A 70,825-nucleotide genomic window follows, 5' to 3' on the forward strand; every position below is an offset into this window, starting at 1 on the left:
AAAAAAGTCCAATCTTACTTAATTATTTCTCTAAATTTCTCTTATTATCTCTACCTCATTTAAAAGATATATCTCAACAAATTTTAAGATAAAAGAAATGGATTATTTACTAACAAAAGTGAAACTATTTTAAAAAATGATTATCTATTATACTATAAATACCTGACATCCCTCGTCGATCTACTAAAAACTTGCTTAAAACCTTTGCTAATTTAAGTATCGAAATCTTTTATAAGTACTAACCCACTTCCTCACGCTGTATCTCGATACCTGTACAAATCGAACGCTGTCTCAGAAATAGCCCGAACCTCACATTTAGGCTCAATCATTGTTTTAGTTAATCCTTAGAACAATAACTATAATTAAAATATATAATTAATCAATAAATTTGATAACTTATTATCATTAATCATAAGTACTAATTTTGTAGGTATTTCTTAAATAAAAATTAAGGTGGGTACGGGTAGTATATTTTAGTATGATTTGATTGTAAATCATTTTGATTGAGATATTATTTCTTTTTCGTTTAATTTGTCTTCGTTAATTCAATCATGGTATCAAAAGTCAAAACAAAAAATTAGTTAATTACCATAATTTGATAATATTTTACATTAATTTTGGAAAAATAAAATAATTCTTAAAACGTTGAAATGGCATTAAATATTGAAGGATTTTTCATTGTAAAGCCCTTACTAAAATAGTTAATCTCTGTTGAATTAGGTAATTAGTTATTTGTTTATAATTACTGTTCATATATTTATTAGAATTAATTATATATTCTTTCTAGACATCTATATGATATCCGCTATTGATTATTCTATATGTCTCAATAATTAGCATTCTCTTCCCACATATAATATCCATATATAGGGCCAAGAATATCGATAAAATATTAACTCAGATCACAATATAATGATGACGTTATAGTAACCAGTGTATCAATAGATAATTAGATATAGTTCAACTTATTGATTCACTCTTTTATTTATTAAATATATATAAAAACAATAAAATTTGAATTAGATGAATGATAAATAGTTGATATTTTAATTAAAAGATATTGGATTGAAATCATAAAATAACAATTTTTTATAAATTATACATAATAAATAATATTTTAGAAAAAATTTGGACATTAACCCTGAGCTTTCAATATTTTCATTATATATAATTTTTTTTACTAAAGATAGGAAGACTCAAATTCGCGACCTCTTAGGTGAGTATAGAGAAATTATGTCATTTAAATTATAATTTATTGCATCATTATATATAATATAGAAGTATAAAATGGTGAAAAATGATATATATTACGTTACATTTAACTTATAACGGAATCTATTTTGCGAAAACTTTAATTTAATTAATTGACATGATTATTATGCTTTGACAATATAATAAAATGAAAAATACATTTAATTTGACACCTAACTTTCAAATTTTTTAAACGAAGTAACACTATGAAAAATGGTATATTATATTTATAAATTATTGGTCCGTGACAACGATTTAATAATAACAAATTGGCATATTATTGTGACTTCAGAGTTGACTATAGCTAGCGATCAGTATTTTATGTGTTTTTATTTTAGATTAGGGTTGTTGACTTCTTTCCTTTGGGGGGGATGATGAGATTAATTGCCTGCCTTTCTCATTGAAACATACTATAATTATTTAAAAATTTTCGTAGTGAAATTGAGATGGATGCATACATATTATTTAAAAAAGGAACATGATTGATATAAATTTCAGAGAGAGATAAGAATAGAGCAAGGGTGGTAAAGATTTCTGGTTAACACGTAGGTTACAGATTAGATACTTGAGCATTGAACTTAGTAGTTATTTAAAGTTCATATGCAACCAAAAAAATAAAAATTATAGCACTATATTAAAATCAACTATTAAAATAAATTAGTATATAAATATATATGTTATTTAAATTATTTTAATATATATTTTATATTAAAAATTGATTTTAGTATATATTTAATATATATAATTAAAAAATATTATTAAAATATAAAAATATTACTTGTATAAAAAAATTAATTATTAAATTAGTTATTATATATTTATGTATAAATATATATAATTTAATTTATTTTTAATATATATTATTAGTGTATATCTAGCATACTTGGTTAAAATATATAATAAATTTAATTTTGTTTTTTATTTTAAACTCTTGTGCAACGTAATATGTTAACACGTAGCCTCGAGAATTAAGACTTGAGGGAACAGTGACACGGTTGAAATTAATTAACAAATGCAAAGGGTGCTGATTAAAAAATTCTAAAGATTGATAGTATGATCTCACTCCTCTAGAAATTTGACTTGCCTATATGTGCAATATTAATACTCTTTAGTAAATACATAGTCTAGTAAGAAGAATGGTGTCATCGATGCACTTTATTAACATTAGCAATTCAATTATTGTGTAAAACGGAAGATTAAATATATTTATCCTGTTTAAATATACTAAGACCTACTAGAACACACCGATGAATATCTAAATTTATCTTATTTAATTTAATATTTATAATTTTATATATATGTAATAGTATCTATAATTATATACTTATTAATCTAAAATTATATATTTATTTTAGTAATAATTAAAAATCGAAAATATTAAATTATTTTATACTGATTTTTATTGTCTCAAATATTTTTGTAAAGATAATGCTTGCTCCTGCCCTGATAATTGATATATATATATATATATATATATATATAAAAGAATTGGTTAATGTTGCCTGATAGTCTGTTCAAACTTAGCTCATCATGAGCAGAAATTTATGAATATCTGAAGTTGACTAATAAATGTGAACACAGTATTATTTTATCGAATATTTTTTTAAGAAAAAAAATAATTAGTGTCTATCTAATTTGCGACTGATACATTTTTCTCCCACACGTGAATAGATTCTTATTATTTTAACTATTAAGTACGATTTTAATTTTTAAATAATAGGTTGAAAATGTTTTTATCTTTAATGTGAGTTAATAGTCAATTTCGTCTCCGAAAGTGTCTTTGATTTCCATTTTCGTCTTCGAAAGTCAAAATTAATAAAAAACGTCTTCGAAAGATACCCGTGTTGATCACGTTCGTCCTTCCGTCTTCTCGGTTGATGAGATGGCAAACAGCCGCTTACGTGGCCCGTTAACTACCAAGTTGGCCAACGCCAGGGTGTAGGATATTGTTGCTGACAAGATAAGTTTTGTTTAAGCCATCAAATTAGTCCTTCGAGTTTATAAACCCTAATCCTAATTCGAACAATAAATACTTCGAAGTGATCACTTTCGGTGGCAGTAGAGGTAAGTAGGAGGCGTAATCCCTGGCTGGCTGCGTGGATGGAGAGAGGAGATGGTGGTTGTGGTGGCGGTTTGTCACATGCATCGCACGACAGTCATGGATCCAGTGTTTCGATGCGAAGGAGGAGGGTGAATGCTTATGATGGATCATGTTTCTGTGGGCTGAAGACTGTGATTAAGAAATATGGGACAGCGGAGAATCCGAATAGATTGTTCCATGCATGTCCAAGGTACCGGGTGAGTGATGGTAAAGGAAGTTAAAGCTTTTTCATGTTCTTATCCTCTGTTGGGTGTTCTCTGATTTTTTTGTTTACTCCCATCTGAAATTGCAGAAGGACAGTTACTACAATTATTTTAAGTGGGTTGATGATGATGAATTTAAAGCAGTGGGTGTGTGTGGTACAAAGAAAGATGCAGGAACTGATATAGAGGTTGAAGGTGAGTATGATGAATGGAGGGTGAAGGTGGCATGGAAGTTGAGCACTGTGGAAGCTAAAGTTAGAGTTTTGAAACTGCTAATGATTTTACTGTTTGTAGTAGTTGTGATACTTTGTTGTTTCTTATGTACTTCTAAATGAACCCAGTTATCCTCTATGAACATGTAATGATGTATTGAAATTGTTGATTTGAATGGGAGTAGTTATTTGAAGTTGGAAGCAATTCCCTGTCAAATGTGGATAATTTTATAAAGTTTGGCAACTAATTCTGTGTTTGCATGAATTATGTTGAGGCATAAACAAAATGAAGATAGTAAGTAAGCTTAATAGTAACTTGTCATTGACGGCTAATTGTCACATTGTCTTAATAGAGAAATAGCATAACAAAGTCATAAGGTTCTTAACTGACAAATACATTGTCCATAGACTAAATTACTACACACAAAAGCAACAAAGAGAATGTTGTTTCATACACAAAATGAGTCAACAACTAGACATTCCTAACAAATCAAACTTTGTCATCAGTCTTCCTTGGAGCCTTGAAGCCTGGAGTAGGCACAAAGGTCATGAATTTTTCCAGCCGCTTAGCAGTTCCAGAACTTTTCCCTTTAATGGTCTCAGCAGAAACAGCCACGGATCCAGTTGCAATATGCTTAGGGGAGGAAATTAACCTTGTTTTTCTTTTGATCACTTGCAACTTAGGTGGCCTACCAATCAATTGATCCTGTATGATTCAGTAGCAAATGAGTTTGTTACATGATTAGGCTACATCCAAATTTTTTTAGGAGTGATGATAGATAATACTACCTTTAGGGGCTCCTGGGTTAGTGGGATGCATTCCGAGTCACTGCTGTCACTCTCTGAGTCAACCTGAGTGGGTGATGGAAGTGAAGGCATAGGTGCCTCAGCTTCTATACCAATATCAGTATCAGTAGGGGCAGCATTTACTTCGGGTTCAGCACCTTGTGGAGCAGAGGTAACAACTGCCAATTGTAGCTGCATCTGCTTGGCATGTTCCTCAGCATCCACAACCTTTTTCTTTGCGCACCCTCTTTTGTTGTGTCCAACCTCACCGCAGTACATGCACCGGATTGGGTTGTATTTTCTTTTCATTTTTGTCTTTGACCCACTAGGTTGTTCTTCTTTGTCCCTTCTTCGCTTCTTTGTTGGCCTCCCAGGTTTAGGCTTCACTGGGGGTGGGACTGGTGATGGATGTGGCGTTTTTTCCCATAGATCCTGCCCCTTAACCGGATTGACATTAAAACAGTAGGTACGCTTATACGCTTCCATCTTTAACCACTCATGGCAATATTCTTCAGGTCTCTTGTCATTCTTATCTTGTATTGCCGATATTGCATGCATACACGACATTCCTTTCAAGCGAAACAAATTGATACAGTAAATATAATATCATGAATGAAGACATTGTTAATTAAGTAAGGGAAGAAAGTTATTACCTGTAAGTTGCCAAAACCTGCAGGTGCATGTGTGCTTGCCCAGGTCAACCACCATATTCGTCAGCCAGCCATGCACTTCGTACAACTCCTCTTTTTCATAACCAGACCACTGAGGAGCCCAATGGCGGAACAACACTGTTATAGCTTCCAACCTACTTTGCTGAACAGGAGGGAGAATTCCTTGGTAGTTCTGCAACTTCTTTCTGTTATCAACCATACTTTTCATGATGATTCTCCTAACTTCCTCAGCCAGGGTCAGGATAGGCTTACTCCTTTCGTGTTTGATCTTTGCATTGAATGACTCACAGGCATTGTTGCATATGTTATCCACTTTCGGAACCTCACTGAAATGCGCCTTCGTCCATGCCTCTTTTGGCCATTTATCAAGATACTGCCAAGCTTTCTCGTTGATCAACTTCACTCTCTTCATGTTTCTATCAAATTCAGCTGTTGTCCTTGACCTTGCATATTCCCACACAAGGTCTTTTAACTCACAACTACCCCACTGTTTCGAGAAATTGCGCCACAAATGCCACACGCAGAAGCGGTGGTGAACTCTTGGAAAAACTTCTTGAACAGCAGGGATTAAACCCTGCACCAAAAGACCAAACACGAAAAGATATTAAATCATTTCAGTCCTCAACATTGAATTCATTAAATCAAACTAGTCCTTCAAAGAATATTCAGTAAATCAAATTAGTCCTTACAGAAATCATTACCTTCTGCATATGTGAGATGAAGCACCATTTGTGCTCTCTGTAGTCACCTAGATCACTGTGAAGCAGTTCAAGAAACCATTGCCAATTATCCTTGTTTTTCACACTGACAATTGCATAGGCAATCACAAAGATGTGATTGTTAATCTTGTCCGCAAGCAGTAAGAATTTGTCCTCCGTGTAGTGTCTTCAGAAACGCGCCATCTAGTCCAATTAGAGGCCTACAACCCGCCTTAAACCCCCGCTTGCAAGCATCAAGACACACATAGAACCGATCAAATATTGGAGGACTCTCAGGCATTGGGATCACACCAACTTGTACTCTGGATCCTGGATTGCTAGTAAGTAACTCGTTTGCATAGTCCCACACCAAACCATACTGGGCTATCTCATCACCCTCTACAATTTTCCTAGCAGCTTTTAGTGCCCTGGTGATGCATGTGCTATTGAGGTACACATTACACTTTCGGACAAACCAATCATACACCTCTCGATGCTTCATAGTTGGGTGCTTTCTAAGCTTAGGAGCTAGCTTGCTAAGTGTCCAGGTTTGGGTTGCAGCCCTATTTTTCCTCTTTCTAGGACATGTGTGATTATCAACTAGCGTTTTAATTTGCCAAGACAAGTCTTTACTGTTACAAGCACAATAAACCATCCATGGACAATCATCTGACTTACAAAAAGCTCTAACCCTAACTCTATCATTCTTGGTAAATAATATATTTCTGCCCCACTGAATAGTGTAATCCCTAGTGGCTTGTATAAATTCAGCTTTTGATTTAAAAGTCATACTAACATCAAACTTCAGGTTTCCAAATTTGGTTTTTTCATTATACTGGGGATAAACAGTAGGTGTCTCCTCATCAGAGTCTAACTCCTTCCCAGAATCCTCTGAATGCCATGAGTCAGGATCTGAGAAACTTCCAAGATCATCATCATCTTCGTCTGCATCTACCAAATCATAACATGGAAGACATTAAAATTTGGCCAAATGAAATATTAAAACAGTAGCAATCCAGATTGAGAGCTTACCAGATTCAGAGCTTTCTTCATCTTCGAAACCCTCATAACTTGAGTCATCAGTGTCAATTTCTTTATCCGCTAGTCTAGACTTAGGAGGTCTATGCTTCTCCTTTGCTTCAGCTTGCTTTTGCTTTCTTTGTGAACCTTTTCCACTGTCACTATCACTTTCACTGCTGTATAAACTGTCTCCTAGAACTTTTGGAGGCTTGTACAACTCATCTTCAGTACTCTCATACGAGTCATGAGAGTCATAATCTTCATCCTGGATGGGACCTTCTCTTACAGTTCTTCCGGATCTTGTTACTCTGCATGCACTGGTATTTCCTTTCTTGTTATTACTTTCTGGGTTCTTGGCTAGTTGAGAGAATGTTTTGGAATGATGTGGGACTGTCTTCCCCTAATTGTTGGTTTTTTGTTGAGGGTGGAGTTTTGTTGACTGCAAGGGAGTCTTTATGGGCTGAGAGGTGGTCTTTGAGGCCTGATGTGTTGGTTTGGTGGGCTAAGAATAAGGCTTATTGGGCTTACTGGGCTGTGAGGCTGGCTTCGTGGGCTGAAAATTGGGCTTACTGGGCTGAGCTTTGGGCCTACTGGGCTGTGAGGCTACCTTAGTGGGCTCATAGGTTGGTTTCTTCGGCTGAGGGTGGTTCACTGTGGGAGTTTCCATAGGTTGGGAGTGGTGCATCTTGGCCTGGGAACTGAACTTCTTCTTACTAGTTACTGCTTCCAGAAGAGCTACACCTTTCCCTATGTTGTCCACTACACAGGGCTGTGAGATGCAGTCCTCAAAGTATAGGTTGATCAAATGGTGGTTCCTCCTACAATCCTTGCACATTGCAATCAAGTCAGCATCTGTCACCAACTTCTTCAACCCAGATGGAATTGGAACTCCAGGAACTTTCCACCAACAATTGCCAGCTTCAATGTATCCCAGCTCCTTATAGTAACCCCTTACAAAAGACACATCAAGTGTGTCTCCCTCAACACCCATCAATACCTCAGTGTTATCAGGTTCATAAACCATGTCTGCATCCTCACCCGTCCTAAACAACCCACCATGGTGAAAAACAAACATCATGGGAGGACCCTCCATCTACAATGACAAACACGAAAACATCATAAACAAACATGACCAGCAACAACTGCTCTGTATCAATCACCACCTAGTACACCCAGTTGGTACCAATCAACCTTTAACCCAAAAAAAATATGCAACAGAACCATCACTAAATTTAAACATCACTGACTACTGTCACAGAGCCATACAAAGTAACACAATCTCATACACGAAAATGCTAAAACAACACTAATAAACCCTAAATCAAACGAACACTAACACCACCATAGTAACAATACACCACATCACAGAATAAGTAAGAAATCATATTATGAGTTCAATCCTTACCTCTCAATGTCTCAATGCCTTCTTTTACTAGCAATGCTGCTCCAGTATAACATCTACTCTGCATTCAACGGCCAAAGCCTTTCCACTGTAATCATCTAGCAGCACTAACGATCCTTGTCAGGGTGGTGCAGAGCTTCGATCAAACACTTAGGGCATACCTTGTAGGAGACGACACGTTTTGGAGCGAAAGACAGAGCGATGGTTGATATGAGACAGGAGTAAGGCATCGCAACGTTTCAAAACCTCTTCAGAAGACAATACGGCGACGTTTCAACGCTACTGCCTCACTCAACCAAAACGACGTCATCCTGCTTCACTGCCAACTTGGCAGTTAACGGGCCACGTAAGCGGCCGTTTGCCATCTCATCAACCGAGAAGACGGAAGGACGAACGTGATCAACACGGGTATCTTTCGAGGACGTTTTTGATTAATTTTGACTTTCGGGGACGAAAATGGAGATCGAAGACACTTTCGGAGACGAAATTGACTATTAACTCTTTTTTTATATATAAAATCATTTCTAAAGGTCAGTTTAATTTTAAAATTGTCATTTGGATTAAAATATCCTTTTTCAAAATATTTATTTTTTTTTTCATCACAACATCAGCAACAATAACAACAGAATTAAAAATAAAAATAATGTAACAAACAAAAAAAAACAAAAAAATTAACAATGTAATTAACAAATCAATAAATATCAAAAAATTAGAAATAAAAGAATCAACAATGTAATAGAAGTAAAAATTAATGTAAAAAAACAACAAATTTGTATTTTAAATATAAAAAAATCAACAAAACTAAAAAAAATGCAATTAGAACCCTATAGAACAACGATGAGTATGCGAGGAGCAGCGACTAATGGTGCGAATCAGTGGCGAGCGGCGTGAAACAATAGCGAACGAGGAAAAGGAGCAGAAACGGCGATGCGACGCGTAACTCTTTTTCTCGTCGATCTGCTGACATCGACGTCGAACAGTAGCGCAGTGCATCTTTTCTCGCCAGTATCGTCGTAATCTTTTTTTTTTTCCTTCTTTTTCTTCTCTTCTTCCTTTTTTTTTCTCTTTTAGCTTCAAACACTTTTTTTTTTCTTTTTTTTAATTTTATTTTATAATTTTTTTATTAAAAATAATTTAATCTAAAATTTTAAAATTTAAATAAAAAATAATTTTAAAATTAAGTTAAATTTTATAAATAACTTTGTACACAAAGAAAGTTATAAACCTCATAGACTAAAATCCTCTTTAATTTTTATTTTAATATTAATTTTTCAGATGAGACAAAAAAATGTTGCTAATATAACTAACTTTTTCAATGACGTGGCACATAACTGACTATAACTTCTTATCATATAAAAGGACATACGAAAATTATGCAGAAATTATATACAATCGAAATATAGGTAGAAGCTACTTGAATTTTCATTCCATTTCTTCAAACAATAAAATAAAACTGCGAGAACACGTATTATATCCAAATGGAGTCAATTAGTTCCACGCAAATGATGTATTAGACCATTATCTTATTGGATTCTCTTAAAACTCACGAAATTAAACGTGGAATGATACGTGAAAATAAAAAATTTACACACTTATCTTTATATACAGTTGATAATAAAAAATTATTAAAAATTAGTTTAATTAATAATTTTTGAATATTAACTTCACCTATATGCACGGATCTTTTGCAGCTCCTATCAAAGCTGATTTAAGTTGTTGACTATTCCTGTCAAAGCCTTTGCTTTGCAAAATTTCAAAGTTATTACTAGCAATAATGGAAATTTGAAATTTATTAGTCAATCTGTTTTAAGTTTTAAGTACCATATCTGCACGAAAATTATGCGTGCAAACAACTTAGAAAACATTTTTTTTAAGAGGAATGTTAGGGACAGTAATTTTTGTATTTTGTAATTATTAATTGGCTATCAATAATATTTTTAATGGTGTGAGATTACATCATTTTGATGAAAAATTACTCTTTTTTTTATGATTAAGTGCTGGCCACAAAACACAAGAGTTGTTATCCCCTAAACTTTCTCTTTTTTTAATTATTATTAGGATCTGACTCTTTTAAAATTATTAAATCTATTAAACAAATGTCTTAAATGAGATATTTCATATAAGTAATCTTTTAGTAATAAATTAATAATAAAACAATTAAATTCTTAAAAATTTTTAAGAAGAATTTGTAAATTTAAAAAAAAAATACTAAATTAGTTTTAGAATGGATGATTGAAATATTGGATTTATAGGTCTTTAAAAAATTGATATATTAGACACAATTCATTATTTTGTCAGAAATTTATAAATTAACAGTTACAATTTTTTCTGACTCATTCGGTAAATTTTTCCCCAGATATCTATAAGTCGCTAATTTTTTTAAAGACTTTTTTTTTTTGAATTAAAAAGTGCTCAACACAACAAGGTGGAGCAAACAGATATAAGAAACAGAAGATAACGTAAATAGAAACCCATCAACCCCTCATCTCCAGCATTGCCATCAATAGCCAAAGGGAGTACCACCAATCCACTCATCGGATAGCGAGAAGGACCTGCTGATGACTTCCTCTACTCTTGAGCCATGATTATTGAAGACACGGTTATTCCTTTCTAGCCAAATTGCCCAGATCACAGCAAAGAAGCCAACCAACCACCGCTTTCTCTCAACTTTTCGATGTGAAGCATGTGTCCAACTCTCAAAATGTTGCTTCAGTGTTTCAGGTACGGTCCAAGCCCTTCCAAGGGCAAACAGCCATGCGCACCACACCTGCCAAGTGAGCTCACAGCCAAGAAACAGATGGACAGCCGACTCAGCAGCTTTGCAACATAAAGGACACATGTTATCGAGCTGGCCAATCACCCCTAGCCTGGAAAGCCTTTCTTTAGTATTCACCCTCCCAACCAAGACAAACCAAGTGAACAGTTCAATCCTTTGCGGGACAAATCCCCTCCAAATAACACTAGTGAAGCTATAACTAGTAATTTCCTCCGGGAGGACTACTTCCTGCAACCTCGTCACAAAGGATTTAGTTGAAAAAATACCAGTTCTGTCAAATTTCCAAATCACCTTGTCCTCTCGCTCCATTGTTAGCTTAACCGATCGTAGTGTCTCGTGAAGGTGGTTCAAAAGGTCTAGCTCCCACTGAAACAATTGTCTCCTCCATTGGAAGCTCCATATCCACTCCAACCCATCCCAGAACCCGCAATCCCCTATTACAGATCCTTTAAGATTCGAGACCGAGAAAAGTCTTGGAAATAGATCTTTCAAGACCCCATCAGGGTGCCAGACATCCTCCCAGAACCTGGTTGATCTGCCGTTCCCAACCTCCATTGATAGGCCTCTGATCATTGTCTCCCTAACTTGTGGTTCCCTTATTTGAAGCTGACATATATCCTTCCAAGGACCCCCTCTGGTGGGAACAGGTTGCCCATGCAGCGTCTCAGAAGGGTTCATGTTATTACAAGAGCAGACCACTTTTTTCCAAAGGGGGCACTCCTCTTTCGAAAACCGCCACCACCACTTAAACAAAAGAGCGGTATTCCGAAGCACTGCATCTCCAACTCCCAGACCACCCACCTTTTTAGGTGCCATCACTACCTCCCACTTCACTAGTGGCATCCCCATTCTCCCATCCTCTTGACTCCACAAGAACCGCCGTTGTAAGGAAATCAACTTCTCTGCTACTGCCTTTGGCATCTTGTACAAACTCAGATAATAGATAGGCAAGCTATTCAGGACAGATTTTATGAGCACCAGCTTACCCGCCTTATTGAGCGTCTTTGCTTTCCACAGGCCCAGCTTGTCTTCCACTTTGTCAATCACTGGTTGCCACGTTTTCACAAGCCTCGGATTCGCTCCCAATGAGATGCCCAGGTATCGAACAGGGAGAGTTGCCAAGTAATTTTTTTAAAGACTTATTTGGTGCTTTGATTTTTCCAAGCGCTTATTCTTTTAGTTTATTCCAAAAAAATCTTTTTATTATTCTAATTTTTTTTATTAAATTGCTGAAATGTTTTTTTTTCTTTTTTTTAACAAAAAATAAGGAGACTCGAATTCGCGATTTCTTAGGTAAGTATAGAAAGATTATGCCATTTAAACTATAACTCATTGGCAAATTGTTGAAATGTTTAAATTTATAAAAAAATGTTTCAAGCATTCCCGCTATTGGTAAGTTTAGCAAGTATGATTAGGATACATTTTGTTAGCTAAATTTTGTTTAACTTTTATTGAAAAATGTTAGAGTCATAATTTTTTTTTTTAACATTAGTCAATATTTTGAGTTAATATTTTTTTATATTATGAGAATTTAAATTTTAACTAATACTGTTTTTTTTAATATTGTATATAAAAATACACCTGTTAACTAAATATAAACTTAAAATAAAAAAGTTTGTTAGTATTATTTTTCTTTAAGGCCCAACCGTCCAACTTGCTAAGAAATGCACGTGAATCTTAGGCTTGGAAAATATGTCAATGTATTTTTTGTTACAAAGCTTCGTTGTCGTTTTATATATCTAGTTGACTAGTTGATTTAACATACACTCTTGTGTGTATATATATATATAATACTGTCCTTAATTTGTTGATTAATCAATTTGTGTGTGAATAGGTGTATGATGACCAGTTGCGCAGCCGTGGGTGCATGCGTCCCATGAATATTCTGAGTTACTAGTTACTGCGATATGTGTTGTGTCAGACTTGTATTCTAATTTTCTGAGAAAAATCATACCCTAATCGATGGAGTATAGTTTTCTTTATTTTATAAAAGTTTGAAGTTTCTGCTCATATCATTATCCAAGTTCGTTAATTACTTGATTGATGAACTAATAAGTTCTTAAATTAGTTGCCATTGTGACCTAATGTATAATTGTATATGTAGTTGTTTGTAGGCAAGTAGAATAAGATTTAGCTATTTTGTGATTCAATTTAATTGTAAATTTTAATTCTATAATAATAAAAAATTTACTTTTTTTTGTATTGTTTGTGTTCATGGCACGGTATCTTTCGGTCGGATAGGTGAAGAACTAATCTGTCGCGAATTTAAATGAGTGTTACACATACGAGTCATTTGATTTACAAATCATAAAAGTTAGGAGAAACTTAAGAAAAAACACGCTGACCCCATATACGATTTCTATGGCGTGCTTCGCGTTTCTCCTTCTCCTCCTCCTCTTCCTTCTTCTTCTCCTACTCTTCTTATTCTTCCTCCATGAAAACGAGTTTCTTGCCAAATTTGTTCGATCTCATTCGTGCGTTCTCTCTTTGTCTTTTCATTCATTGTTTTATCTGCGTTTATCGCTGGTATTCTTGCTTCATTTTTTTCGATTTTCATAGTTTCTGAAATCAAGTTTTGAAATCGTTTTGAAAATAATGAAACTTCAGAAATACACCCAAACGATTACAAAAATACACCCAACCGATTACAGAAATACACCCAAATGGTTACAGAAATACACCCAAACGGTTACAGGAATTCACCCAAACGATTACAGAAATACACCCAAAGGATGACAGAAATACACCTAAAGGATTACAAAAATATACCCAAAGGATTTAAAAAATACACCCAAAATTTGTTGAAGTATACCTTATACATAATTCAGAACTCTTCCTCTTTCTCCTCTTCATCTTCTGCTGCTTCTTTTTCTTCATTTTCTTATTTCATATTCTCATAATTCTTTTTGGGAAGAAAAAAATACATAATGTTGCAAAATCAAAAGAAGAACGAGGAGAAACACGACGATGAAGATGAAACACTTCAAAAACGAAGAAGAATAAGAGGCATGGAAAAAGAAGAAAAATGAGAAGAAAAAGAGGAGGCATGGAGAAAGAAAAAAAAAAGGAAAAATAAATGACTTGTATGACTTGTATGGAAAAACGCTTGTATGTAGAGAATTCTTCCGAATTTAAGCTTCATTTATTGAGGGTATATGTTGCAGACTAACAGATTATTATATATATAAAATATCATTTGAACCTCTTACACTTGCTCAAATAGATGAGTGAACTGATCTAAGTTAGATTTTTAGCTAATATGTGCACTAAGAACATATAATAAATTTATCATTAATAAAAATTTTTAAATATTTTTAATAAAATTTTTTTTTATTTTGTAATTTTAACATCTACTTTTAAGACACAAAATAGATAAACTTAATTTTTTTATGATATATATATATATATATATATATATAAGTTTCAATAAAATAATATATTGAATCGAATTCAAACTAATCACCACATGCTGCTTAATTAATAAGATATGTATAAATGCAGTTAGCTCATGTTCCGGGACAGCTATATATTTTGCTATTTAATCTTAATCTTATTAATTATATAGTTATAATTGAAACGAATAAGAGAAAAGTAAGCGAACTATAAACGTAAAACAACAAATCCTAATACTTAATTAACAACAATTATATATAAACGAGGGAAGAATCAACTGATGAAACCCCATTATTGTTGACAAATCATTCGATTTTTGTTGTGAAATAAAATAATAATATAATTTTTAGTTGTTGGTTTAAAATTGAAAATGGCTAGCTGGTAGTGTATGTGCGAATGGGTGGCATCAACTTGCTTGTAGCTCCTCCCACATATTTGTGGCCGCAAAATTTGCTCAAACATATATATGAATATTATAAGGAAAAGTATGGAGAGTCAATGGTGCGTACAATGGAGGTTTAAGGAATATTAGAGATATAACTATTAGTGTTATCTTTTTTCATCAGCGTAAGCTTTTGGGGTGAGTGATCTCATGACATGGTATTAGAGCTCTAGATCCGAAAGGTCAAGAGTTCGATCTTTGGTGAACTCCAAAATTAGCTTAAGCTTTTGGGATGAGTGATTTTATGACATGAGATGTTTATTATCCTTAGTACTCGGATGGTCTGAATATTATGTGTGGTTATTCTGAATATTACGTGTGATGTTCATTTTGTAACTTATATAGCCCATTATTTTTTATTTGGTGACTTATATATAGCCCATTGTACAAATAAGCCATTGGCTCCCTAGCAAGACTCAAGTTTTATTTGATAAATTATAGGGCAAAAAAAAAATTAATCTCTACATACAAGTGATTATGCTATACAAGTCTTACAAGTCCTCTAATTGATATTACGCTCAAACGCGCCTCTAACAGATTTTTAATTTTTGAAAGGATTCTGTTTCCTTTTTCGAATTTCTCGCCTTCTCTTTCTCCTTCGTGCTTTTCTCTCTATTCTTTTTCTTCGTTATTCTCGATTTCCATTATTTTTTGACATCAAGCTCTGAAATCGTTTTTGAAGTGTTTCATCTTCATCGTCGTGTTTCTCCTCGTTCTTCTTTTGATTTTGCAACATTATGTATTTTTTTCTTCTTTGTTTGATTTTTTCTCCCAAAAAGAATTATGAGAATATGAAATAAGAAAATGAAGAAGAAGAAGCAGAAGAAGATGAGGAGGAGTAAGAGGAAGAGTTCTGAATTATGCATAAGGTGTACTTCAACGAATTTTGGATGTATTTTTTAAATCCTTTGGGTGTATTTCTTAAACCCCTTGGGTATATTTCTGTAATCTTTTGGATGTATTTTTGTAATCGTTTGGGTAAATTCCTGTAATCCTTTGGGTGTATTTCTGTAATCCTTTGGGTGTATTTCTGAAGTTTCATTATCTTCAAAACGATTTCAAAGTTTGATTTCAGAAACCATGAAAATCGAAAAAAAAAAAAAGACGAAGCAAGAATACCAGTGATAAACGCAGGTAAAACAACGAATAAAAATGCGAAGAGAGAACACACGAAGGAGATCGAATAAATTTGGCAAGAAACTCGTTTTTATGGAGGAAAAAGAAGAGTCGTTTATAATGCATGGTAAGTAGCGCGCTTTAGAAACAGAAAATAATTAAATAACGTGCATGTATTTACTCTTGAATATGAGAGTATAATGAGCGTGTATTTTGTTAGACTTGTGCCTTGTGCCAACTTATAAGATTTAGAAGACAAAAAGACTTGTATATATAATAAGCCTAAAAAAAAGGAAGTATATGTTTAAAAGTTGAATTATTAGGACTACACATTGACGGCAACACCTTATTGATAAATGAGAATTGAGAGGACTGTAATCCTCATATATATGCACCACATACTTTTTTTTTTTTTTATGATAAATTAAAGATTAATCTAATATAAATTTAAAATTTATTTAAAAATTTATCGATAACCAATAACTAAATTGCTATATACATAAAATATAATTTAAATTAATATCTATTTAAATAAATTAATCATTAATCATTAAATCAACACAAATTAGTTAAGACGGTTTCTTTTCTATCACATGATGTAAGAATTTGATTAGCATGTCAAAGATTTAGGTATATGAACAATATATGCACGCATGCTATAACTTCATTGTCATTTCTCCATCCATCCATGTCATTTCCTCATTGAGACCCGGATCTCTATTGGTCAATGGCGCCATTTCCACGGCATAAGAATAAAAGAAAATAATAGTATTGTGTGTGTATATATATATATATATATACATACTAATTCATTAGTTAAATTCACCTAAAACTTGCTACTTTCTCCAATCTCTATGCATGGAAGTATTTTGTGGAATATATATAACAATTATTAGAATATATAATAATCAAAAGGGTTGAAAAATCATATTAAGGAGGAGTGGGCATGACTTTTGAAGTTAAATGGCGCATTCATATCCTACATTCACATTGATAGCTGAGCTGCCTGTATAAATCTGCTATTACTTATATAAAATTCAAAATCATTTAATTTTCTGCAAAAGGTCGCTTGGAAATCTTGTAATTAGACTAGAGTTTCTAGATGTGGTCGGTCCTTTTTAAATTACTTTAGTAGTTAGCAAGTTGAACATGGATATTCTCTAATTTATGGGAATGAATATTTTAAAATAAAATAAATATTATTTTAGTTCCAATATTTTCGATCAAATTTTAATTTAATATCTAATATTTTAATTATTCTATTTTAGTTTTAAAATTTTTTAAATATCTTATTTTAGTTTTATAAAATTTTAAACAGATTTAATATTGTTCTACAATTAAATTTGATATGAACAATTAACATATTAAAGAGTCAATAACATTATATTTCAACATGTCAATAAAATCGATCTATTAATAATAATAAATGTAAATTTTTTTTTAGTTATAAAACATTGATGATTGATTGATAGTATTTAGAGTTTATTTACAATTAATGTTACAAAAAAATTTTAATTATATTTTTTTAACACATAAAAAAAATAGGAGTTAACAATATGCAATTTAGTACGATAATTATTCGTGTTAAATTTAATGGTAGAATAATATTAAATCTGTTTAAAATTTTTTAAAATAAAAATAGGTGTTTGCAATGTCAAAGATTAAATTAAAATTTAATTCAAATATTAAAAATTAAAATAATACTTTATTCTTTTAGATATTTTTTATAATAATATTGTTAAGCATAATATTTTATCATATGATATTTTTTATTTCTATAATATATGATAAGAGATCACATTTCATAATATTAATTTTAAAAAATTGAAAAAAAAATATTCTATTAATTTACCAACTCAATTATATATCACCTATGGTAAGAAAACGAGCTTTAGTCAAAGTTCACCAAAATAGTCACGATGATGTTTTTCCGAAGAATGAGAGACCACAGTCACTTATCATTTGGTCACAGTTTTTAATTTATTAACCACAATTTTGAGAATTATCGGTATTACTCTTTTGTTCTTTGTGAAAATTAAGAGCGAGTAACATAGCACATCACATAGGTAACTAATAATAACTTTTGGAGATATAAAATAAAATATAGTTAAACCTATAAGTTAAGGATCGTTTTCTGTACATTTTATTAATATTGATCTTGCATTTTGCTTCCACTCACTCTTCTTCACTCTGCTTCCCTTAATCGTTATCTTCGTTAAAAATATATAAAAGAGAAGAGGCATAAGAATAAGTCAACAAGATAGTAGAGAGAATCCAGTGAAGCAAATTAGTCAACGATACTGCAGATCATCTTTTCCATTATTCATTATTCAACAAAGGCTGGCTGCAAGTAGCAGATCAAACTTCAAAGTCATACTAATAAATTCAAGTATAGTCAATTTTACGGAAAGTTAATAATTAAAAATTGTTATATAGAAATTTAGTTAAATTAATCAAATTATTTAATATCTTTTAATTATTATGAAATTAACTAAATCTAAGTTTTCATTTACTAATAATTTGCCACGTCATCATAGACTTCTGTAGCTACTTGATCCCACTTAGCATGTGTGGATTATACCGATAAAATGAAAACTCAGATGCAATTGACTTTACGTGAAGTTTATAACTGAAAGCCATTAGATAAAAATTTAGTTAAATCAGTCAAATCATTTAACTACTCTCAGTTATCAACTTCACGTGAAGTCGACTGCACCTAAATTTTTACCCAACAAACCATAGGCTTTTTAATTTTCCTTCATATCTCTATTATTTTTTCTACAATGTGTAACGAGATTTTTCCTTTTGTCTTTAGTAGTAAGAGAAAAAAAAATTGCATGAGTTTGAAATATTTTCGTAGGATGCACAACCGTCAATCTTAAGATAACGTTCGCTTTCTATCTTTAAAAAAAAAAAAAATGCATGATGAGTTTTTCAATTATTGTATCTCCATTTTTATCTCCTGTACCGCGAAGGCTAACGTGTTTAGAAAAAATAAAAAAACGTTTCAAAAATTAAAAAAATAATAAATAAAATCTTTTAAAATTTAAGTTTAAATAATTAATATAAAATATAATAAATTAAAATTAAAATTTATTTAATTAACGAAAAATATAACACTCCTCATCTAATAATGGATAGTAAAACGGGTCTTTCTTTTCATATTCATTTTTTTTTTGAAAGTATAAGGATTGACATAAAAGTAGTCCTAACCGCATATTTCTCTTCATTCACATTTTCTAGAAGCATGCAATTAATTATTTTAGAATGATTTTTTTTTTTTGGTGACTAGAATGATTTCAAGACATTGTGTATGTAAAAGAGGAGTAAAATTTTAATAATTCTCTTAAACATGATCTTAATACTAATCAATTCTTTATCTATTTAGTAATTAAAACAATATTTTGGAAGAATTATTAAAGGGTAAACTATAAAAAATATACTCAAATAATTTAAAAATATTTAACATTAAATATATATTTCTTAAAAAATGTTTTAAAGATTGAATTTTGATAAAAAAATTTTAAAGAAATTTCACGAAAAATCACCAAATTTTAACGATAAAAATATTTTATTTTTTTAATCATGCTTACAAAAAACAACATCAAAATTCAATCTCTAAAATATTTTTTGAGAATACATATTTAATGTTGGGTAGGAGTGTTCAAATCTAAACCGATCCAAATTAAACCGCTCATCCAATCCAATCCAAACCGAAAATCGATTAAAACCGCACTAATTCGGATTTGATTGGATCTTATTTTTTGCAAATCGCTGGATCGGATTGGATTTCGGATCTACTTTTCACAACCGATCCAATCCAATCCAAATCGCACAATGTGTTATAATATTATTATTTTATTATTATGTTTACAATTATACTTATAACATATTCAATTTGTTATACATTTTTATATTTTTCATGTATTATTATTATTTAATAGATGTTTGAGAAAAGGATAAATAGATCCCTGACCTTTTGCCCCGCGGACATTTTCGTCCCTGACCATTGAAAAATACTTTTAAGTCCCTGACCTTCACAAAACTTGGACGGATCAGTCCTGACGGAGGCATTTGGACGGAGGGACTGATCCGTCTAAGTTTTGTGAAGGTCAGGGACTTAAAAGTATTTTTCAATGGTCAGGGACAAAAATGTCCGCGGGACAAAAGGTCAGGGACTTATTTTTCCTTTTCTCTAAATGTTTTATGTTCAAAATGTGATTTATTTATTTATTTTAACTAACCTATAATTTTATTTCTATTATGTTATCGTTGGTTTTTTAAGATATTGTTAAGACTTAAGACTTGCTATGTCATTGTTGGTTATTTGAAATTTGATGTTGAGACTTGTTATATATATTTAATTTTTTAAATTTACAAAACCGCAAATCCAATCCAATTCAAACCGTTCGAAATTGGATGAATTTTTGACTCAAAACCGATCCAAACCGCACCGCGTACATCCCTAATGTTGGGTACTTTTGTCGTATTTTAAAATTATTTGAAGATATTTTTGTCAATAACAAAATTTGTATATTTTTGTTGATCACAATTATTCGGGTGTATTTTTTATTGTTTACCCTATTTTAAAAATAACAGCGTCTTTTTATCCAGCGTTGATCAATTTAAACAGAATGAAGAACTGTTTTACAAAATAAACACGATAATAATTTATAAATTTTCGTTGGCTTTCACTACGTCTATTAAAAAGAGAAAAAATAATAAGTGATGGCGTATTAATAGCAACCATGTTCAAGCTTTAATGAGACGTACATTTTAGTTTGAGTGGTACAAACATACATTTATAAACACAAGTGTTAAATTTCAATAAAGCAAGATGATAAGGTTGCCCTTGTTGTTTAGCAGTTAGCACATTTATAATCAATACCACAATAATTTAGCAGCCACAACAACGCACCAACACCAAGAATTTGGAAAGACGTAAAACCACCGTTCATGCTTGGTTGCATTTGAAAAGAAACCGAATAGAGTCAGGCACATGAGGGGAATATCTAAATAGGGATCTGCAGGTTCTTAATGAATAAACAAACTATCACATACCATCATAATCTATTGATTGATTAAGCTAAAATCTAGGCCTTCCTTGAAACTTCAATGTCATCTAACAACGACAACTAATTCCCTAATCATGCTCCAGCATTTGCGTTTCTCACAAGAACCCCAAAGGGCGCGATCAGTAGCGGTCAAATGACGACGGACGAGCACCCCTGCTTGGTCGATCATACGGACCAGGCCTGCCCCTATAATTCCTTCCTTCGTCACGAGCTGCTATTCCACTTCCATACCTGTCACCAACACCTCGTGGACCACCATACCGGTCATAACCTCTTTCTTTGCCATAACCATTTTGCGCGTAATCTGAGCTTCCTCCATATCGATCACTTGCAAATCGATCTCCACTAGTTGGATACCTACAGTTTTAAAGGAAAGAAATCAAGATAGAATGCATATATATACTACAACTCAAGGCTATTGCCAATGATCTAACCAAATCTCAGATTCTCGATGCAATGAAAGCCTTCGTAGTAAATGCCACATTATCAATTCAAAGACAAGGAATGCGAAATGAAATGGCAATTATTCAGTTGGTTTTACAAACTAGATCAAAAGGACCAAAGAAGTAATTTGATAATAACCATTAGCCTTATATACCTGTCACTAGTATAACGATCACGACTTCCATATTTGTAATCTCGGGAATCAAAGCGATCCCTATCCCCATAACGTCCACCATCATAGCGATCATCAAGGTATCGATCACGTTCACCACTAAGGCGATCCCCACCAGCACCTCCAAACCTAGGGCGTGAGGAAAATGAACTACCACCCCGGCCGCGGCCACCTCCTGCCAAAGGACAATCTCGGGCCCAGTGCCCTGGATGCCCACATTTGAAGCAATCATCTTGTCCAACCCTGTCCCCAACTCCATAGCTTCCTCTACCTCCTGATGAGTAGCCGCTTCTGTAACCTTGGTCTACGTCATCACCTCCCATCTTGGGCTGGGCCTTGTTTACTGAGATGATGCGGTCACCAATTTCTCGTCCGTGCATTTCCTTGATTGCATCCTCCATTCCCCTACGGTCTCCAAATGTAATGAACCCAAATCCACGTGGACGGCCTGTATCTCTTTCCATCATAATCTACAGGAAGAACCACTTGGAAACCTCATGCCAAGCAAAAGCAATATGTACAGGTAATGCTAACAAGTATTTAATGAAAGCGACTTGCAAAATGATAAAATTTAGCATATCCAGAACATGTCTAGTAGGAATGTAAGTTTATCCAGGCTTGTGCAAGTAAAATAAACACCTAGTTGATATAGACATTAGTATACAGTCCAGAATATAAAAGGCAACTCATTCAAACAGAATTCTTTAGAAAACCAGTAAAATATACCCAGACATACAAACATGAAAAGAGCACAAAAGATGGAAAAGAGTAAGTAAACAAGGAAAGGTATGTTAAAGTATACTATCAACTAATCTTCATTGGTATGGTACATTCTACAACCACCAATAATCAGCAAAATATATAGGCACATTTTCCCAAATTAATTAGCAAAATTGCCTGAAAGATGATATAAACTGTTGTACTTAATGATTGCAATTCAACAATCATGATTGAACAGTTATGCAACGTTTATATTGAAAAGTGTAGCCTTGTTGATATACATTGTTCAAGGGTGCCATCCACTAATGGCTGGTATATGCTCACAACCCGTAACAAAAGTGTCATCGACAAGGTTGATCTCAATTCAAGGCTTAAATTAGTCAATAAATGCCAAACAATTCCTCACCAACAACCAAACTTAGATGCCAAAACAAGGAATAGTCATGCAAGAAAGACAAATTGCTTCATATTTTAAGTTTTATGCATACATGAAAGGATAACATACAATTGCAGAAATAAAATTTCAATATTTTATTCATGCAATGTATTCAAACAGCATTTATTTAAAGAAAAAGAACAGGTTATAACCAGACAACTTACTTTCTCTGTCAAATTGTTAAAGCATCAGAATGTTTTTCAATAGAGCTAAGCAATTCAGAGAGATCCCAAGCCCATTTTATTACCACAAATATCTCTTACAACAACTACTTCCACAATGTGAGCTAGAATTTCAGCATATTCCATACTGGTCATGACTTCATCGACAGACATTTAAACAATCTAATTCCCCACCTCTGAATATAGCATCGGAGTTACTTGATAAAATTGCTGTATTATATTAACACTATTATTTCTCACTCAGAACTAGAAGAACTAACAATACAACAAGCAGCCACAAACGAACAGTATATCATGAAAATCAAGGTGCTATTATCTCCTCAGCAATCACCAGATCATTCTGCCACAAATCCAGTTTTACAGTGAGTATTGATATCTCTTCCAGCACAAATCTCTCACCAAAAAAGAATTCCAAATTTCTGAAAGACGACACGCAAGAAGGCTTAGCATTGACAATTTGACAGCATTCCTTATGGAGATCATGATTTCACGTTTCACTTCTTAATTGATTCAGCTAACTTCAATGATCTATCCATCTCAACAGATGCAACAAATAATCCATCTTATGCAGAATTAATGCCAAGCAACATGTAAGACAGATTCATCATATTCGGTATACCACGATTATATGCCTAGCATTCTCCCTAATTCTGCTCTTCTGCCTCTTTGTTGACTGATCCAACAAAACCAGCGTTCTAGAAGAAAAACCATTCTTATGCAGATTCGGATTCTTCAACTAAAAGTATACTGACAAAAGAAGGACCATTCAAAATCAAATAAAATTTGTCCAACCCACAGATCCTATACCAATGGAGAAAGTAAGAAAACTGAAATTCATTCATTCAACCTTCAACATTGTTAACTATAACAAGCAGATCAGCTGGTGAAATACAAAATCTTATCATGAGAGAAGCCCACTATCTGAGCAGCAATTGTCAATGATACCAATGCTCCAAATTTGAAACATTTGAGCTCTACAACACTTAAGTTCCCACAGAAACTGTAATGATGCAGAACCTTTTGGTGGCGTAAGATGATATCCACATATAGCATGTGTCACATGAGTGATACCACCAACTCGATCCAACAATTTCCAAACAACTGAGCATCAAGTTGGCTGAGAAAGTACCCTAAACCGCCAAAGATGCAACAATATTGGATTGTGGCTGAAGCAAATGTATAAGACTTCTTGAACTAACTAAACAATCACTTTAACCGATCTACTGAGCATCGTACAATCAAAATCCAACTAATGGTCCTATATACTCTGAAATGTAAAATATATTGGTTATTGCCTACTGGAGAAGGCATGATGCATTTCAAGACAGGAAAGCAGTTCTCTTTAATGTATTACTATTGGCCAAATGCCATACTTCTCTCAGTTCAATAGGCATTTATCTATAACCCATGCATAAACAAATATAACAAAGCAGACCCCAAAAAAGCATACCGAGGTATTAACTTCCTCTTGCTGTCATTCCAACCTTACCACCAAATATCTCTTGCAAATCATAACAGGTTTTACTAAGGAATACTAAGACAGCACAAACAACATCTCTCTGCCATATAGTAGACAGGTGTAACAAATTTTGATTGGCTGCCTTCCTTGAACTGAAACCCACATATCCCAAAGAAATATCAATCTCCAGCTTGGGCTCTATATTTACCACAATTTATTATTTTATCGGAAAATGAAAATGTGCTTCAGCCATGCCAAAATCAGTCTGGGAAAAAATATCTTTTTTAAAGTGTCACCTATAGCATCTCAAAGATCACAAGATTCACAACCCAAGCTCAAAGAAGACAAGGAAAAGAAGCAAAGAATCATCCTCTGAAAAAAAGGAGAGAAAAAACAAACATAGAAAGATTGAAAATTTAGTTTGCTGAGCCAAAAAATTCAATCCATAAAATACAGAACCCCCAGTCCCCATCATCAACTATTTGTGGACCTCATCAGCACAGGGCTAAACCTATCCGTGATGCTTTTATGACTTAACAGAAATCAGTACAACCAATGAAGCTTATACCATACTATGAGCTGCGATGAAATGGAATCAAACTGCAAAGGTTTTTTCCTTATATATATATATATATGCTTTTTTATCTTTAAAAAAGTAACTTGATGCAACGAAAAAGTCAAACAGGAAATTTTCGTTTGCACCTTTAATTCTGATAGCAATAGTAATAATAATTTGAAAAAAAAAAAGGAAGGGGGTGGAGAAAAATGCAAATCTGACATTTGCCCAACCAGGAAAAAAAAAATTTTTCACAATTGCTAATTACTACAGTTATAACACCACTTACTTAAGAAGATACATGCATCGAGCTCTTTTTTTCATATGTATAAATCCAAAAAAAAGAAAGCTGCACATTTTTACAGGTGAAGAAAACAAGAGATGGAAAATTGGTGAGAATAGACGAGAAGGTACCTGGCATTCGAGAATTTTGCCGTAACGGCCAAAGGCATGCTCGAGCTGACGCTCCGTTACGTCCCATGACAATCCTCCGACGAATATTCGATTCTCTTCTTTGCCCGCCATCACTGAATAACTCACTCAGTTTTCCTGAGTCTCAAACAAGCTCCCTTAATCCCTGAAGCACCGAAATCGAAAATGTCGAGAATTTAGAAATGAATGAATTGAAAAGAGGGCGAAAGGAAATACCTTGTGAACATGAAAGGGCTTACAGGCACAGAGAAAAGTGATTGGGGAAAATATTTTAGGGTTTTGGAATGAAACCCTTGAAGAAGGTTCCTGAAACTTGAAAGTGTGACGCCTTCCCTAACCACCGTTTCTGCTTCAAACTTGTACCTGCTTATTCTTAGGTCTTAGGTCTTAGCCAACATACCAAACATTTCTTATTCTTAAATTCGTTTTATTTATTAAAAAAAAAAACTCAAAAAAAATTATCTTATTATTTTCCTAAAACGGAAAAAGAAAATTAGGCATAGTTTTTTGAGTAACCTAACAAAACAATTCTATTATAAGTATACTAAAAATAATCATTAATTAATTATTTATATATAATATATATTAAAATAAAAAATATATATTAAAAATACATAAATAATGTATAAATAAGTATATGATAATTAATTTAGTAGTTAACTTTTTTAATATTTATATAATATTTATGCAAAACAAAATATACTTCTATGTTTTTTTTTTTTTACTAAGGATACCCGTCACATTAACTTAGTCTTACAAAACATTTGACACAAAATGGATTCTTGATAGATAGTATGTAATATGACAATGACTCATTAAACTTGTTTAACATCAACTATGTAATTTTGAGTTCGGTCAACTTATTAGAAATAGTCAATTTAGTTCATTCCATACTATAAGTTAAATTAACAACATCCATAACATATAAGAGCAAAATATCTATTTAAAAAATAAAAAATATCAAGCCTCTAAAAATGTGCGAGTAGATTGATGTTAATATGATAAATTGACAATTGTAGTTTTGAATTTTATTTAATCTTTTTTAATTATTTTGCAATTTTCTGTTTAATTATGAATGCTAAGTGCCAAGGCTAATAACGATTTTGTACATAGTCGGCATAATCATGTTTTTCACACTGTTTCTCTCATACATTTACATATAAGCTGATAAGCTTTTGCCCAAAAAGAAAAGGCTTCATATTTATTGGTCATGGGTCATGAGACATTAAGACAAGAAAATCAAATTTAAACAAAGAAATATCTCTCAGACCAAAAACAAAGTATATCAGCCTTAGGCAAATATGACCTGAACCTTCATACGCATCTCATAAGTTTCTTACTCCATTTATTTTGAGTGAACTCTGTGGTTACAAAAGTTAGGCAAAAACTCACTTGTTGTCTTTCATGTAAAGTTAATAGTCGAGAATTATTAGATGATAATTTAGTCAAACTTATCAAATCATCTTACGGTTCTCAAATATTAACTTCACATAAAGACAATTGCATGTGAATTTTTACCTAAAAGTTAATATCTAATATGTATGAAAGCAATTACAAATGAATTATATTGCAGGTGAAAAATACTTACAATGTTGAATTTTTTTATGAATACAAATGGGAAGAGGGGTAACATGGTGTAGGATCAAACCTATGAAATCACCATCACACACCAAATTTATGAGCAACAACAAGCTCTTTGGCTATATAAATAACTTATTTACATAATTACATGGCCACTGTACATTTTACATGTACAAACCAGGGGAGTGAAACATGTTAGAATTGGAGCAATTTAATATTTTTTCTTCTCTGAACTATTCAGGCAAAAGGGGAAGCCTAGTGACACTGGTACCCTTGCCACCACCACCACCACCAGTAGACACCGAATTAGGACTTGTTTTCTTGCGGGAAGCAGAACTGGATTTAGAAATTTTTTTTGCATTTAGCCTCATGGGAAGTATCTGCAACCTTGGGTTTTGTTCTGTACCTGACTTTTCAGCAGCCAACTGATAGCTTTCTACAAGTTCGAGCTGCCGTGCTATTATTTCTGAACGTCTAGGAAGGAGCTCCACAGGTTCCCCACCGGGTATCACAATGTATTCTATTGCAAGTCTAACCTCCTGCCATATACATATAAGTAAACGAAAATTCAAAACTAAGTCAAAAAATATACATGAAAGTATGAAGCACTAAGCCAATATTTGTTTTTTAAGTGAAACACAAAGATTGTTTGATATAATATTTGGCAAATCAGAAAGATGCCCTTTAAAGCAGAGAAAAGCTAAAACTACTGATGGGAAGCATGAATGAGAATAAGTATGTACAGAGGAGCACTGGAATTTCTCACTAAAAGGAACTAATTTAACTGCCAAGACTGTAGTGAAGAAAACATCAATTGGTCTCTAAGAAATAAGATGCTAATAAGAGAAAAGGAAAGGCTTGTACCTCCAAGGCATCAATCTCTTCCAGAGATGGTTTTCGTTTTGGTTCATCATCCTCGATTTCAATATCAAGAGCATCATTGTAAGGTTTTTTCGGTGCAGGGCCAAATGATTCTAGCCCAAGGATCATACGTACTGCTTTGACCATTTGTGCCATGGTATTAGACTGCAAGAAACAAAAACTCAGTATAAGAAGATAATGACAAACAACCACCACCAAGCCATTATAACATGATAGTGTTCTATTGTAACCAGAAGTTCATTATAACATAAAGAGAATACATCGAAGTAACAACTAAAGAGGCAACCAAAAATCACCTTAATAACAAAAATTGGTAACTTGTGGAATTTCGCTACACTACGGATCCATGGGTTTTGTCGTATCTCAGAACTGGATGCTAGAATTGCATCAGCAGCTCCAATATCATCTGTTACATCTACTAAATCTTCAAGTCCCATCACCTTTGCTACTTGCAGTAGATCAGCTTCAAGAATCTAAATGCATCCAACATGAAACAAGTGCCAGGTTAATAAGAAAGGCAGGCATCAAGAAGAGTTTGGCCAATGCATGTTTTCAAGAATGAAATCCATTCAACATGGAAAACGAGACAGGTATAAAAGCCCTTGAATACCTTGTAAGTATACACTTGAACTGGTGACCTCCTCGTAGTCACAGATCCATTAGTACTCCATTTCTTAGATCGAGAAGTAGGGCTGTCTGCTTCATTCTCATCAGACTTAAAGTCAGAACTCTCAGTATTATTTACAGATCCACTAGTGCTCCATTTCACGGACCATGTAGGAGAAAGGTCTTTATCATCCTTATCAGAATCTATTTCAGAACTTATGATACTATTCTTTGTTAAATCAAGGGTTTCTCCAAGACTTTTTTCAGGCATTGGAGCATACTGCAATAAATCTTTTGCAGAGTCATCCCATTGACGGACTTCAAATAATGGAGATTTTCCTGTTAAGGCAGGAAATTTCCTAATCAAACTTCAGTTTAAGCAACTACGAGATTACCACATCAGTTAGATATTAAGATATTCCTTTTTTTGTGGTTTTTTTTTTTTTGGGACAGGGGGGGGGGGTTGAAAAATACCTGCCAAAATGGCATCCACAGTTGCATCTAATCTATGATGAACGCGACATTCAGTTTTAGATATCAACTCAACAGCACAAGTAAATGTAGGAGGTCCTTTCCTTTCTAGAATTGTCTTCTGCACTTTCCTTTTCTTAGCTTCTTCATCTCCAAGGGTTACACTCTGTTGATATAAATACTCAACAAACATTACTAATGTGTGTAAGCATTACACATATTCTATTTCTATATGCTTCTGAACTTTTCTTGATTCACTCTTTGAAAAAGGGAACTGATGAGAAAAAGGAAAGAGCGACTTTTCACCTCTATGCCACCAACAAGATTCTGAAGAGAAGGATTTTTTATTATGTTTTCAATTGTCATTCCATGTGCTGTTCCAACCAATTGGACTCCTCTTTGAGCAATGGTACTAGCTGCTAATGCTTCAAGCTCTGTTCCAATTTCATCAATTATAATGGTTTCAGGCATATGATTTTCAACTGCTTCAATCATAACCTGCATAGAGAAGCGTGAACAGTGTCACAGAAGTTCATTTATCAGAACTTGTTCTACAAAAATGAAACTGAGCCAACGAGATTTGTACGGACATTATGCTGCATATGTACATTTGGAACTTGCATCCTCCTTGCCCTGCCTATGCCCGCATGAGGAACATCACCATCACCTCCAATTTCATTGGATGTATCCACTATTACAACACGCTTCTTTAACTCATCTGCCAGCATCCTAGCAATCTCTCTGCACAAGCAAGCTTCTTCAGACATGCATATTAAATAACTCATCTTGACCAATATTAACATACATAAAACTTTAAAATGTTATTGTTTGGCGTGACTAAAGAAGTTATTGCATAAAATTTACACTGATGAGGAAACATGAACAATCACAGTCACAGACCATTTTGGGTAAGAGTGCTTTGCTGTTGAGGCATTTACAGAGAAACATGAAGGGAAAAAATCAACATGAGAAACTTGAAAACAAAAAACTTCACTTTTGCAGGAGCTAATAAACCACGTCCACAGTCAAAACTTCAAATAAAGACACAGAAATCCTATTCAGAATATCAAACATTGGCAAGGTTTACCTGATTAACGTAGTTTTACCCACTCCGGGAGGTCCTATGACCAATATAGAACCCCCATCCTGAACCAAATCACGTATAATTTCTGCACTACCACTCACTGCTCGACCCACCCGGCAAGTAAGGCCAATGATTTGCATTTTACGATTCCGAATCGCACTTATACGGTGTAAAGAGCTATTAATACCAGATCGGTTGTCATCAGAAAACTCACCTACCTAAACATAATGAAACATTATATCAGAAGCCATTATTCATTAACACTAAGGGAGACAAATGCTATTTCGGCAACCAGAAGTCTAGAAACTGTAACTATAAAAACCTCAGTAATCACAAGGCACAAACCTTACATGCAACTTCAACAGTTCTTGACCATGCATTATGTATAATTGTGTTAGAAATAAAGTTCCAACTTCAATTACAAAGAAGAATCTTTACACTCTCCTCACGAGTGACTATAATCTTCTATCTAGATCTTTGGATCCCACCTTACCAATCTTTTAATTGTTTTTTTTCTCCCTGGTCAAATTATTTATCACAATAACTCTTCCAAGCAACAGAAATTTGCCAATAAATAAATCACTTAGCACTGAGTGATAGCAGATAATTGGTTCGCATATTCATAATAAATTCAAAGTGGATGAATTAAAGCTTATATTTTGCAAAGGCCCCTCATGAAAATACATATAATACAAAAAATGTTCCATCGAAAATGCTCAACCAAACAAAGAACAAGCTAACTCACCCACCTTGGAAATGGCATGGCGTAAATCTTCAAGCTTTATGGGTTGTTCAGAGATAACCCAATCTCCGGAAGGGAACCTGGCGAGAGGCTTGCGACCCAGATCCATCACAACCTCTATAAGCGTCCCAATCTCCTGGTGCCGATAAAGCTCCCTCCTCATCTTCAGAGGCAACAGCTCCAAGAACATCTCAAGCTCCGTGGAGGCCTCGGGCCGCGACGTCGACGGAACGTTCTGGGAGCTGAACGGATAGCCGTTACCGGAGGAGAAACGATCGGAGGGGCGGCGAATTTCCGGGGAGGGAATCCATGAGGAGGAGGAGGAGCTGGCGGAGCGAATTGCGGAACCCGAACGACGTGTTCGACGAAATGACGAAGAGACGGTGGAGATGAGGTTTGAGCTGATGTTGAGGTAGGCAAGTGCTGAGGTTGGAAGGTGGTGACTTGTGGAGTGCCATGAACAGTGAAGATCGATCACCACATAATGCGAATTCAGTGCTCTCATTCTGTTATGTTAGTTTCTTTTTCTGTGTTTTTTGGTTTGAGATGTGTGTTGATGAGTTAAAGAAGAAAGAAGAAGAAGAAGAAGAAGAGAAAAAGAAGATTCCGAGGTATCTTCTATTTACTATTGAGATTGGAGGGAAGGAAGGGACAAGTAACTGTTGGAGACCGTTAAAAGGTTTGGTGATTGATTTGTGAGACCAGAGAAATAAGAATCAACGTAGTTAGTTGCTTACGAACCACACGTTGTTTTTTGGTGAGAGAGAGCTTACGTTCACGCCTTCTTCCAAATTAATCAAAGGCTTGTTCCATTCAACTTTTCTTTCTTTTTTCTTTTTTTTTTCTTTCCTTATTTTAGGGGGGTTTCATGTGCTTTGTCTAAATTCATGGCAATTTTTGTTCAGAGATCCCACGTGCTAAATAATCCATTTTTTTTACTTAGGTAATAGAAGATACTAGGGAAGGAAAATGAGTTTTTTTTTTTTTTTTATGTAACAAAATGATGAACAAATTGTACTATTGAAATAAATATCAAATATGTTATTAGGTTAGCCACCAAGTCGTGGTTTGTGTATTTTTTTGTGAAATAGTTGTAACTTGTATTTATATCTTTATACATTAAATGTGAATGAAAATAGAGCAACTCATTTTGGACAGTTAGACGTTCGATTTTCATATGAATAGATTGCTTTTGTGATTGCATGTCCCTTTCCACCATTATTAAGCTCAATATGATGTTATGATTGGTTACACGATTCCAAGTGAGCAGCCGAAGTGGATTCAACATCTTGAATAGTTGTACTTGTACAATTGTGGTTTCTTACTTCCATAGTTCCATTTCATTAATCAAAGAACTCGTACCAAAGACACAAGTTAAGTAATACGACAATATGTATTATAGACTCAACTTATGAACCAAATATGCTTCTAGACACTATACTGTCTTAAACGAATATTTAAAATCAGATAATTCCCAAATCCCTATTTAGCAAATCTTATGAGTTATGATAAGAGTTTTTATTCAGTATTTGGTCTTTGCCAAAGTTTCGAATTCGGGTACAACATACTAAGATTTAGTTTGGTAAAATTTTTATTTTTTGAAAGTAGCTTATAAAAACTAACTTTTAAAAGATAATTTTTTAAAAATTGTAGCATTTATATTTAGTAAATCAAATTAAAAATAACTTTAAATAAACACACACAACAATAATTACAGTTAGTAAAATAACTTTTAAAATTTAAAAATACTATAATAGACATAAATGCAAGCATTAAATTTAAAAATTAGTTAATATATGAGGTTATATTAAACTTTTAAATTTTAAAAAAATACAAGCCAACTTTAAAAAGTTTTATCTTAGATACTTTCAAAAGTACCCTAATCTTTTAAAAACTGCAAACACAAGCACATGATTTTTTTTTATTTACCAAACATAAAATGAGGAGTTTTAGTTTTTAAAAAGCACAAGCACCTCTTCGAAAAATTTTACCAAACCAAGCCGAATAACAAGCACCTAAAGTTTGGTTTGGTAAAATTTTTCGGGGAGGTGCTTGTACTTTTTAAAATTTCAAGCTCTTCATTTTGCATTTGATAAATAAAAAAGAACCAGGCAAAGGATTCGATGGTCCTAGAATGTTTGGACCATTAAATGGTCCCATAACAAAACATATTTTTTAAATTTTTTAATAACTACTAAATAGTCCTTATTTAATTTTAATTATAAATTAATCCTTTAATAACTCCATTAAATAGTCCTTTAAAAAATAATAACCGTTAAATAGTCTTTATATTATTTAATTATAAAATTTATTTTTTATTTTATAAATTATTGTTTTATTATTCATCTATCTGTTTATTAATAATAAATAAATATTTTGCCATCTTAATCGATCATAATTTTATCATTGATCCGTTACATACGTATTGGATTGAAAATCATGTTTGTTAGAAATTCAATCAATTGGATGCACAAATCAATTGATTGAAATTCAGGTTTTCCAAACTTCAATCGATTGGAATTGATACACGTTGAATTTTGCAAGGCATGTGGGTTTTTCTTATTCAATCGATTGGTCATATTACCCAATCGATTTAAGTCTCCAAAGCAATATAGATTTTCACAATTCAATTGATTGGTTGTGTTACCCAATTGATTGAATTATGGAATGCGTTTTATGTTACGCTTCTCTAAATTTTTCTGCTCGTGATTATAAATTATTATTTTATTATTCATCTATTTTATCTTTAAAATTCTATCTTCAATTTTTAAATTTTTATTTTGATTTAGATACTCTAATTTTATCTTTTCTTTAATATTAAGATTATAAATTGGTGAATAATCTATCAACAATTACTCAATCCTACCATTAGAATCATTTATCAATCTGATTGATTATCAATTTTTTATTGTTTTTGTTCATTGTTTATCCATATACTAATATCCAATTTTTCTTTATTATTTATCCATCTCTTTAATATCCAATATTTGTTCATCATTAATTGATAATCACGGTTGGCGATAGAGATCCAATCGATTTTTTCACTATAGTGTTTAGAAAATAATCCATTGTTTTGATTACAAAATCGAGATTAATCTTTAATTTTGGAATTCTTTGTTTCGATTCTTTATTCATGCAATTGATTGTGTAATGAAAAATATTTTTTTTATGTTTTAGTAATGGATTTTTTTCTGAAATAAAATAAAAAAATTATTATTTTTCAAAACCCAATTTTTCAACTTTAATTTTTTTAAATACGATTTTTTTTATGCAGAGCAAGGTGAACTTCACTTCAAATTCTAAAAAAAATGGTTAACTCAAATTATTAATCTTCATAGTAGACAATAGCAACTATTATAGGAGTACACAATGTTGAGATTTCTTATGCTTAATTATAGAAATTCTGTAACTTATTTTTAGGGATTTCTTTTTGCAAATATGGAAGCTATAAATTAGGATACTAAATTATAGTGTTAGTAGCTAAACGATGGGGCCTAGAATAGTAAATATTTTTTCTATATATGTGTACATATACGTTGAAATAGCTAGATAGAATACAATTGATTTTCTTCTCACAAAATAAACTTGGTACCAGAGCCCAGGTTACGTCTAGTACAATGGGCAAGTCAGAGTCTGACCCCTCTGAACCCTCTGGCACTAAGACTGCTCCCATCATTATTCAATTTGAAAATTCATCTTTCAATGCTGGAATTATCCTCAATGAAACGAACTATGATATTTGGTGTCAGATGATGGAGATGCATATTGCTGAGAAGGAGAAACTCTATTTTATTCGTGGTATAACAGCATCACCGACCGAAAAAGATGCAAGTTACGACAAGTGGTACACAGACAACCAAAGAATCAAGAGATGGCTATTGATGTCCATGTCTCCGGAAATCATGAAGTGATATATCCGACTTCCTACTGCTTGTGAAATTTGGAAGGCTTTATCAAAAGCTTTCTATGATGGGGCCGATGAACTACAAGTTTTCACCTTGAATCAGAGGGTTTTCTCTGCCAAACAAGATGGCAGAACACTTTCTATCTATTATGGTGAATTAATCGAAATTTTTGGTGAGTTAGATCATCGCAATAAGGTGAGTATAGAATGTGAGAAAGATGTAGAACTGTATCGCAAATTCATTGAGAGACAAAGGGTGCATATCTTTCTTGCTGGTTTGGATTGTGAGTTTGATCAGATTCGTGGTGATATTTTGAGAAAAGATCCAATCCCTGAGTTAGAAGAATGCTACTCACTGGTTCGTCGTGAGTCTGTGCGGCTTGCAACAATGAAAGAAGAACTTGTGAAGCCTGAAACTTCAGCCCTTGTTAGCCGGAACCGATCCACTCAACACAAATCCAATCCCAATCAGCAAGATCGAACAGGTTCCAATCATTATAAATCTACTGCTAGTGCTAACAAATCTACTTATAGATGTGCCCATTGTGATCAATCTGGCCATACCAAAAGTCGTTGTTTTGAACTTGTGGGATATCCGGACTGGTGGGATCATAATCGTGATCCACGAAAGAAGAATTCACACAAGAACTCCACTTCTGCAGTTGTAGAATCAAAGGCAGAACAAGATATTGAGGAAAAAGGCCCGGCTTTGGTAGCAACAGCAGGTAATGGAGGTAAAGTTTTAAATATTTGCGCACCTGTTTCTAATAGTACATGGATAATTGACTCTGGTACTTCGGATCACATGACCTTTGATTCTAGACAGGTTCCATCCCTTAAACCTTCCTCACGAAAATTTGTCTCTACTGCTAATGGTACCTCAGCTCTTGTTATAGGAGAAGGATCCATGTCTCTTAATGATACTTTGAATTTGGATTTTGTTTTAGTTGTTCCATCCTTGGATTATAACATTTTGTCAGTATCTCAAATCACCTCTGCTTTATTTTGTGTTGTAATTTTTTAGCCTGAATTTTGTGTGTTTAAGGACATCCAAACAAGGCAGACGATTGGTTGTGGTGTTAAGAGAGGGAATCTATATTACTTAGACATGGAGTCAAAGAGTTTGAATCAACTATGTCAAGCATTGACAATGGACAATGATGAAGCAACAAAAAGAAAATCTGATATCTGATTATGGCATCGACGTTTGGGATATGCCTCATTTGGTTATCTTAAAAAATTATTTTCTAGTTTATTTGCAAAATTTGATATTTCTAGTTTTCGTTGTGATACTTGTGAATATGCAAAAAGCCATCGTGCTTCATTTCCTTTGAGTTTGAATAAAAGTTTAATTCCTTTTATGGTTATACATTCTGATGTTTGGGGTCCATCCAAAGTAGCTACCTTGGGTAGAGCACGCTGGTATGTCATTTTTATTGATGATTGTACAAGGATGACTTGGGTGTGTTTGATGAAATCCAAAAGTGAGGTAAATATGTTGTTCCAAAAATTTCACAAAATGATTTGTACTCAATACAATGCAAAGGTTAAGGTTCTACGAAGTGACAATGGAGGTGAATATTTGAGTTATAGTTTTTAACAGTATTTGGAAGCACAAGGAATCATTCATCAAACTACTTGTCCTGAAATACCCCAACAAAATTGGGTGGCTGAGAGAAAAAACCGTCACTTATTGAAAGTTGTTCGTGCATTATTGATATAGGCTCATATGCCATTGTGTTATTGGGGTGAAGCACTTACATCTGCAACATATTTAATTAATCGAATTCTCTCCAGTACCATTGATTTCAAGACACCATACCAAGCTCTTACTGAAGCTCTTACTGAAGCTCCTACCACAACAAACTTAGCTCCTCATGTCTTTGGTTGTGTAACATTTGTACATCTCCATAAACACCAGCGCAACAAATTGAGTCCTCGTGCATTGCGATGTATTTTTGTGGGATATGCTACTTATCAGAAAGGGTATCGATGTTATCACCCTCCGACACAAAGAATGTTTATTACATTGGATGTCATCTTTCATGAAGACACAATGTATTTTTCCCTTCAGCCTGAACTTCAGGGGGAGTACCAAGAGGAAGTTTTGACTTTAGATCTTCAAATACCAAAAGAAGTAGAACTCTCTACTAGAGAGGAGGTTGCTGAACTTAATGCCCAAGATATGGATGACTTGAACTTGGGTAATGGTGAGCACGTAGAAAGGGAAGTATCAAGTCCATCATCAGCATCCGAATCCCTCGAACCACAAGAAACCAATACACCAAACAACCATTCGTCAGCTGAGGATGCTCCTGATATGGATGAACCATCTAGAAAACAACTACCACCACGTCACCCCAGAGGTATCCCTAAACCCACATATGAACCTGAGATTTTTAGTAAGGTCAAATATCTTATGAGTCATTATGTGTCTAACCACCGCTTGTCTGAATCAAATTGATTATTTGTAAATCAATTATCTACTGTATCTATTCCTAACAGTGTGCAGGAAGCCTTAGCCGACCCGAGATGGAAGGCAGTTATGAATGAGGAGATGGAATCCTTGAAAAAAAATGAGACTTGGGAGCTTGTTGATTGTCCTCCCAGAAAGAAAACAGTCGGATGCAGATGGGTTTATACAGTGAAGTACAAAGCAGATGGTACAGTCGAACGCTTTAAAGCGAGACTAGTGGCTAAAAGGCACACTCAGGTCTATGGAATTGATTATACAGAAACATTTGCACCTGTAGCCAAAATCAACACAATTCGAGTATTGTTGTCTTTAGCTTCGAATTTGAACTGGCTATTACAACAGTTTGATGTGAAGAATGTCTTTCTACATGGAGAGTTGTCTGAAGAAGTCTACATGAACCTTCCACCAGGATGCATGATACCAGAAAAACACGCTCAAAAGGTGTGCAGATTAAAAAAGTCGTTGTATGGGCTTAAGCAATCTCCAAAGGCATGGTTTGGAAGATTCACCAAATCCATGAAGACTTTCGGCTACAATCAAAGCAATACAGATCATACTTTGTTCTTGAAGAAATAAAATGGTAAGATAACTGCACTTATTATTTACGTAGATGACATGGTGGTAACGGAAAATAATCTTGAAGAAAGAAAGACATTACAAAGTTACTTGTTTAAAGAATTTGAAATGAAAGACCTCGGCCCTTTAAAATTCTTCCTTGGCATCGAAGTGTCTAGATCCATCAAAGATATTTTTCTATCTCAAAGAAAATATAATTTAGACTTGTTACAAGAAACTGGCATGTCAGCCTGTCAGCCAGCTGATACACCAATGGAAGAAGGATTGAAGTTATCAGTTGAATCAAATCAAGTGCCAGTCGATAAAGGGCGATACCAGAGATTGGTTGGAAGGTTAATGTACTTGGCACACACAAGGTCAGATCTTGCATATGCATTGAGTGTTGTGAGCTAGTTTATGCATAATCCTGGAGAACAACATATGAATGCAGTGGTACGTATTTTGAGATATCTGAAATCTTTTCCAAGAAAAGAAATCTTGTTCACTAAAAATGCACATTGTCAAAATACGGATGCGTATACAGATGCTGATTGGGCTGGGACAATAGATGATCGACGTTCAACTTCTGGTTATTTCACCTTTGTAGGAGGTAATCTTGTTTTCTGGAGAAGGAAGAAGTAGAATGTTGTAGTACGTTCAAATGCAGAGGCTGAATTTAGAGGAATGGCACTTGGACTATGCGAAACACTATGGCCTCTTGATGGATTTGGATTTTCCCCCCAAGCAACCAATTCAATTGTATTGTGACAACAAGGCTGCATGTGATATTGCTCATAATCCAGTCCAACACGATCGTACGAAGCATGTGGAAGTAGGTAGATTTTTCATTAAGGAGAAACTAGATACGAAGATTCCGGAGTTACCTAAAATTCGATCAGAAGATCAACTGGCAGATATCCTCACAAAAGCAGTTTCAAGTCAAGTTTTTTCAAAATTCTGAAGCAAGTTGGGCATGTGTGATATCAATGCACCAACTTGAGCGGGAGTATTGAGATTTCTTATGCTTAATTATAGGAATTCTGTAACTTATTTTTAGGGATATCTTTTTGTAAATATGGAAGCTATAAATTAGGATACTAAATTATAGTGTTAGTAGCTAAACGATAGGGTCTAGAATAGTAAACATTTTTTCTATATATGTGTACATATACGTTGAAATAGCTAGAGAGAATACAATTGATTTTCTTCTCACAAAATAAACTCACAAGAGTACACATGAATAAGTCTTATTTTTATTGAAAAAATAATATTTTTTAATTTATAATGAAAAAAATTCTTGTTAAATAGTATCTATGTATTTCTCAAATTGCTTTGATGATTTCAATCGATTGGGTAATACGGCCAATCGATTGAATAAAGAAACTCCACATGTCTGGAAAATTCAATCGATTGTGTATAATTCCAATCGATTGAATTTTTAACAAACACGATTTTTCCAATCCAATATGTATGTAACCGATCAATGATAAAATTACGATCGATTAAGATTGTAAAATATTTATTACGATTAATGGAATATCTAATTTGTTATTGTTTTAGTTTTTTATTATTAATAAATATGATAGATAAATAATAAAATAATAATTTATAAAATAACAATAGATTTTATAATTAAATAATATATAAAAGATTAATTTGTAATTAAAATTAAATAAGGACTATTTAACAGTTGTTAAAAAACTTAAAAAACTTAAAAAACATATTTTATTATGGGACTATTTATTGGTCCAAACGTTCTGGGACCATCAAATTCGGTGACAAAAGACCATGTGTTTGTACTTGCAGCTTTTAAAAGATGAAAGTATCTAAGATAGAGCTTTTTAAAGTTGGCTTGTGTTTTTTAAAATTTAAAAGTCTAATATAATCTAATAGGTTAACTAATTTTTAAATTTAGTATTTCCATTTATGTCTATTATAGTATTTTTAAATTTTAAAAACTATTTTACCAAACATAATTATTATTGCTGTGTTTATTAAAAGCTATCTTTAATGTTATTTATCAAACATAATTGCTATAACTTTTAAAAAATTATCTTTTAAAAATTAGTTTTTATAAACTATTTGAAAAATAAAAATTTTACTAAACTAAGCATAAAGCCTCAGCGAGTTAAGATTTTTCTTTTGTGCTCCCATTTTTGGTGATGTTGTGGTTTAGTTTAGTAATATAGATAATAATAGAATATAGTGAGATGAAGCCCATTCAGCCCATTATGATGTTTTTGGACAGTATTTAGCCCATTTCTCTAAAGGACTAGTGTGGGCTTAACCCAAAGGGCCCAACCCACGAAGGCTGTAATCAAAATATGCAAAACGAGTTTCATAATTTCATTCATAAATACACGTCATTTGCATCAGGCTTCTTCCTTCACTCGCATTACACACTTTCTGTGCAAGAAGAAAAAAGAGTGTTTCTTGAAAGAGCAGAGCAGAGCAGAAAGAGAGAAATGGAGAGTGCGATACGTGGGAGATTCGCTCTTTCTCCCAACGGTATCTCCAACCCTAAACCAGGTACTTACCTAATTCACTTTTCATAATATTTCGATTCCAAGATTCTCCATATTCAATTAATTAATTCCCACCTAAACCTACTCATCTCTTCACCTGATTTCAAGCCCCAATTTTCATTTCTTGTTGAATTTGATGCATATACCTTTGAGTTTTGACGTTATTAGGTTATTATCACGTGATATTTTAATTCTCGTCTTCTGCAATGTTATAGTTATATACCTGCATTCTCTTCTTTCGTTCGTTCTTTCTTTTTTTATAAATTTTCTTCTGTTGAATCAATTGCCTGGTCCGAATTGTTCTCTTCTTAGAAGAATTTCACCAGCTGCTATTCATCATCTATCTTTGGAATTTTATCCTTTTTTTCTTGAAAAGGAAAGAAAAAAATTGATAATCTATACACAAGTTTACGGCGAAGCCTGTAATATTCATTATCCAGTGGTTCTTGCAATGCCTATTATTTGTATCTGAAAACTATGTTTTGAGATGCTTGATGTGTTGCCATGTGTAGGGTTCGCGGTGAAAGCAAATATCCTTGGTTAATCTTCATGCAATGTGTATCTATATGGTTGAGTGCTTCATATTATAGTTGTTTTTAATGATTTGCTTATTGCAGGAGACAGATATTCACTTTGTAGAGGACCATGCTCCAATCTTTGCATCCCCACAGCTGCAATAACTACAAGACCGGGCAAAGGTGCAGGGCTGCTGGAAAAGCAAGTAATTGAAAAAGTCACTCCTGGCCGTGAATCTGAATTTGATTTGAGGTTAGAACTAATCTTGATTCTCGATCTTCAAGCTGAACTTTTCCAATTGGGTATTGTAATTGTGTGGCTAGATTCAATTTTACGGAGATTCCCACTACAATGTCTTTGAATAAAAGATACTGGTGAGAGGAATCTTGTCAATGGTGTCCATATTATTGATATTGCTGGTATAAGTATCTTGTGGGAAAATGGAGATGGTATTGCATTGAATAACAATGATTTGTTTTTACTTCAAAGTCTTTGCATTGTAATTCTGAAGTAATCAAGTAAATAAATGGATGTTTATGCATTAACCTCCTTAATGAAAGGGAATTAGGAGATCCATTAGAGTTTGTATTTTTTATGCACTGTTGTTCAGTTCCTTTTTTTTTTTCAGAATAAAATGTGACATGGGTTGAAAAGGTTAAATTCTGGACTTTCTAAAATGTGCAGGAAATCGCGAAAATCAGCGCCACCATATCGCGTAATATTGCACAATGACAACTTCAATAAACGGGAATATGTGGTCCAAGTACTGATGAAGGTTATTCCTGGGATGACCATTGTCAATGCTGTTAATATCATGCAAGAAGCGCACTGCAACGGGTTGTCAGTGGTTATCATCTGTTCCCAAGCTGATGCTGAAGAATACTGCATGCAACTGAGAGGAAATGGGCTACTGAGTTCAATTGAGCCTGCAGGCGGAGGGTGCTGAACTGCTGATGCAGCATTCAATACGAAGCAATATTGGAGTTGATGCTATTGAAAGGCGAAATTAGAAACGTTTGGTTGTGTACATAGGATAACGTCATGAAGCTTTTGAGTAACGCAAGAAAAAGGCAAATGTATAATAGTTGTTGTTGGTCTTACGATTTTGACGAGATAGTTGTGATTTTGAATAAATAAATAATAGCACTACTTTTGTATCAACTCTGGTGTTTATGATCTTGTTTGATTTGCTTTTGATATCAGCTTGACCGCCTTAACGAATTGAATCTCTACCAGTCATTAATTATTAAAGCCAAAAAAAAAAAAAGACAACCATCAGGAAAACAATGACCATTGATGCCGCTATTCCATGTGAACTATATATATAACGAAACAGAACGAATTGAAAAAATTACATTCTGAAAAATGAAATAAACATTAAATATTGATTTTTGTCCACTTTTTTAAGTCATTAAAAACATGTGGATTTTAAGCTTGTCATGGTTGAAAATTTGAAATTTTGGCGGTTCAACCAACACTTGTTACAAAAGAGGTTGCCATGATATCAACGACTAATTTTCAGTCAAGTTACATCACTAAGACGACTTCCACCCTACTGCACTCGTAAGTAAATCTCCCCTTGCAAGAAGGAATTCTTGTCAAACCTTGTCACACACGTTGAGTTGATGACAGTACCAATCTCAACTTCTTTTAGCTACAACGAAGGAAAGCCTTTTCATCCCTATAATCCGACGCAAACATGGACATAAAAAGTCACTACCGAAGATTACAAGCAAGCTTGTCTTTATCCCTCCTTCTCTATGTTTTATTACTTCCTCCAAACCAGGAGGAAGCTTCACGGCTTATGGTATATTTTTTCCAAAAGCATTGAAAATTTACATATGCATGAAACAGGACAAAGATAGAAATATGAATTGTTTCTAGATGTAAAAAATCCACTTAATTTGACTTTATATGATGAATTTGGTGTAGGTACTAAAATGATCTGTTTATTGAGTCATGAAATCTTTGAAAGGGTGAAACTGGAAATAATGAAAGCATTCACCCCAGTTGGATGAGGCATGAACTCAGCTATTTGGCAGCCAACCCATCGTGCTAAAGAAGCTAGTTTGCTAAAATCCCACATACATTAAGAACAATCAACAATCACTAACCAATGGGAAGCCTTCATTATTCCACTGGAGAGAGGAATGATTGGATACCAAAAACAATGAAAAGCAATCCACCTGATAGTGCAACCTGAAAAGTATTGAAGTACAACATTTAGATAACATGCACACACAACTTAATGCTACACCAGCAGTGTGGTAAATCAGAATTACACATTACAACCTAATCTCTACAAGCTAAGTAGATAAAAAGGAACAGAAACTAATACCATTTTTTCTGATATTTGAGATGCTAAACTCTTTCCTCCGATGACAGCAGCAGTAGTGCATAGTGCTTGTCCCCTGAGGGAAAAATTGAAAAATTTCAATTATCCTAAGAAATTTTAGGTTCACAGGTATGGAACACATTACTTAAATAAATATAATTGCACAAATCATGTCTATGCAGAATTCCAGCATAATATTCAGAAAACATATCCCATCATGGGAGACCGAAGGAAAAATTAATCAAAATCTTCAAAGAAATAGGTTGATACTAAATTACAGACAGAAAAAATTAAGAGTACAAACTTACAAAATCCCTCCAAGAACGACACCAAATGGGTTCTCATCCGCAGCCAAACCAATTGTAGCCAGCTGAAACAGAACAAAGTTATGGCTAGTGAAGAATAAAGCAGTGTCTAAGAATGGAGCATATGCAAGGGAAAAAATGTTCTATAACTACACTCACCTGGCTCTTGTCACCCCACTCCCCAAAGAAATTGATAGAAAATGCCTACAAAATGGAGTTGATAAAGTGGATCTGATTAACCATAGCTTAATTTTTTTAGTAAATACTGTTCAGTTATAATACAAATATGTTACCTTCAGAAAAATAGGGGACAAAAACTGAGATAAAAAAGGGCGTTGCTGCTTTTTCAAGTCATCATCAACCTAGGAGTTAGAATCACACAATGTATATACAGTTTTAGAACATCAAATACACAGCACCAGAGAATTCTATTTTGAATATATTCTTACAATCAATTATTTCCTGGAATTAAGGAGGAAAATTCTTAATCCATTCAAAATCATATCCATGCATCCAAGCAAGAAAAAATATATCAGATAGACATTTTATTTTTACCTTACTGCTATCTTTCTTAACTCCATTGTTAGCCTTCCAATCTTTGTCCTGGTAATAAAGGGAGCTCAATCAACTGTCAAGAAGGAAAAATAATTAACTTGAAAGAAGAAACCAAACAGAAGCGAAAAACAAACCAATTCTGCTTCTACTTCAGCCAATTCTTCAGCATCCCTGCTCGGTGAAATCATGATGCACGAGTGAAAAAAAAGAACTTCTATTCAGTTACAAGTTGATGTTCATTACAAAATAATCAGTAATTTACTGGCAAAGAATGAACAATCACCCGTCTCCAAATATAGCATCTTTCAAGGACCAAATTCCAAACCCAAAGAATAAAAATGTTGTAATGTGATGACTCCATTTACGTGAAATCTGCAAAATTACAGGAAGATCAGCACCCCAGAAAACTAAAAATAAATAAAATGAGTGTGTAATTTAATCAAACAATTGCTGGATCTCAAATACAGTTGGCCATAATATCTCAATATATGCAACATATTGACTAATAGAAGGATAGCACCTACTAATGATTCTAAGAAGAAACAGATAATGATGAGAATTGTGAAGTTCCACAACTAGCAAATAATGCTTACCAGATTTGGAGCAGCCCAACCAACTAGGGCAGAGAGAATAGTCATGACCTAGAATTTTCAAGGAACTATGAGACTTAAAATAAAAATAGATCAAAATAACAATAAAGCTGATAAAAGGAAGAAGACTAGATTCTTACAATCAAAGCCGATAGGCAACCCAATAAGACAAGGCGCCGGGGGTGTCGCATAGCCAGGATCTTGAAACAAACATCATGAAATCAAACATCAGGCTTTTGCTTTCTACTCAAAGTAATAAAGAAAGACAAATATTAAAGCCCTCTATTCTTGCCATAAACTATTCAATGAAGTAACAAGTAATGTTGCTCATTCAAATACTTCTATCAAACATATTTGGTGTTAATAGAGCAATGGGAAATTTTTTTATGTAAAAGCAACTGAATAATGATGACCAAATTGAAAAACAAATTCATTCAAAAACACACAAACTTGAACACTCATACTGTTCACTGATAAAATAGTTTCAAACCATGACACATCACACAACAAAAATTTCCCCAAAGAAACAAACAAATTGTATCTGAGGTAGTTCCAATCAAGAACACTACTCTGATAGGTCAGACAAGTGGCCCACAGAATGCAAGGCTTTAATTTGGAGTGCCTACCTAGCTCTAGTGAGTAAATCCTTAAATTAGTCTCTTAGGTTTGCGTTTGTTTACAGGCACGAGACATTGAAGCAGGGAAACAAAATTATGTTTGACAGATAAAATATGGATAGAAACATTGTGTCTAGAGACACTGAATTAGTATATTTTGTGTCCTTCTTGATAGGAAAGACACAGAGACACAACTTATTTTTCATTATTTTTATCAAATTTTCATAATTATATTTTTTATCATTATATTTTCTTAAACTTTTTTTATGAAAAAAAAATGAAAATAAATTAGATGTTCATAATTTATTATAGTTTATCACCAAACAAAATATAAGAACACTAATTTTTGTATCTCCATCATTTGTGTCTTGTTCTCAAAACTGAAGGCAGCATTAAATCTTTTGTTTCCGTCAAATCCCCCCTCCCCCCAACCAACCAACCAACCAATTAACTAAAGTGCATCTTTTTAGTCCTAACTAATTTTTTATCTTAAAATTTCAGAAACCAATTTGAGTATTTGCTACTCTAAATATCCACACATAAGAATGAATATATTAATTGGAGTAAGTCAAGTGCCGATACTGTGAATATATGATTTAGGAAATGCAAAAAAGGAAAAGACACGAAAAAAGGAGGTGAATCCAGTAGCTAAAGATTCAAAACTTTTTTTAACTAAAGTCTAAAACGTTTAGATTGCAGCTTAGAAGTAAACGAAAACAAACATAGAGGATCACTAATGAAGAATAAAAATGGCGAAGAATAAGTAACCATGAAGAGAAACATACCGCAGCTGCAAAGAAGGTTTTATCACCGATCTCAGAGAGCACGGTCATGGCCAGCGACTTGGTAAAACCCTGATTGATGAAAATGAATAACAGGATTGGCATCAGTTGACAAACAATGAGCAAATCCAAAAAAAAGAAAATTAAAATTGAGCAAATAATGAAAATAAATAAATGAAATTGAAATCTGTAGTACCTGAGCGATTGAAGTCATATTGGGGGAAGAATGAAGAAGAAGTGGGAAAAGAGAAGATAAAGCAGATGTGAGTGTGGGATTCGGAAAAATAGGTCCTTGGTTTCGCTTGTTATGTTACGTTATGTTAGTTGTTACCTAAAACAAGTGAGAGGCGAAGGTTGAAAGAGGAGAGAAGAGACAACGCGCGTGTAAAGTGCGTGCGTGCGAATTATTTTACTATTTTCTTATTCGCAAGCTTTGGCATTCAATTCTCTTCCTTTCCCGGGAATCGGAATCTCTCCCCACTATTATTTTGATTATTTGATTCGTGAAAACAAGAAAGCGTTCAAATATTTTTTTGTGCGCTATATTGTTATAGGTAAAAATTTTAAAGTAAACATCCAATTTGATTTTTGTCAGAAAAAAAATTTAATTTTTAATTTTTTTATTTTGAAATAATATGATCATTTTATTAAAAAATTTATTAAATAATAATAAAAATTAATTTTGTAGAAAGTTTTATTTGTATTTTGTATTTTGTGTGAATTTTAAACTTTTACAAATTATTAATAAGTTTATTTAAAAAAAAAATTTACTGTCGGTAGTTAAGTGAAAAAAATTTATTGATAAAAATGATGCTATAAAAAAAAATTGTAGTACAAATATCTTTTAAAAAAAAAAATAACATCGAATAAGAAATAAAAGAAGAGAACTTTAATGTTGATAATATTGATATTGGTGATAATGACAATAGAAAAAATAATGATGATGATAATAAAGCAATAAAAATAATAGAGGTATGAGTCATAATAATGAATATGAAGAAGATAGTGGTAGTAGTGGTAGTAATTGATTATATTGTTAAAAAAAATTTGTGGAGGTTTAACACCTCACAAAATACAAATAAAACTCTCACAAAACTAATTTTTGTTATTATTTAACGAATTTTTAATTGAGTGATCACATTATCCCAAAAAAAAGTTAAGAATCGAAGTGTCCATTTTTTGGACAAAGATCGCTTTGTCCTTCGTGAAAATGGACAAGACTATGTTGGGTGTTTACTCAAAAACTTATGTGTTATATATAGAAGTTTGTATTTTATACCAATAAATATATACAATATATAAATTTTAGTGTTGTTTATATCTGGCCCAAAACATAAGTCAGGTCCAAAAACACATAAAAGTCCAAATAACATCTACTATGTAACCGACCTCTTGAGAGATTGGACAGAACACTACAAGGTAATAACTCCTCTCTAAAGGAGTTATAACTAATCCCAAATATCTCTCACTTATTTCTAGAAAAGGAATTTCAGCAACCCTTATATCAAAGGACGATTATTCACCACCAGAAGTGAAAGTATGATTATTGGTTCATCACCTATAAATATACTGACACCTTCAGGTATACTTAAGTTCCAATACACTTAAATCTGCTAAGATCCTTACTGATTTAAGTATCGGAGTGTTTTGCAGATACCACTCCCATCTTTTCACAAACAACTTGGATGACGGTGTTAAGTTTAAGTCGAAAATCACCCCCTTGAAAGCTTGGACCTTACGTGTAGACCAGATATAATCTCATTTTAGGTATCTTTCGAAATAAGTGTATAGTATAAAAATTTTAGTACATAATATAAAAATTTTTAAAAAATTATATATTTAAAATATTAACTCATTAAATTAACAAAATATATTTTCAATAAAAATTTGTGTGTTATGTGTAAAAATTTATATGTTATATCAATAAATTTATATTATGGATAAAATTTTGTGTTGTGTTTCGAAAAATTATGTGCTATATACTTATATTACTACATTTTTATGCTCACCAATAAAAAATTATGTTCTACATACAAATGAGAAATAATAACGTATGCACGTGCTTTTTTATGCTGATCTTTACACTAATTTAATTAAATTTAGTTGCAAAAACTTTTATATATATAGCATCACTCACCAAAAAATAAAAAATATACATTTATATCGCCTTTTTACTTTTGGATTATTGTCTTTTTATGAACAACAATAACTGTCTAAAAGGTGAGTGAAGTTTTTTCGGCTAAGATTTTTGTTAATGAATATTTTAAAAACTTTTTAAGAATGAAAAAATAAAAAAGTTTTAAAGTTTTTATGAATTTAATATTATGCAACATTAAAAGGCTACTATCATATGTTAAGATACGCATGCCGAATATTTCTTATATTTTAATCACAGAGGATAACAACATTGATTCTTGATTCGTAGTGGGTGGAGGGGTAGGAGCAGTAGTTTTCAAGCTACCAAATTGAATTGATTACCAAAAAAAAATAAAAAATACAAAATTTAAATTTTTAATGTATTCACGATCATCTTAACATATATTTTAAACACATATATTAACTAAATTTTCATAAATAAATAAATAAAACTATTACTATTTGCAAGTTATCGTATTTGTAATTTTGTACCGTTAAAACTGTTTAACTTTTCCCTTAATAATGGAGCAAACCATATTATATTTGACTTTAAAACAATAAAAATGCAACAACCATGTACGACCATTTGTAACCTTTCCATGGAAATAACGCATTGGTATAAAACTTTTAAATACGAATTTGTTTTGGCTCGTTGTGGACGTCAGAGAAGGGTAACATTGTAAAAATAAAAAGTATGAATATATAATTGCAAATATCAGTTAGACAAGGCTACAAGCAATTGTTCATAAACAATCATCGAATTACTTGAAAACTGGGACTGCACTTTTGGGATAAGACACCTACTTTGTTAGCTAGTAATTTTAACGCAACAAATTGTGCTTGATCTTTGATGGCATAATGGCGACAAATATTATTACTATAAGAGTTGGTTTTTAAAGAAGTAAAACGTTGATCACGGAATAAAATATGCTACATTTTTATATGTGAGAATCCACCTCCAATCACATGGTTAGACAGTAGACACACAAGTTTTTTTGTTGTATAGATAAACTATCAAAATAAATTTTAAAAGACCTTCGTGTTTACAAACAGATCTTAAAATATTAAAATACAAAAGATAATTAAAATTAACAAAATCATCTGGACGGCAATTTAAAATTTAAAATTCAGATATGACTGCAACATTTGTTTATCGTCTCACTACTTATGTTAACTCTCCTGAACAGAGATGGCAACGGTGCAGGATAGGAGAGAGGAATGCTTTCCTATTTTTTGTCTCTGTCGCTAGATGTGTTTCCTATTTTCGTCTCCAACTTATGCTGTAAGGGAATATTGCCTCATTTCTATTTTTTGCAGGGCTCACTTTTTATCTCTTTGATAGTTCTAACTGAAAATTAATTTTCATAGAAATAAGAATGTAAGTATTCATTCTATACAAAACAATAAGATTTTATACATAAATACTAAACAGCAGACAACAACTTCTTTTGAACTAACACAGTAGGGGGACGTGACGACAAGGCAGAGCACAAAGTAGTGAACGAGGTCGGAGGCGGGCAGCGAAGAGGAGAATGGATACAACGGTGGAGTTGCAAAGAGAAAAATAGACGCACCTTTAAAGAGGAGAAAGAACGTCAAGAACAAAGAGAATAGCGTGGTGAGGGGTGACGCAATGAGAAGGGAGAGTAGCGAAGGAGTGGTTGCAGAGAGGTTGGATAGAGTATGGATAACACTAGAGATCTATGAATTGAAGAAGGATTATGTAAATGATGATTAGGAATTTAGAGTTTCTCTAAATAGATATAGCATGTGAAATGACAAAAACATATATGAAAAATAAACTATTAAAAACAATTAAGTAAATTTATAAATTTCGGAAATTACCGGAGATCTCTCCTAGGATCCCCACATCCAGGGACGGACTAAGGGGGGCAAGTAGTGGACTTGGCTCCCCCAACAAATTTTAAAAACTCATATACTATTATAATAAATGTATTGTATAGAGTAAAATTTAATAGTGTAGTAATAATAAAAAAAGTTACTATTCTTTATGTATTATGATTTAAATTTCTCTACACATATTTATATTATTTGTATTTTTTATTTAATTTAGAGTTTTTTTTACATTTCTTTTTTAAGATTAATTTTAACATTTATAATTATATAAAAAATATTTTAATATTATTTATGATAATATTTTTTTTCTTCTAATTTTATTTAGTTGTTTCTTTTTTATTATTTTTTAATTAATTTTTACCCCTATTATTATATAAAAATACTTTAATATATTTTAAATTCATGTAACAAAATTGTTAGTGCAATTAACTTATATTATTTTATGTTATATTTTTTAGGTTTAATTACTCTGTTGATCCCTATAGTTTTGCGAAATTTTCAATTAGGTCCTTATATTTTTTTTTCTTTTTAATTGGGTCTCTGCACCAATTTTTTTTCAATTAGGTCCCTCTTGGCAGTAATTGGCTTAATTTTATAGGGATCTAACTAAAAAAAAAATTTGGTGTAAGGACCCAAATAAAAGAAAAAAAAATTGTATGGACCCAATTAAAAAAAAAATTGGTGCCAGGACTCAATTAAAAGGAAAAAAAAGTATAGAGACCTAATTAAAAATTTTGCAAAACTATAGGGATCAATAGAATAATTAAAATATTTTTTAATGATATAAAACATAAAAATAACTTATTGTCACATAAATACTTAATAAAGTAAATTAATTAACAAAATATTTAAAAATATATAATTTTATATTTTATTAAATATAAAACCATAAAAAATTATCAAAAAATTATAAAAAGCGAGATAATTCTTTTATTTGATAAGTATTTATTAATTTTTTAATTAAAAAATCAATTATAATTATATCTATTATTAAATATATAGCATTATATTTAATTATACAAGATTTTAATTTTTGGCCCCTCCACTCTTAGATTTCTAGATCCGTCCCTGCCTGCATCTATCTCGAGAAAATTTTGCTTCCCGCCCTTGTCTCCACAAAAATTTTTTCTCACAATCAGATCCACATTCTAGACAGTTTTCGCAAAAATCCTCGCACTCGAAGAGTTTTGTCATCCCTATCCCTAAACAATTCCTGCTAAGGAAAAGATGTGAGTTGATTGTGTTTGGCAAATTTTTTTGTCATTTCAATCCTTTTAAATATGTTGGGTTGGGCCAGCGATTGTTCTTATTGGGTCATGCCTTTGGAACAACTGAAATTGCAAACACAAGAAATTATAACATGGGTCCAAAAATACAAGGACCGAAGGATGTGACCCGCCCTCAAGAGTCAGGTGCTCAACGCCTGAGCCAATCCAAATCATTATGTCAACAACGAAAAGATGGTGGATTATAGCATGCACTGGCCTAATTGAGGAGAAGGATGCACCTTCTTCTTTCTGCATTGGTGTCCAGCTTGAAGGAGTGCCACACGTAGATGAGGTACGGTGACGTAGCATGTGTCAGGTACAATGTTCACCGGTGAAGGGGGAGTAGTTAATGGGTGGAGTTTGAATTTGGCCCCATTGGGGGCTAGTTTGTAAATGGCAAAAAATCTTGGGGTGAGGCTGAAACCGATTTTTTGGTGGCTGGCGAGTTGTTTGATCTAGTTGGGGCTTATATTGTGTTAAAACCAGTAGCACAGTAACAGCATGAGTTCGACTTTTTCAATACTTCCGTTCGCCTCTATTTTGATCGAGATCAGTGCATAGGCATATTGGAATTGCAGCAGAGGAACTGAAGTGCTGCTTTTTATTTTAATTGAGTTAGGTGAGAGAAGTGATAGAAAGATTAGTCTCATGGTTTGTTTGTTACTAGATCCTTGTGAGTTTGAGTCGGGTTTATCTGGCCCTTACCAATTACCATGTACAAAAAGAATTCCCAATCCGACTTGGATCTACCGGAGGAAGGGTCAGAAGCACCGGAAAGGACAGTGGCTCATCAACTTGAGCAAATTGAGGAGGAAGATAGGACGCATTCTCATTACATGGGGAACAACTCAGGTCTGAGTTGGTCTGGGTCACAGTGAAATTTGGAGATACCTCTGACAATAACGACTTTGTGTGGTCATTGAGGCGGAGGAGCCAGCAACTGCAGATGGTGGAGATTCAGCCACCATAGAATGTAAGGGTGAGCCTCTGAAGCTGGTGATCTAATGGGTTTAGGAGTGGTGTGTTTTTAGGTTGGGTCTTCTTTACCCAGTCCCAGCTCGGAAAAAAACCCCAAGTCCAGGAGAGAGAGAGCGTTTGTTGTGATGGCGGTTAATTCGTTTTGAGTAATTAATTCAAATCAGTTCTAAAGATTTTAATAGTTTCAAATAAAATTAATACACAGATTTAATTTTAAGATTTTATTATGGTAGATAAATTATTTTTTAGTTTATTTTTTAGTGGAGTAATGATCTAAATTAATTTTCAATGATTTTAAAAGTGAACATTTTAGGATGTGTTTAAGAAACGCATTGGGAAAGAGAAAAGCACATTTGAGTTTTTTAAACGCTTTATCTTTATGTTTAACAACATTTTATTTCTCTGAACGCAGAAGTGATTAATTGATGTCTCTTATTAATTATAAAATTAATTAATAAGATCTATTTAAATATCTAAATTAAGATGATAAGATAATATAAAAAATATTTAAATTGATGTCTCTTTTAGTAATTTTTCATCTAAAAATAATTTTGAATAGTATAATCCAAATAATATTTATTTTACTATAAGTCATTTTGATATAAAGATTGTCAAACATAAATCATGTTAACACAAACTTACTTTTTATCAAAATTAATTTTATACAAACTCCTATTTGATTATACTTATGGCATGTTTCGATAGATTCATAAATAACTTGTTTTAACTTTTAACTTATGAAATATATAATATTAATGTCTGGTACAATTTTTAAAATCAAATTGTAACTTTCTAAAAAGTTATTTAAGTGTTTATGGAAAAGTTAAAAAAATAAATTCTCTCATAATAAATTTATTTTTTATCACATTTCTTTTAAATTAAGTACTTTTAGAACTAAAAAACCAAATACAAAATAACTTATTTATAAACTACTTTTAATATAAACATTTTTTGTTTTGAGCTATTTTTTCAAAAAGAGCTTAATTAAGCTATTGTTATTGTTGTTGTGTTGTCTTCTTCTTCTTCTTCTTCTTCTTCTTCTTCTTCTTCTTCTTATTATTGTTGTTGTTGTTGTTGTTGTTGTTGTTGTTGTTGTTGTTGTTGTTGTTGTTGCTAGATTTAAAATTGTGTATATAGTGAAGATGGTTTAATAATATTTTTTTTGAAAAAATACCAGATTAGAAATCAAATAGGTTTAACTTAACTTTAAAAATTAATATGATTATAATATCTACTAATATTTTTTTCTAATAAATACTTGAAGAATTTAGTAAGTCATGTTGAAGAATTTAGTAAGTCATATAATTTGGATTAGAACAATTTTTAAAAATGATGTTTTTCTTCTAAAGATTTAACTGGATAGGACTAATTTGAATATGTGACATGTAATTCGACCTAAGAACTACTTTTAAATCTTATTAGAAAACTAAATCAATTTTTGCACTTAATCTCTTGATTAATTAATTGACGACTAATTAATGCTTGAAAAACTGAGAAATCAAGAAATTGAAAATCAATTACTAAAGATTTGTCGCAAAGAATTTTTACAAACTTCAAGATAAGTAAACGAGGTTTAATTTATCTAAAAGAATAAACATCCAAAACCCTTAATTCTCACCATCATTGTCTTCTCTTAAATCAACATTCAAGCTCTCTGTCTGTAAGCATTCAAGCATTTAAGTTTTAAAGCTCTCAATCTTGCCATCTTCAATCCAGGTTCTTTTAATTTAATCAGACATTTAATCTGATATTTGCTTGCTCAATCTTTTAATCTTTGTAAAAAAAATATTCACTCACCGTAGTATTATTTGAGTGATTCAATGCACTTATCGATATCCGTAAACTTTAATTTCCACTCATCAATATGTACCATTCTGACGAAATCCGATTCTATCGTTACGAAAGACTGAATCCTTAATCCTATTCTCAACCTGTACTAGTGAAGTCTTGTGCAATATCTTTCATCAAAAACAAATGAAATTATATCTTTTTGATAATGTATAATGGCATTAATTTTTGTACATGTATAATTGTAATTGATTATTCTTTTATTTTTATAAGTAAATAATAAATCATAAATTAAAGGGACTGATAAAAATAAATACTCCACCTATAAATTACTCGAAGCCACCTATATAAAATGAAATAATTTTTTTCATTGTTTAAAAAATTATTTTCATTAGATATTTTTTATTCCCACGTCTTGCCTTTAATACATTGTGGTTGCAGGTTTGGGATCCGATCCATATTAGTGGTGGATTGATTTTAAAGTTTTTAGTTTTCAATGTTTTTAATTTTTGTAATTTTAGTTTTTAGTTTTTATTTTGTCTTAAATATTTTTTATTTTTAATTTTTGTTATTGGAAGCAAACACGTTGAATCATTGGCTAGTAAGGCCCATGTGTCCAAAATGGGGCAATTATAAAAATATTATTTTTATTATAGGCCATTGAATAATTTAAGATTAATCAAATGGTTCTTTTAAAAATTATAAAAAACTGGACAGCAAAACATTTACTTGTGTCAGAGGTGAGAGATACATCCTTCTCCTCATCTTGACAGGTGCATATGCTATAACTCACCCGAAAAGATTAGATCCAAAAATGGCAGCAAAATGTAATGATAACACCCACGAGTTCAAACTTCAGACACAATCCCACTTTCAAGGCATGCCTAAATGGGTCACAGACCAGATAATCATACCTCTTAACTCTTCTTTAACAAGTCTAAGTTGGTCAACCAAAACCAAAAACAAGTACTAGAGGCTCTCACTAGTCACTACCCAGCTCCTTTCTGCTTTCCCAAAGAAGAAAAAGATTACTATTTACTACAACCAACTTAATGAAAAAGAAAGCAAGATAAAAATGCGAAGTTCATGAATCATGAGACTAGTAGTAAATTAATTACCGAAGCAAAGAGAGCTAAGCAGCAATAATGATAAACTATGGCAATGGCCAAGCTTGCCATATACAGCAATAATAATACCATTTTCTTACGTGAAATCATGCCTCTGCTGCTGCCCTATACATACTCTTCACACCATGCACTCTCATTTCAGGTTCCAATGGCTCCTCTGTTTTCCGTCATCGTCCTCTTCATCATCATCATCTGTGATTCCCCGTTGGCACACTCTCGCACCACACCCCATCACATACCTAAAACCACGTTCCTCGATGTCACTGCCTCCATTCAAAAAACCCTTCAAGTTCTCGACTTCAACCACCACAAACAACAAGAGCAACTCAGTTCTACGCCATCATCAAAGCTCTCTCTGCATCTTCATTCTCGAGTATCACTTCAGAAGCCAACACACCACGACTACAAGTCCCTCACTTTATCCCGACTCGAGCGCGACTCAGCCCGAGTCACGACCCTCCTAACTCGTTCACAATCCTTCAGCGTCTCGGAACTTGAGGGACCCATCGTCTCCGGAACTAGTCAGGGAAGCGGCGAGTACTTCTCCCGAGTCGGAATCGGCGAGCCACCGAATCCTGTCTACATGGTCCTCGACACTGGCAGTGACATCAGCTGGGTGCAATGCTCACCCTGCTCCGGTTGCTACCGCCAATCCGACCCGATATTCGACCCGAACTCATCGTCTTCCTTTCACCCACTCTCCTGCGACTCAACTCACTGTCAATTGCTCGACGAATCTCAGTGTCTCAACAGCAACTGCCTCTACGAGGTCTCCTATGGCGATGGTTCCTATACCGTCGGTGAATTCGTCACCGAAACCATCACCATTGGCCAAAGCTCCGTCACAAACATCGCCATCGGCTGCGGCCACAACAACCAAGGCTTGTTCATCGGAGCAGCAGGGTTGCTCGGACTCGGCGGCGGAACCTTATCTTTTCCGGCTCAGCTGAATTCGACGTCGTTTTCATACTGCCTCGTGGATCGCGACTCTGACAAGGTCTCTACTCTCGAGTTTGACTCGCCGTTTCCTAGGAATGCCGTCACCGCGCCGCTACGCCGCAACTCGGAGTTCGAGACATTCTACTACGTAGGGCTCCAAGGGATCGGTGTAGGAGGCGAGCTGCTTCCGATTCCAGAATCGTTATTTGCGGCGGATCCGGCGGGGGGTATCGGAGGGGTGATCGTTGATTCGGGGACGGCGGTGACGCGGTTACGGAGGGAGGTGTATGAGTGGCTGAGAAGGGCGTTTTTAAGTGGGACTCAGGGGTTGGCGATGGCGAGAGGGATGTCGTTGTTTGACACGTGCTACGACATGTCGTCGATGGGCAGTGTGGAGGTTCCGACGGTGTCGTTTCATTTTGAAGGTGGGATGGTCTTGACCTTGGATGCTAACACTTACCTGATACCGGTTGACTCCGTTGGCACCTTCTGCTTTGCGTTCGCTCCCACGAACTCGCCCCTGTCCATCATTGGGAATGTTCAGCAGCAGGGGACACGTGTCAGTTTCGATCTCGCTAATTCCCTCGTTGGCTTCTCTGCTAACAGTTGCTGATGAGTGATGAGTCATCAACCGATGATTTTTTTATTTTAGATTATTAATTTAACTAATATATGCTATTCGAGAACATGATAAATTTATTATTATGGAATAATTTTAATTTTTTTAATAAATATAAAATAAATGTATTAAAATTTTATTTTTTTCATTTTAAAAAAATTAAATTTATAATTCTAATATGTCTCCTTATAACTATAGTCGTTAGAATATCAATTTAATTAAATAAAATAGGCAAAGAAAATTGGGTTAGAATAAAAGAGAATAATTGAGTAAAAATATTTAATTCGATGCCTCTAATTATTAATCCTCACATTGATTTTTAAACAGAAACAGTATGAGACATTATGTTATCAAACAGACAATTGAACCAAACATTAATTTTAGAGATATTTAACTTAAAACAAGTAGCAGCAATAATCTAAAAAGTAATCACACCGGAAGAAGATGAGATTACCTGGCTAAGCACCAAGATTGGGTCGTACATTGTTGCTACGGACTATAAAATTGCTTTTAACTTTTTTTCACCCACCTATTGAGTTCTTGTGTGAGAAACATAAAGAAGGAGTTATGGTCTATAATCTGGGAGTTGAAGTATCAGCCAAAGATTATTTTTTTTTTTATGAAATGTCATACATGAAGGCTTACTAGTGAAGAGGAGATTGCACAATAAAGATTCACTCGGTTAGTCCCACATGTTCCCACTGCGACAATCATGAGGAATTTGTCTTTCATTGCCTATGAGACTGGTCGTTCGCCATCGATTACTGGAAGCCTGAAAAATCGACGAATTGTCTTCGCCTCCATCCGAAAAAGAACCTTAGAAATGGTGGAAAAAATTAATAGAGTTGCTAAAACAAAGCTTAGATGCAAAACAAAGGTTAATTGAAGCACTAAATCTTACTCGACTCATCTGAAAAGTGCGAAATGAGGTCATCTTTTATATTTTACATATTTAATTTATCTTTTTAATTTTATGTAAAATTTTGATTTTTTTTTTTTTTTGATTACTTACGTATCTCTTAACTCGACAGGTTAAGGACAAATTCGTTGCGGATCTGAGCTCTCATTTAAGGGTCTATCGCTAGTCAATGGGTTGCTGTATGTACAAGGCGGAATTCGAACTACTGACACTTGTTTAAGCAGATGAGTGAGCTGATCACTCGACCAATCAAAGTTGGTTTGATTTTCTCTTTCTTTTTTTGGTTTTCAAATGGAGCCTAAGGCCCAAAAAAAAACTAAGCAATTATAGTATGGGGTAATAAGATCCCTCTTGCATCATTAACCAAAAACTGTCCCACTTCTCTAGGAAAGTTATCTAAAAAGTAAACATCTATGGGATACTTAGTACTTTCTTTAGATAGCCAATCATCTACTTGGTTTCTTTCGCTATAGATATGTGAAAGTCTTATCTGCCTATTATCTTCAAACAGAGCTTCTATGCTTCTAACAAGAGGATTTGTTTGCTGTTTTCGTCACTTCTTCTTCCTTAGCACTTGCCAAACCGACCTTAAATCTGTTTCCACTGCTATCCTTTTAAACCCCAAGTCTTTCGCCAATTTTATGCTTTGATAGACTCCACATAACTCATCTTCAAAAGTAGAGCAATGTCCAATGTTCATAATGAACCCAGCTATCCACCTTCCCTCTTCATTTCTAACCACGCCACTGCATCCGACATCTCTAGAGTTGCCAACAGAAGTTTCATCCGTATTAACTTTGACCCATCCCTTCGGGAGAGGCGTTCAGGCTATAAGGATCTCCGTTATTCTTCTTTACTTCCTAAAAAAATTTTATTTTTATCAAATGCCTTTTCATTCTCAACAACATATTGCCTAATAAAAGTCACTGGATCTTGCGGACGCTTATCAGGATAGGTGAAGATTTCTTGATTACGCCACTTCCATAGCTACCAGCAAGCGATGACGAAGATTGAGGTCCAGTCATGCTGGTTTTGGTCCCCTAACTCAGTGGACAGATTCCATCTTAGCCAGTATTTGAATAGAGCTCTAAAGAATTCTTGAATCTTGGAGGGATCAAGGAGCTGTGTCCAAACTCGGGACGTTACAGGGCAGTCTCTAAGAACGTGGATTATGGTTTCAGGGGTTCCGTGACACCGGTGACAATCAGGTGAGCTTCCAAAGATCCTTCTTCTTCTATCTATTGTCATGAATCTTTTATGTGTGATTTGCCAAAGAAAATATTTTATCCTTTGTGGTCCTTTCCAAGACCAAATTAGGTTCCAAACTTCATATTGTGTGTTGTCCTGGGGGATTAGATAATAGTAGGCACTGCGAACAGAAAAATTACCATCATAAGTGAGCGTCCACATTATGGAATCACTTCCCCTTTTATCTCTTGGGGGAGGGGGGGCTGCATGTATTTTCTTTAGAAGTGTTTCTGGCAGCCATTTTCTTAGTCTCTGTATGTTTCAGGTGCCTTCCCTAGTAATTAATTCTCTGACTCTCATATCTTTCTGAATAGAATCCTGATTCAGAATTTCAATTAGAGGGGGTTCTCCTCTGATCCACACGTCTTTCCAGAATCTTATGGTTCTTCCATCTTCTAGAGAAAAACTTATATTTTTTTTGACATCTTCTGCAATCTTAACCAAGCTCCTCTAAAATTATGAATCAATAGAAGGGCTTCTCATTTCATAGATTAAATTTAGCTTCCTTCCATACTTACTATACAAGACATTTGTCCATATACTATCTTGCTCATTGAACAGCCTCCACACAACTTTCATGAGGAAAGCCTGATTCATTTTCACAATTCGTTTAAATCCAAGTCCCCCCTCTCCTTTGGCTCTTCATGTAGTATCCCACTTTATCATATGTATTTTTCTTGAGTTACCTTTCTCTCCCCATATAAATTTCTTCTGTAGTTTCTCTATATCAGTGCAGACCCCTTTAGGAATTTGCATATGCATCATATCAAAGTTCAAAGACGGGGCTATTACTGACTGTGCTAGGGTGACTCATCCTGCAAAGGACAGACAAGAAGCCTTCCAGCCACTTAACTTCTTCTTCACTCTTTCCAGTGTACCTTTAAAGTTGTCCTTTCCCTTTCTGTCATTTGTAATCATGGCACCCAAATATCTCCCAAGGTATGGCACCTCTTTATATCCACTCTTCTGGACTATTTTTTTCTCTGAGGTTCTGTTCCATGTTCTTAGAAAACAATATAGACGTTTTTAACGCATTTATCCCTAGCATCGATACATCACAAAATACTGCTAAAGTTTCATTGATCACTTCCATTTGTGCCTCCGAAACTTTAGCAAAAATAAGAAGGTCGTCGGCGAAAAGTAGGTGGGCTATGGTGGTTCATCCCTTCCAGCAACCATAGGTTTCTAGCTTCTTTCAATAACTCTATCCTTTATAAGATGGGAGAGCTTGTCCATAGCAATCACAAATAAGTAAGGAGATATGGGGTCTCCTTGCCTCACTCCTCGTGTTGGCTGGAACTCTTCCGATTTGCATACATTCCAGAGGACTTTAAAGGAGACAGTTGAGACACAGTTCATGATAATTCTCTTAGCATGTCCTCCCACCCCAAACTCCAAAAGCTTCTTAATAAATTTCCATCCTAGTCTGTCATAAGCCTTTTCAAAATTTATCTTGATGGCCATAAACTTTCTCTTCCCCTTCATCTTCTTTATGTCACGTGTCATCTCCTTAGCAATGATAATGTTGTCTTCCAGGTACAATACTAGACTGGTAAGGAGCTATTCTATCAACAAGCTTTGGTTTGGTTATAGCCACCAAAATCTTTGTGATACATTTATATACCACATTACATAGTGTAATAGGGCAAAATTGAGTGATAAAGTTTGGCTGTTCCAATTTGGGTATAAGGGCTAAGAGAGTTTGGTTAGTGTCTCTGATTTCTTCTGGATTTCTCTACAAAAACTCAACGTATTTGCAAAAATTCTCCTTAACCGTATCCCAATACTCCTTGAAAAAGAATGCTGAAAATCCATCTTCCTTAGGTGCTTTAAACGATCCAATGTGAAACAGAGCCTGCTGAATTTCAGTCTCCAAAGGAGTTTTTTGAAGGGAGTTGTCATCAATCACCTCTAGAGGAGGGTATATGGTTCGCGTAAATAAAGCAGGAGTGTCATCTATATCATCTAGGTATAAATCTTTGTAGAACTCCACTGCTGTTTTTTGTAACTCACTCATGTCCTTACACCAGTTCCCCTCTCTGTCTCGTAGCTTTAGCATTCTGTTTTTGCTCCTTCTAATCATAGTCTTCGTGTGAAAAAATCTCGTATTTCGGTTCGCATCAACAACAAATTGCTGCCTTGATTAATGCATCCACATAATTTTCTCTTGATTCAGAATCTCTTCTAATTCTGCTAAGAGCTCCTTTTCTAATCTCTGAAGAAAACTGTTTCTTCCTTATGCGTCATTCCTTTGAATACCTTCCAGCCGGTTCAAAAAGCTTCTTTTCTTTCTAAGAACATGACCAAAGATCTATTTGTTCCAAATTTTAAGTTTTTGGGTGAGAGTTTTCAAGTTATGATAAAAATGGTTATTTTGGTTCCAACTCCTTTAAATGAACTCACTAAATTCCGGATGTGTAGCCCATATGACTTCAAAATGAAAAAGGTTTCTCCCCCCTATCAATTCGATTCGGTCTTAAAACTGCCAATAAAGGGTGATGGTCTGAATACACCCTTGGAAGGATTTTCACTCTAGCATCACCAAATTTTGTTATTCACTCTGCATTAGCTAAAGCTCTATCCAACCTTTTGAAGACTCTATCCAATCCTTCCCTTTGCCTCTTTTCAGGTATACTTCGATCCCACAAAGCCAATATCAATGAGTTTGCATTTGTTTATCCATTCTCTAAACTTTTGACAAGCATAATCATCAATTCTGATCCCTCCCTTCTTTTCTCCCATTTTAGCAATTTCATTAAAATCTCCCAATAGCATCTAAGGATCCTGAATCTCATCAGCTATTTTTTAATTTTGTCAAAAAACTCCTTTATGATTCTCTCATGGGGGCTGGTATAGACAGTCGTTAGATTCTATTTTCTAACTCCGGTGTTTGTTAATCTAAGTGAATGTATTGGTGAAATAGTTCTATGGGCTGTATTTTAAAATGGGGGTTATTCCATAACACCCAGATGCCCTCTGAAAAACCCATAGCCTCCTCTACAATATAAAACTGAAAACCAATGAATTTAGTTACCTCCTGAGTTTTTCTACTTTTGCACCTTGTCTCAAAAAGCAGAACAATGTCTGGCTTCTTCTGCTATCAAATTTCCTTTAGAGTGCGAATTGTGGCTACATTCACTACCCTTCTAATGTTCCAGACTAGAATAATCATTATATTTATAAGGATGGGGTATCTTCCCAGAGAAGCATCCTTCCAAGGAGGTATCCAGACGGAAAGCCTGTTTACAAGCATTTCATTTCATCCCCCTGAAGGGGAGATTCTTCCATATTGTCATTAGCTAATACTAATATTTCTTTCTCTACAGGTATTATGGCATTGATGGGGTCACTAAAGTTTATTGAAATAAATTCTGCGTTAAAATTGGGGGGCTTAGGATCATGTGGTTTTTCCATCATAATCACCTATTTTCCAGTATTTGAAACTTCTACGGATTGGTTTGGGCTGTGGGCTTCAGATTCAGCCCAATTCTCCTGGAAATAGTTTAGGGGGCTGTTAAATATCATGCTGGTTGTTAATAAGTGGTCTTTGTGTGTGTTTAGGTTTGGGCCAATCTGTGTGACTTGGTTTTAGGTTTCTCTTTGTGGTTTCTGTTTTAGATTTGTGGTTACATTTGTGTTTACATCTTTGGCTTTTGGGTTATCGTTGTTAGTGTGGGCTTGTTTGGAGCTGGCTTTGGTCAGGGGATGTTGGGTTTGGTCTTTATTCTGTTTGTTAACTCTAGTTAATTTGGGTTGGGATGCTTTGTCATTTCCTCTTTTATCATTAGTGGCCTCAGCTTCTGACACCTCATGATTAGGTAATTCTTATACCTTCTCATTTTCAATATGCAAAATTTCGAATCGAGATGCATGTCTCCCTGTACCCACATTCCTTCCTTTTTAATTCTTATCATCACCTTTACTCGCACCTACTCCAATTTTCACTCCTTTCTTTCCACGTGTATTACGTTGTACAAGCATATATGGTCCAAAATTGTCGTTGGAAGCTTCCATGACTTTTTGTTGTAATTCATTTTCTACCCTCTCCTTCAACATATGATCCATCTCATTTTCCTTTCTCCCTCTCTGCCTGAGCTTGCTCTACTGCATTTTTGCTTTGTTGTTTTCTGGACAGTTAGCTTTCTCGTGCCTAATTTTATCGCATTGGAAGCAAACTTGATGAATTTCTTCATATACAATTTTGTGCACTTGTCCATTTATAAGGTATTGGGATACCAGGGGCTTGTCCAGTTCTACCTCCACACACAAACGTGCAAACTTTTCTCTTGTGATCTCAACTATATTAGTGTCAAGTTTAATGGTTCTTCCCACAATCCCACTAATCTTCTGTAAAATGGCTCTATGATAATATTCAATAGGCAATTTTGGCAGTCAAATCTAGACTGCTATCTTATCAATTACTGCCGTGGTAGGATTGAAATTCGGTTTCCATAGCCGAATAGTAAGGTAGTGATCCAATACCTTCCATGGCCCCTCCATCAAAGCGTAGTCCAGATCACTAGAATTATGGAATTTTATTAAAAAAAAATTATTTCCTAGATCAATAACATTTATACTCCCCATATTATCCCACATAGCCTCCAAACGCCTTTTGAGAGTAATGAGAGAGATCTTCCTCCCCAAGATCTTGACAATGATGGTCTTCCATCAATCTTTTCGTAATTCCCTCTGCACTCCTTCACTAATGACTAAGTTGTATAATCCATTTGGCAACTTCTTTATGAGAATATCCAAGTCATCATCACTTTCATCAGCTTTCATATCATCCTGCATGACTGTCTCCTCCTCCTTGTGCTTCTGAGACGCCTCTCCCTCTTGGTATGCCTGGTTTCCTTTTTTTTACCATTGAGGCAAAAGAAAATCTTTTTAGTTGCTATTTTACTAACACCTATCTCCTCCACAGCAGCCAACTCATGGATAGTGGGCTCCTCCATTAAGTTCCTTGTGTCATCCACCATCCAGTCTTCAACTCTAGCTGGATTGGCTTCCTTGTCGAGAATTCGTCCCCTTGAGTTGCAATTTTGCTCTTTTTCAGCTCCTTTTTGGAAGTCTCTTCATCTTTTTTGGGTGTGTTTTTCGGCGTATAAGATCTAGATGCCCCACCTCTCACAAATCCATCTTTCATGGTGGTAGTCTCTAAAGGAGACTTAACAAAAAATTCAGCAAGACGTAAAATATGAAAATCTTAGCAAACTGTATTTCTCTGCGACCTAGGGTATGGTGGTTAGTCTTCTTTGAACATAGCCAATTTTCTTTCTTTGTTCACCACACAAGATAGAAAAATCCCTTTTATATTAATCTAGCCATAAAAGACCCACACTTATTAAATAATCATAAGTCATGACCAATGAAATATTGGGCTGTCCCAAACTCCTAAGAGGCCTGCTACACATACAAGTCTTTTTGGCTTACAAGTCTTACAAGTTGGCACAAGCCCAACAAAAAACAAGCATTACACTCCCACATTCAAGAGTAAATAAACGCACGTTATTCAACCACTTCCTGTTTCCAAAGCGCGTTACTCACCATGCATTATAAACGACTCTTCTTCTTCTTCCTCCATGAAAACGAGTTTCTTGCCAAATTTGAAGATAATGGAACTTTAGAAATACACCCAAACGATTACAGAAATACACTCAAACGATTACAGAAATACACCCAAAGGATTACAGAAATACACCCAAACGTTTACAGGAATTCACCCAAACGATTATAGAAATACACCCAAAGAATTACAGAAATACACCCAAAGGATTACAAAAACTACACCCAAAGAATTTAAGAAATACACCCAAAATTCGTTGAAGTACACCTTATGATCTTACTGGCGTTTAAACGCCAGTAAGGAGCATCTGTCTGGCGTTCAACGCCAGAACAGAGCATGTTTCTGGCGTTGAACGCCAGAAACAAGCAGCATCCTGGCGTTCAGACGCCAGAAATGCACACTGAGGAAGAGCTGGCGCTGAACGCCAGAAACAAGCATCTGGCTGGCGTTCAACGCTAGAATTGCATGCAAAGGCATTTTACATGCCTAATTGGTGCAGGGATGCAATTCCTTGACACCTCAGGATCTGTGGACCCCACAGGATCATCTCAGCATCTGTGGGCCCCACAGGATCCCCACCTACCACCACTCACTCTCTTCCCTCTTCTCAATGTTCATCCTCTCTTCCCAGTAAACACTCTTTCCCAAAACTCTTCACCAATCACCTCAATCTCTCTTCCCTATCACCACTTCACCACTCACATCCATCCACTCTTCCCCATAAATCTACCTCATAAACCCCACCTACCTTCAAAATTCAAAATCAATTTCCCACCCAAAACCCACCCTTATGGCCGAACCTTACCCCCTCCCTTCCCTATATAAAGCCCTCCATTCTTCTTCATTTTCACACAAAACAACCCCCTCTCCCCCTTCTTGGCCGAAACACATCTCTCTCTCCCTCTCCTCCATTTCTTCTTCTTCTTCATCTATTCTTTCTTCTCTTGCTCGAGGGCGAGCAATATTCTAAGTTTGGTGTGGTAAAAGCATAAGCTTTTTGTTTTCCATTACCATTGATGGCACCCAAGACCGGAGAACCCTCTAGAAAAGGGAAAGGGAAGACAAAAGCTTCCACCTTCGAGTCATGGGAGATGGAAAGATTCATCTCCAAAGCTCATCAAGACCACTTCTATGATGTTGTGGCCAAGAAGAAGGTGATCCCCGAGGTCCCTTTCAAGCTCAAGAGAGAAATGAGTATCCGGAGATCCGACATGAAATCCAAAGAAGAGGTTGGGAAGTTCTAACAAATCCCATCCAACAAGTCGGCATCCTAATGGTTCAAGAGTTCTATGCTAATGCATGGATCACTAGGAACCATGATCAAAGTAAGAACTCGAACCCAAAGAATTATCTCACCATGGTTTGGGGGAAATACTTAGATTTTAGTCCGGAAAACGTGAGGTTGGCGTTTAACTTGCCCATGATGCAAGGAGATGCACGCCCCTACACTAGAAGGGTCAACTTTAATCAAAGGTTGGACCAAGTCCTCATGGACATATGTGTGGAAGGAGCTCAATGGAAGATTGACTCCAAAGGCAAGCCGGTTCAACTAAGAAGACTGGACCTCAAGCCTGTGGCTAGAGGATGGTTGGAGTTCATCCAACGCTCCATCATCCCCACTAGCAACCGATCTGAAGTTACTGTGGATCGGGCCATCATGATTCATAGCATCATGATTGGTGAGGAAGTAGAAGTTCATGAAGTCATCTCCCTTGAACTCTACAAAATAGCCGAAAAGTCCTCTCCCTTGGCAAGGCTAGCTTTTCCTCATCTTATTTGCCATCTATGTTACTCAGCTGGAGCTTTCATAGAAGGAGACATTCCCATTGAGGAAGAGAAGCCCATCACTAAGAAAAGGATGGAGCAAACAAGAGAGCCCACTCATGGAGCTCAAGACACACGTGAGGAAGCTCACCATCAAGAAATCCCTGAGATACCTCAAGGGATGCACTTTCCTCCACAGAATTTTTGGGAGCAAATCAACACCTCCCTAGGAGAATTAAGTTCCAACATGGGACAATTAAGGGTGGAACATCAAGAGCACTCCATCATCCTTCATGAAATTAGAGAAGATCAAAAAGCAATGAGGGAGGAGCAACAAAGACAAGGAAGAGACATAGAAGAGCTCAAGGACATCATTGGTTCCTCAAGAAGGAAACGCCACCATCACTAAGGTGGACTCATTCCTTGTTCTTACATTCTCTGTTTTTCATTTTTCTTTATGTTAAGTGCTTATCTAAGTTTGTGTCTTATTACATGATCATTAGTATTTAGTAACTATGTCTTAAAGTTATGAATGTCCTATGAATCCATCACCTCTCTTAAATGAAAAATGTTTTAATTCAAAGGAACAAGAAGTACATGAGTTTCGAATTTATCCTTGAACTTAGTTTAATTATATTGATGTGGTGACAATGCTTCTTGTTTTCTGAATGAATGCTTGAACAGTGCATATGTCTTTTGAAGTTGTTGTTCGTGAATGTTAAATATGTTGGCTCTTGAAAGAATGATGACAAGGAGACATGTTATTTGATAATCTGAAAAATCATAAAAATGATTCTTGAAGCAAGAAAAAGTAGTGAATACAAAAGCTTGCAGAAAAAAAAATAGAAAAAAATAGCGAAAAAAAATAGAAAATAGAAAAAGCAAGCAGAAAAAGCCAAAAGCTCTTAAAACTAAAAGGCAAGAGTAAAAAAAGCCAATAGCCCTTAAAACCAAAAGGCAAGGATAATAAAAAGGATCCCAAGGCTTTGAGCATCAGTGGATAGGAGGGCCTAAAGGAATAAAATCCTGGCCTAAGCGGCTAAACCAAGCTGTCCCTCACCATGTGCTTGTGGCGTGAAGGTGTCAAGTGAAAACTTGAGACTGAGCGGTTAAAGTCAAGGTCCAAAAGCAAAAGAAGAGTGTGCTTAAGAACCCTGGACACCTCTAATTGGGGACTTTAGCAAAGTTGAGTCCCAATCTGAAAAGGTTCACCCAATTATGTGTCTGTGGCATTTATGTATCCGGTGGTAATACTGGAAAACAAAGTGCTTAGGGCCACGGCCAAGACTCATAAAATAGCTGTGTTCAAGAATCAACATACTGAACAAGGAGAATCAATAACGCTATCTGAACTCTGAAATTCCTATAGATGCCAATCATTCTGAACCTCAATGGATAAAGTGAGATGCCAAAACTATTCAAGAGGCAAAAAGCTACAAGTCCCGCTCATCTGATTAAAGCTATGTTTCATTGATAGTTTGGAATTTATAGTATATTCTCTTATTTTTATCCTATTTAATTTTCAGTTGCTTGGGAACAAGCAACAATTTAAGTTTGGTGTTGTGATGAGCGGATAATTTATACGCTTTTTGGCATTATTTTTAGTAGAATCTAGTTACTTTTAGGGATGTTTTCATTAGTTTTTATGTTAAATTCACATTTCTGGACTTTACTATGAGTTTGTGTGTTTTTTTGTGATTTCAGGTATTTTCTGGCTGAAATTGAGGGACTTGAGCAAAAATCAGATTCAGAGGTTGAAGAAGGACTGCTGATGCTGTTGGATTCTGACCTCCCTGCACTCAAAGTGGATTTTCTGGAGCTACATAACTCAAAATGGCGCGCTTCAAATTGCGTTGGAAAGTAGACATCCAGGGCTTTCTAGCAATATATAATAGTTTATACTTTGGCCAAGTTTAGACGACACAAAAGGGCGTTGAACGCCAGTTCTACGCTGCAGTATGGAGTTAAACGCCAGAAATACGTTACAAGCCAGAGTTGAACGCCAGAAATACGTTACAAACTGGCGTTCAACTCTAAGAATGACCTCTCCACGTGTAAACTTCAAGCTCAGTCCAAGAACACACCAAGTGGGCCCCGGAAGTGGATTTATGCATCAATTACTTACTTCTGTAAACCCTAGTAACTAGTTTAGTATAAATAGGACTTTTTACTATTGTATTTTCATCTTAGGAACATCTTGTGACGTTTAGTTCTTAGATCATGGGGGCTGGCCATTCGGCCATGCCTGAACCTTTCACTTATGTATTTTTCAACGGTAGAGTTTCTGCACTCCATAGATTAAGGTGTGAAGCTCTGCTGTTTCTCATGAATTAATGCAAAGTACTACTGTTTTTCTATTCAATTCAACTTATTCCGCTTCTAAGATATTCATTCGCACTTCAACATGAATGTGATGAACGTGACAATCATCATCATTCCCCCACGAACGCGTGCCTGACAACCACTTCCGTTCCACCTTAGATTGGATGATTATCTCTTGGATCTCTTAATCAGAATCTTCGTGGTATAAGCTAGATTGATGGCGGCATTCATGAGAATCCGGAAAGTCTAAACCTTGTCTGTGGTATTCCGAGTAGGATTCTGGGATTGAATGACTGTGACGAACTTCAAACTCGCGAGTGCTGGGCGTAGTGACAGACGCAAAAGGAGGGTGAATCCTATTCCAGTATGATCGAGAACCTCAGATGATTAGCCGTACTGTGACAGAGCATTTGGACCATTTTCACAAGAGGATAGGATGTAGCCATTGACCACGGTGATGCCTCCAGATGATTAGCCATGCAGTGACAGCGCATCGGACCATTTTTACAGAGAGGATGAAAAGTAGCCATTGACAATGGTGATGTCCTTACATAAAGCCAGCCATAGAAAGGAGTAGGACTGATTGGATGAAGACAACAGGAAAGCAGAAGTTCAGAGGGACGAAAGCATCTCTATACGTTTATCTGAAATTCTCACCAATGATATACATAAGTATTTCTATCTTTATTTTCTATCTACTTATTATTTATTTTCGAAAACTCCATAATCAATTATTATCCGCCTGACTGAGATTTACAAGATGACCATAGCTTGCTTCATGCCAACAATCTCCGTGGGATCGACCCTTACTCACGTAAGGTTTTATTACTTGAACGACCCAGTGCACTTGCTGGTTAGTTATGCGAAGTTGTGAAGTTATGTTTGAACCATGGTTCTGTGCATCCGTTTTTGGTGCCATTGCCAGGAAAAGAACGAAAAAATAATTTTACAACCTAACCTGAGTAACAATTTCGCATACCATTTATCTATATAACATATGTATTTATAGCTTATATAAATTTCGGTATGAATACTCAGCTTGTCCCAAGTATAGGTTCATGAAGTCTATACCGAAATAGTTTAACTTTTCATATTATACCTAACCCTAGGCGCAACTCAAATACTAATTATGTTGCTCCTAGTTTTCTCACTAATCACCATTTATTTCTGTCATTGCAACTTTACCGACTTTTTTTTCAATTTTTATATTTTCTTCAACTTTTTATCTTTCCTTTATCTTTGTCTCACTAACATGTTATTACCACTCCCTAAGTGTTTATTTTTTCCAGCTGCCTAAGAACACAAATTCATATCTTGAATTTCATCAAATTTTCACCAAAATTTCATCAAGAATCACTCATATAAACAATCAATTTCAAACATAACCAAACAATACAACAATCATACAACTCAAACACAATTAATCAGGATTCATTTCACCAAAACCTACCTTGATTTGCTGCCTCAAATTCGATAATGCGTCTAGGTATTCCTAGAGCACTTTTTCCTCCTAAAACATATTAAGAAAAACTTTAAAACTCTAAACCATCAACTAAACGAAACTTTAGCAGTAGCTTAGGAAGGATATCCTCACCTTAAAATTGCTGGAAATTGAAGATCTTTGGCCTACAAGTCAAGCTAAGCAAGGGATCTATGGTAGAACATCAAGAAAACACATGTTTATACATGTGTTCTTGAAAAACGAATTCAAAGGGGAAGGGAACAGCCATCTCACCTTATTTTCAGCCTTGATTACTCATGTGATTGTGAAGAGAAAGAAAAGAGGATCATTTTGGTTGGATTAAAATTTTGATATGAGTTTTAGTTTAAAAGAAATCAAGCTTTGAAGATTAAGAACCAAGAACTTTTCTCTCTCTTCTCTCCTCCAAATTTTCGGCCACAAAGGGGAAATGAGATAGCCTTGGAGGGCTTGGGGTGTAGGGAGAGTTGTGATTTGCTTCCTTCGAGATGGATTAAAATAATTTTAAAATATTTCTGGTATATAATTACTAAAACTAGATGTATCAGAACACATGTAAAAACACATCTAGAAATGCTTTTATGAGCTACTAGAATAAATGACACTAGTAACATCTAAGACTAGTCCATTAATTCTCGTGGGAATGATAACCCACTCACTGTGGTATTACTTGATATGATACGATTTGGTGCACTTGCCAAGTTGTGGTTTCGCAAAAATTCCGCATCAAAACTTTAAGAT

At 34.2% G+C, this 70,825-nt stretch overlaps 7 protein-coding genes and 1 long non-coding RNA gene across 14 annotated transcripts; 5 read left to right on the forward strand and 3 right to left on the reverse strand.

The window, feature by feature from the left end:
- Positions 1-21,001: 21,001 nt before the first annotated feature.
- On the reverse strand, positions 21,002-26,040 carry LOC112775395 (glycine-rich RNA-binding protein RZ1B). Of its 4 annotated transcripts, none has more exons than XM_072229022.1 (5): positions 25,787-25,953; positions 25,530-25,692; positions 23,083-24,931; positions 21,745-22,232; positions 21,002-21,503 (listed from the first exon to the last, which is right to left on the reverse strand). In XM_072229022.1, the coding sequence occupies exons 4-5, from the start codon at positions 22,227-22,229 to the stop codon at positions 21,266-21,268; spliced, it is 723 nt and encodes a 240-aa protein (XP_072085123.1). In that variant the 5' UTR covers positions 22,230-22,232; positions 23,083-24,931; positions 25,530-25,692; positions 25,787-25,953; the 3' UTR covers positions 21,002-21,265. The 4 variants fall into 4 exon arrangements, with proteins under 4 accessions (XP_072085123.1, XP_072085124.1, XP_025674765.1 ...); XM_072229023.1 differs by having other exon boundaries at positions 25,764-25,931; XM_025818980.3 differs by lacking the exon at positions 23,083-24,931 and having other exon boundaries at positions 25,787-26,040.
- Positions 26,041-27,089: 1,049 nt separating this feature from the next.
- Positions 27,090-31,987, reverse strand: LOC112776785 (protein SEEDLING PLASTID DEVELOPMENT 1). Its single transcript, XM_025821023.2, has 9 exons — positions 30,921-31,987; positions 30,175-30,389; positions 29,678-29,828; positions 29,394-29,585; positions 29,091-29,253; positions 28,621-28,955; positions 28,307-28,483; positions 27,993-28,154; positions 27,090-27,667 (listed from the first exon to the last, which is right to left on the reverse strand). Exons 1-9 carry the CDS (start codon positions 31,416-31,418, stop codon positions 27,362-27,364), a joined length of 2,199 nt encoding a protein of 732 aa, XP_025676808.1. The 5' UTR covers positions 31,419-31,987; the 3' UTR covers positions 27,090-27,361.
- A 2,543-nt stretch (positions 31,988-34,530) lies between these two features.
- On the forward strand, positions 34,531-37,869 carry LOC140182431 (uncharacterized). The gene is made up of 4 exons (XM_072228635.1): positions 34,531-34,740; positions 34,861-35,796; positions 36,541-37,224; positions 37,330-37,869. Exons 1-4 carry the CDS (start codon positions 34,531-34,533, stop codon positions 37,867-37,869), a joined length of 2,370 nt encoding a protein of 789 aa, XP_072084736.1.
- Positions 37,870-37,908: 39 nt separating this feature from the next.
- Positions 37,909-38,262, forward strand: LOC140182432 (uncharacterized mitochondrial protein AtMg00810-like). The gene has a single exon (XM_072228636.1). The coding sequence runs from the start codon at positions 37,909-37,911 to the stop codon at positions 38,260-38,262; it is 354 nt and encodes a 117-aa protein (XP_072084737.1).
- Positions 38,263-40,202: 1,940 nt separating this feature from the next.
- Positions 40,203-42,050, forward strand: LOC112776090 (ATP-dependent Clp protease adapter protein CLPS1, chloroplastic). The gene is made up of 3 exons (XM_025820074.3): positions 40,203-40,377; positions 40,991-41,141; positions 41,574-42,050. Exons 1-3 carry the CDS (start codon positions 40,314-40,316, stop codon positions 41,833-41,835), a joined length of 477 nt encoding a protein of 158 aa, XP_025675859.1. The 5' UTR covers positions 40,203-40,313; the 3' UTR covers positions 41,836-42,050.
- A 195-nt stretch (positions 42,051-42,245) lies between these two features.
- LOC112776089 (GDT1-like protein 4) lies at positions 42,246-46,596 on the reverse strand. Of its 3 annotated transcripts, none has more exons than XM_072227197.1 (13): positions 46,270-46,596; positions 46,077-46,145; positions 44,815-44,874; positions 44,678-44,725; positions 44,368-44,456; positions 44,219-44,255; positions 44,085-44,132; positions 43,823-43,891; positions 43,689-43,733; positions 43,533-43,594; positions 43,228-43,300; positions 43,004-43,088; positions 42,246-42,543 (listed from the first exon to the last, which is right to left on the reverse strand). In XM_072227197.1, exons 1-12 carry the CDS (start codon positions 46,285-46,287, stop codon positions 43,020-43,022), a joined length of 687 nt encoding a protein of 228 aa, XP_072083298.1. In that variant the 5' UTR covers positions 46,288-46,596; the 3' UTR covers positions 42,246-42,543; positions 43,004-43,019. The 3 variants fall into 3 exon arrangements, with proteins under 3 accessions (XP_072083298.1, XP_072083297.1, XP_025675857.1); XM_072227196.1 differs by having other exon boundaries at positions 42,246-42,570; XM_025820072.3 differs by lacking the exon at positions 42,246-42,543 and having other exon boundaries at positions 42,764-43,088.
- An 8,518-nt stretch (positions 46,597-55,114) lies between these two features.
- Positions 55,115-56,845, forward strand: LOC112779794 (protein ASPARTIC PROTEASE IN GUARD CELL 1-like). The gene has a single exon (XM_025824140.3). The coding sequence runs from the start codon at positions 55,256-55,258 to the stop codon at positions 56,777-56,779; it is 1,524 nt and encodes a 507-aa protein (XP_025679925.1). The 5' UTR covers positions 55,115-55,255; the 3' UTR covers positions 56,780-56,845.
- A 1,334-nt stretch (positions 56,846-58,179) lies between these two features.
- LOC112780022 (uncharacterized) lies at positions 58,180-62,839 on the forward strand. Of its 2 annotated transcripts, XR_011877422.1 has the most exons (3): positions 58,180-58,546; positions 58,655-58,912; positions 62,279-62,839. It is a non-coding gene; the product is annotated as an uncharacterized lncRNA (long non-coding RNA). The 2 variants fall into 2 exon arrangements; XR_003190970.3 differs by lacking the exon at positions 58,180-58,546 and having other exon boundaries at positions 58,614-58,912; positions 62,279-62,758.
- Positions 62,840-70,825: the final 7,986 nt, after the last annotated feature.

This window comes from Arachis hypogaea, chromosome 19, assembly GCF_003086295.3.
Source record: "Arachis hypogaea cultivar Tifrunner chromosome 19, arahy.Tifrunner.gnm2.J5K5, whole genome shotgun sequence".
Taxonomy (NCBI): Eukaryota; Viridiplantae; Streptophyta; class Magnoliopsida; order Fabales; family Fabaceae; genus Arachis; species Arachis hypogaea.

What these genes read in the sequence shown, in the direction of transcription:
- LOC112776785 (XM_025821023.2), bottom strand. Translation starts at nt 31,418, where the DNA reads ATGAGAGCACTGAATTCGCATTATGTGGTGATCGATCTTCACTGTTCA. An exon ending in TACGCCATGCCATTTCCAAG is followed by an intron (nt 30,390 to 30,920) that starts GTGGGTGAGTTA and finishes CATTATGTTTAG; the next exon opens with GTAGGTGAGTTTTCTGATGA. An exon ending in TGTGGATGCCATTTTGGCAG is followed by an intron (nt 28,956 to 29,090) that starts GTATTTTTCAAC and finishes CTGCCTTAACAG; the next exon opens with GAAAATCTCCATTATTTGAA.
- LOC112775395 (XM_025818980.3), bottom strand. Translation starts at nt 25,640, where the DNA reads ATGGCGGGCAAAGAAGAGAATCGAATATTCGTCGGAGGATTGTCATGG. An exon ending in GCAAAATTCTCGAATGCCAG is followed by an intron (nt 22,233 to 25,529) that starts GTACCTTCTCGT and finishes TTCTTCCTGTAG; the next exon opens with ATTATGATGGAAAGAGATAC. An exon ending in GATCGTTATACTAGTGACAG is followed by an intron (nt 21,504 to 21,744) that starts GTATATAAGGCT and finishes TTAAAACTGTAG; the next exon opens with GTATCCAACTAGTGGAGATC.
- LOC112779794 (XM_025824140.3), top strand. Translation starts at nt 55,256, where the DNA reads ATGGCAATGGCCAAGCTTGCCATATACAGCAATAATAATACCATTTTC.
- LOC140182432 (XM_072228636.1), top strand. Translation starts at nt 37,909, where the DNA reads ATGGTGGTAACGGAAAATAATCTTGAAGAAAGAAAGACATTACAAAGT.
- LOC112776089 (XM_072227197.1), bottom strand. An exon ending in TTAAGAAAGATAGCAGTAAG is followed by an intron (nt 43,892 to 44,084) that starts GTAAAAATAAAA and finishes TCTAACTCCTAG; the next exon opens with GTTGATGATGACTTGAAAAA. An exon ending in CTCAAATATCAGAAAAAATG is followed by an intron (nt 43,089 to 43,227) that starts GTATTAGTTTCT and finishes AATACTTTTCAG; the next exon opens with GTTGCACTATCAGGTGGATT.
- LOC112776090 (XM_025820074.3), top strand. Translation starts at nt 40,314, where the DNA reads ATGGAGAGTGCGATACGTGGGAGATTCGCTCTTTCTCCCAACGGTATC. An exon ending in TATCTCCAACCCTAAACCAG is followed by an intron (nt 40,378 to 40,990) that starts GTACTTACCTAA and finishes TGCTTATTGCAG; the next exon opens with GAGACAGATATTCACTTTGT. An exon ending in GAATCTGAATTTGATTTGAG is followed by an intron (nt 41,142 to 41,573) that starts GTTAGAACTAAT and finishes TAAAATGTGCAG; the next exon opens with GAAATCGCGAAAATCAGCGC.
- LOC140182431 (XM_072228635.1), top strand. Translation starts at nt 34,531, where the DNA reads ATGGGCAAGTCAGAGTCTGACCCCTCTGAACCCTCTGGCACTAAGACT. An exon ending in TGGATTATAACATTTTGTCA is followed by an intron (nt 35,797 to 36,540) that starts GTATCTCAAATC and finishes TTATTGATATAG; the next exon opens with GCTCATATGCCATTGTGTTA. An exon ending in AACCTGAGATTTTTAGTAAG is followed by an intron (nt 37,225 to 37,329) that starts GTCAAATATCTT and finishes AACAGTGTGCAG; the next exon opens with GAAGCCTTAGCCGACCCGAG.